The sequence below is a fragment of the Beta vulgaris genome, chromosome 8 (genome assembly GCF_026745355.1).
Source record: "Beta vulgaris subsp. vulgaris cultivar EL10 chromosome 8, EL10.2, whole genome shotgun sequence".
Lineage (NCBI taxonomy): Eukaryota > Viridiplantae > Streptophyta > Magnoliopsida > Caryophyllales > Amaranthaceae > Beta > Beta vulgaris.
This window is the reverse complement of record NC_079209.1, coordinates 13,917,867-13,983,620: the sequence shown is the minus strand read 5'-3', so window position 1 is coordinate 13,983,620 and position 65,754 is coordinate 13,917,867. Positions and strand designations below refer to the sequence as shown.

The following is a 65,754-nucleotide window of genomic DNA, read 5'->3' as shown; positions in this document are numbered from 1 at the left end:
GAGGCAATGAAGAAAGGATTATGGGAAGACACTTGTGAAAAGTTAACTTTTTAACATTTAGCAAAGCATATTACATGTATTTAGTTTCGCGTATTTAGAAACATGTTAGGACATGTTTAGCTCTAATAACAACATATACAACCATTATAGGCAACTAAAAGCCATTCATATACTTAGAAACCCATTTTGGGTAAGTAAAGGTCATTTCGGGCCGATTTTTGCTTTTTATGTTTTATGTACTTTGTTTTTTTTATTTAGCCACATGTCAAGACATATGTAACTATAAATACAACATATATAACCATTAGAGTCAAGAAAACTCACTTCACATGCTTAGAAACCCATTTTGCGTAAATGAAAGCCAAATCGGGCCGCTTTTTGCTTTTCATGTTCCATGTTTTAGTTTCACGCTTTAGCAACATGTTGGAATATTTAGCTCTAATAACAACATATACAACCATTAAGGCAACTAAAAGCATTCATATCTTAGAAACCCATTTTGGGAAATGAAACCCATTTTGGTAAGTAAAGGTCATTTCGGGCCATTTTTGCTTTTCATGCTCCATGTACCTTGTTTTTTGTATTTAGCCACATGTTACGACATATGTAACTATAAATAAAACATATATAACCATTAGAATCAAGAAAACTCACTTCACATGCTTAGAAGCCCATTTTGCGTAAATGAAAGCCAAATTGGGCTTTTTGCTTTTCATGTTCCATGCTAAGTTTCACGCATTTAGCAACATGTTAGGACATATTTAGCTCTAATAGCAACATATACAACCATTATAGGCAACTAAAAAATTCATATACGTAGAAACCCATTTTGGGAACATGAAACCCATTTTGGGTAAGTAAAGGTCATTTCAGGCTGATTTTTCATGTTCCATGTACTTTGTTTTTTGTATTTAGCCACATGTTTTCATTGATGTTATATTATAAGGAAATTAACTCTTAGTTTATTTCTTGTTTCTATAGAATTTGTTCCATATTACTCCTAATGAAGCTAAAAAGGCGTTCATATCTGCGGTGGCCGAAAGATTTAAAGCTTTCAAAAGCAAACTAGTTAGTGGATGGATCACGAAACGGAGAAAGAGGAATGAAAAGATGAGGAAAATTGAAAAGGACGGGAGAGATGAAGATTCACGACAACCGGATAGCATGCCTTTCGAGATTTGGACACATGTAAAACGAGAAGATTGGGAGGCATTCGTTGCCCAAAATATTACGCCTGAGATGGTGGTAAGTATGTTGTGCTTTAAGCTATATTAGAATTTGCATATTTACTTCAACTACAATTAGATGTGTTTTAAAACTAACCATGTTATCTTATAGGCTAAGCATGAGAAACATGCACAGAGTGCAAGACAGAGGAACCACTACAATCATATGGGTTCCTACACTTATGCAAGGGCGAGACAGATGTGGATTGACGATAAATTTTACCCTTTTACGACGACGGATTCTACCTCCAACACCACATCTATCAAAGTTGATCGTGTCGCTAATTGGTGGTGCCTTTTAAATTGCTCCCCCCCCCCCCTTTTTCTTTGACTCCCCCGGTTTTCTTTTCAACCCCGCTACATATTTTGCTCCCCCGATTTGTTTTTGCTCCCCCGGTATGTTTTTGCTCCCTCTGTTTTTTCCTCCCGCCGGTTTTTTCCCCCCTCCATTATCTTACTGCCCCACCTCTCCCAACCTAAGACCCCCAACCCCTGCAGACTGCCCCCACCCCCTGCCCTCCCACCCCCTCCACCCACCTCTACCGACCTGACCCCACCCTTGCCTTCCCCCCTTGCTGCCCCCACCCCTTAAGCCCTCCCCACCCCTTAAGCGCTCCCCCACCCCCTGCCCCCCCCTTGCTGCCCTCCACCTTCTGCCTTCCTAGCACCCTCCTCCTCAAAAACTAAGTCATTATATAAACTAACCTCAACTCATATACTTTTCAAGGGAGAAACGCCTTGCCAACTTTTACTAGATGTAAAAGATGAGGTTTGATTATGGTGGCTGAAGGAAATGCACCACCACGAAGTGAATGAGCAACAGTCCATCATCAGTCTGTGGACAATGATCACTTGGCGATTAGTGTAGTCTCGATCACTCCTGGTTACGAAGACTTTGCTCTCTCTTTGCCTAACCCGTCGACAGATACAAATGTCTTGACCGACGCTCGTGGTGGTTATGTGCTCTGGCCATCAGCATGGGTGAGGTTTTCAGAAGAGGTAAAATGAAGCAACTAAAGTATTCAATCATATTGATCTATTTAATTCATATCTATTAAGTATTAACTAATTAAGTTGAATGTTTTTCGGTTTCAATCAATAGGTTTTGGAGAGAATAAAGAAGCCAAACAAAAGCAAGGCGGACTCAGTTCCACTAGAAAAGGCGAAGGAAAAGGAGGGTTCAAGCAAGCCAAAGAAGGCGATTTCGGGGGAAAGAACGCAAGTCTCCAAAGGTTCAAGTCGCCAACAAAACCCTCCTAAACCTGCTTGGATCGAGTCATGAACGCTTCAAGGTCTCACTAAGGCATGCTCATGGCTACATGCAAATATGCGTGATATGCCGGATGATACACCTTTGGAGGTTAAGTTGCGTACCACGGAATTCAACTACCACAAGAAAGCATCAACATGGGTGTCCAAGGATGATGTGAAAGAGTTCCTTTGCGGAGATATGTTGAATGTTTCGTTATTCAAGCATTCATGAGATATAACATCGGTACTTATGAAATGTATGAACTTTCTTTGCAATATCTAATAATATATGTTATGTATATGGTTGTGCTTTGAATTGAAGATTACTCCAAGAGTCTCCTTGTGGACGCGATCAGTTTGGGTGGTTATGTCCAAATTCCATCTGAGCTGACAATTGTTTGCAAAATACAGCTCAGATTAAGGAGTTTATTTGGCTATTTCTCCAAACAGCTAATTGTGCACAACATAAGTTCATATTTGCCCCTTGTTTTGAAGAGTATAGTCCTTAACCTTATCCATTTTTAGCACTTAATAATTATTATACAATACAAGTATGTACTCACATGATTGCTTCCTAACTCAATTTTGTGATTTTAGTGCCCATTGGTCGCTTCTTGTGATTTCTCCTTCAAACAACACAGTATATCAGTTTGATTCTGCAGCTCAACATCCACCACGATCCTTACTCCTCAAATCATGCAAAAATAGGTATGTTTATTATTATCTCCCACATGTTTCACTAATTTCTTCCTTTGTCCGCTTATCACATGAAATTAAAATAACTACAGCTGCTTGAAGAAGGTTGAGAGAACAGAAAGAGTTCCTTAGTGGAAAGCAATGAAGGTAACTCATATTATTTTTCTACTGCTTTCTTTACAAAAAACAAACATGTATGTTTTCTTACATAATTTTTTAATGTAATTCTATAATTAGTGTGCTCAACAACCCGGGGGAACCGAGTGTGGCTACTATGTGTTGAGGTTCATGTTCGATATAGCGTCCAATTGCAAGGAAGTCGGAGATATTGAGAAGGTATTATACATGACAACCCATTTTCGCCTTTTTGAACTTATTTTGGCCTTTCAAGTTCAATTTATATATTTTTCCACATTTAGCCACATGTTAGTACATATATAGTACTAATAGCAACATATATAACCATAAGGGTCAAGAAAAACAATTTCTCATGCTTTGAAACCCAATTTGGGTAAATGAAGGTCATTTAGGGCCGATATTAGACTTTCATGTTCATTTTCCTTAAATTCTCACATTTAGCCATATGTTAAGACATATATAGTACTAATAGCAACATATATAACCATTAGAGTCAAGAAAGACCATTTCTCATGCTTTGAAACCCAATTTGGGTAAATGAAGGTCATCTAGGGCCGATATTAGACTTTCATGTTCATTTTTCTTAAATTATCACATTTAGCCACATGTTAATACATATATAGTACTAATAGCTACATATATAACCATTAGAGTCAAGAAAAATCATTTCTCATGCTTTGAAACCCAGTTTGGGTAAATGAAGGTCAATTAGGGCCGATATTAGACTTTCATACTCATTTTCCTTAAATTCTCGCATCTAGTCACATGTTAGGACATATATAGTACTAATAGCAACATATATAACCATTAGAGTCAAGAAAAACCAATTCTCATGCTTTGAAACCCAATTTGGGTAAGTGTAGGCCATTTCGGGCCGATTTTTTACTTATTAGCTCAACTTTCATTAACCTCCCCCACTTATTCTCATTATAGACTTTTTATGTGTGTTTCCTTATGATTATTTTTTTAAGGTGTTCATCAAGGGCAAGCCAAGGGAGGATTCTTTCACCACCTCCGAGATATAAACGAGGTTCGGGATTTGCTAGCACGTTACCTTACCGACATTTGCATGTGAGGATGATGTCGCGACTTTGAGCTTCTTTGTTAGGATTATGTTACTAGCTACACTCACTTCATATGTTTATTTTTGATTTTAGTACTTATTTATAACTTCATTTGTAGTACATTATCAATATTATATATAATAATACCATTTTAAGTATTTTATACGACGCGTGTGTGAGATGTTTTCTAACTAAGGTAGGTTTAGATACAAGCTTTATATCAATATAATATATATATATATATATATATATATATATATATATATATATATATATATATATATATATATATATATATATAATATATATATATATATATATATATATATATATATTAAAAAACTGATGCAGTTCTGGAGAAAACCGCATCAGATTGTTCCCACCAGAGAAAGAAAACCTTGGCGCCAAAACCAAAATCTGATACGGTTTTCCCCATAAACCGCATCAGACTATGGTTTTCTGATGCGGTTTTGGATCATATCAAAATTTGTTACACACCTGATACGGACCAACACCGCATCTGAAAGGCCAGTTTTGACAGCATCAGGTGGGGTTTTTTTCACTAGTGATTGGATAAGTCTTTAGGATCGATGTCCCCATGGTCTTCTGGAAATCACATTAGGTTTCTAAGTATTTGTTTAAAGACTTCTCACTAGTGGGGATATTTTTTTCCGGTTGGAATTTCAAAACTTAAAATTATTTACGCTAAGTAGTCAGATTCCTACTCATCCCGCATAGGCAATAAAAATATACCTACAATAACCTATGTTTATTTGCCTTTTTTGGCCCTTTTTTGTCCTCTTTGGCTCTTTTTTGCCCTCTTTGGCTCTTTATGAGACATTATTTTCACAACCCTAACTCATGGTTACCTAATCGTATTTTTATTGAGCAAACTTATCAAAATAGATTAATATTATAATCTATAACTATATATAATAAAAAAAATTCTTAAAAAAAACACATTCTTTTTTTAATGCATTAATTTTTTCAAATTTCTAGCACCTACTGAAATAAATTCTAAATCATAACTAAATGACTCTAGTATATCTTCTATAAGTTATTCCAAACTAAGCTTGTTCTTTTATTGATTTTGTAATTTTTTTAAAAACATAAGTTGTATAACTTCTCCTAAGTCATGTACACATATTAAAAATGGTTATGCTCTGAAAGTTTGTTTAAATTGTCCATTGCTTTTGTGAACCATGGTTGAAGTGATGACTTTGGGCTTATTATTAATATTTGTGCTTATTAGAGTTGTGGGTTAAGACTCTTGGGATACCCTCACGAGCGCAAACTCGTTCACTACAGCGATCTAGGGGTTTAAAGGGATTGTTCCACATGCTAAGTGCAACCGTGATTCTTACGATCGTGAGTTAAAATTTCTAGCTTTTTAGGGTAGTTCTTCATTATTTTGTTTGGTTTACCCTCACGAGAGCAAAGGTTAAGCTTGAGGGCTTTTGATTAGTGATATTTCTATCACTCAATTACATTATTTCCTCACGTTTAAAGTCATTTTTCCTCTTTATTTATCATTTTCTGGCTTAAAATTTTACTTAATTTAGAGTAATTGAGTTATTTGTAATTCATTTGTGAAAATTAGTTTTTTGTCTATTTATATAAGGTTTGGTAATTATTATTTGTGTTTGAAGCATAAAGTGGGGAAATATGGGCAAAAAATAAGAGCTTTTGGAAGGATTTATGCACAAGGGTCAAATTCCAACGGTCATATATAACTTTATGCATAATAAATAGTTTTTAGTTATTGAAGTTGGAGACGAAATATGGATTAATATATTTCCAAGAAATGCTCACAATCCCAATTTGGTGAAAAATGAAACAGATATGACTGTTGAAAGTTAGGAGCGTCTGCCAAAACGGAGGCCCGCTCCATTTTGTTTGGAGCGTCCATTCCAGAAGCCCAGAAAAACTTTCACTTACGTGAACTTGTATGGAGAGCCTGCTCCAACCTATACGGAGCGCCCGTTCTGATTCACCTGTGCGGATTTTCCTATTTTTCAGCCCATTTAATGATGTAATGTTTACATCTTTCTAAAAGTTGGAACCTTAACTTTTGAAGAGGAGGAAGATGTGGTAGCTTCCATAAGCTTAGTTACAGAGTTCTTTTAGGGTTTTTAGAGAGAGAAACTCTCATCTTCTAGAGAGAGAAGTGAGAGAAATTTGAAAGTTTGGAATTTGAACAATCTAAAAAGAAAACATGAACATTTTGGAGGCTCCTTGCAACTTTAATGAGAATTTCTTACTCTCTCTCATATTTTTTTGCTTTATTTTCTTACTTTCATGTCATTTTACTCTATTTACTTCTTCATCCTCGATTAGTGTTTTAGTTCATGTTAGTAGTTGTTAATATCTTTTAGTTTATACTTTATTATGATTTGTGAGTAGTTATTTTGTGAAGGGGATGAAGCCATTAATAATATCATGAACCTTTTGGTCATATTTAGGCTGGGTTTCTTTGGAAAATGAAATCAGATGAGCAATATGGTTTTTATTGTTGGTCTTTGTGATTGGCCTCCATGAAACTTAATTAATAGTCACTTCAACAAAGGATTGAAAGATGAAATTAAGGAGTTGACTCCCTATTATTTGTTCACTTAACTAAACTTGCATAAATTAGGAGATTTTGTAAATAGATTTATATAGTCATCTTGTTATTATTCATGTTCTTGAATTGAGGTTTGTTGCATGAGAACAAGACATAACCTCCAATTTCAGTAATCCTCTTTAGCTTGAAAGAGTAATAATGTCCTTGTTAGATGACCCCTTTAACTCATTCCTTTGGACTACTCTCTTATTTTCCTAATTATTTACATGATTATTGAAATAATTGTTCATGTCATTTTGAGAGAAGATCAAGGCAAATATATATAGCATTTTGCTTACTTAAAGCATATAACATGTATTATATATAAGGGAAAAAAGAAAGCAATCCCAGCTTATAGCTGGAAGTACAGACGGTACGGTTGAAAAACAACATAATGAAAGAGGGCCTTATTTAACCGAGCCTCAAGGGCATGTACTAACCATCAAGTGCACTAGCATAGGGTTTACAAGAAAATTGGCCCAAATATAGTTTCACAAAGGATAATAGTAATACATGTGGCTGCAAAGCCCTTGTTGTTGATTTATTTAGGTTGTTTGTTGTGAGATCAAAGTAATCATACTTCAACTATTTGTTTCTTATTTGAGCTGTCAAGATGGCTACATTGTAACCCTAGTAAGGACTAGGAAACATGAGAGTATGTAGGTCTAATGTTACTCAAAACCTGTGTCACTGTGAATGATAGTAGGACATCAGCAGGCACTGTGTTGCATTCATTTGTGAGTCATAAGATTAGTGAATCACCAACTTGTATTAGATTAACAACAACAAACCAAGCTAGCATATGTTAAGTTAGCATATTAAATTAAATTGGCAAATATAACATTGTTATCGTCCAAGCTAGCACTTGTTAATTTTTCAAGGTAGCATATTTTGTACAGCTTATATGTTTATCTTTTTAATGTTTTATACTTTGCAGTACTTTGGCGGAGTTACAACTGAATTTTCTCAAAATAAACTTGATGAGTTAAGAGACTTGTGGATCAAATATGTGGATGAATATAAACAAGTGGATGAACAAGAATCGGAAGATGATGTCCATTTTAATTAGGATCTGTGTATTTTCTTTTGGAGCGGGATTAGGGAGGTAATTAGTTGGAACAAGCAGCTGCTTGAATTTTTGTGCACACGAATTGGAAAGAACAAGTGCTTTGTTTTTTTTTGAGAACTTAGTTGAATTTTTGGAATTTTCTAACATTGATATGATTTTGTAGTGAACGATATTGAATTAATGAAAACTTATTCCAGTTATAAATTCATCTGAATTTTCTCAATACAAGTGCCTAGTTGTTTTCTATGTAATTTACTTCGAGATTATGAAAGATGTACACGCATGCAACAGGTAAAATGGATTGGAGAAGCTATAAGTATAATAATATTGCTTTGTATCAAAAGATCTTGAATATTGCTGTTTTTTTTATAAAAATAAGAATACTAAAGAGGCCACCTTTTTTGTCCAGGTGGTTTTTTCGGGAATGATTGAAAATACCGTGTAAATATTATAAATGGTTTCTTTGTAGGATAAAAGAGACCACCTATCTATAAAATGTGGCGCCTTACCCGTATTCTTTTTTTCCTATTCAAATTCATAAATAACCACTTATTTTAAGAAGTGGTCGCTTTTATCAAAATAAGAAACCACCCTTAATAAATGGTTATTTATCCTAGGAGACCAGTGAGCTATAAACCACCTCTCATGTGGTCTCAAAATGGGATTTTAGGGGGTATCTTTATGCTTTTTTGTAGTAGTGGTGGCATCCAGCGAAAGCCGAAGCGCTGGTGGCCGACCCGGTAGCGGTGGTATTAGGTGAAAATCACTCGTTACTCGCATAGAGGAGAATGAAGGTAGACTTCGACACCGATGAACTTAAGGCCTTGTGCGGTGCGGTGGTCCGACTTGAGATAGAAAGATGGCACTATGAGATGGTTCGACTTGCGAGAGAAAGACGGTGTGGTGGCTTGATATACTACTATGCTAAAGCAATGGCAGAGAAATGAAGGAGAAGAAAGGTTTTTGCGGTTTAGAGAAATACAACGCTCATGGGGTATTAAAATTTTTGAGAAGGTTAGGTCACTAGGTGTAATAGTGGAATTCAACCAAATCATGTAACATCTGTCTTATAACCGTTGCAATATCTAATAAAGGTGTTGCATTTCATGGTGTAATGCAACAGTTCCTACTAAATTTTGCAATACCCGTTGCATTAGAGCATACCGTTGCAAACAACCGAAGAAATAGTTCATACCGTTGCCAAAAAACTGTTATAATAGCTCATGTCGTTGCATTAGACCGTTGCATATGCTCGTTTATGTAGTAATATGTTCGTGTTTTCAGGATTTTTTTATCAATAGGGTTTCCTATGTTTTGTTTGTTCTAGCTCTGATACCAATTGTTATTTCACTAGAAACACTACAAAAGGGGAGCGAATTGTATGTGTATAAATGAAAGCACTTTTTGCGAAATTATAAAACTAAAATAGAAAAGCAAGCTAAAGGAACACGAGATATTTTACGAGAAAAAACTTTTTGGGCCCAACATGAAGAAACAACCTCAACCAGTAGGGATTTTAAACTCGAAGTTATCTCACTTTAACTTGCTTCACTCAAAGCTTCTCTTTTACAGGATTTTAATTAAAATCACATACCCATAAACAAAATTACAATGAACGTGAAACTTAATGGAATAGAGTAAGAAGGTAAACGGATAGATGGCTTATAAGATTATGAATGTACTGACACTTTAATTACTTAAGCTCACTGAATCACATAGTCAGTCACAGTTTGGAACTTAATTAAACTTGGATATTTATAGTAAAGGTGATCAAATTAGCCTGGTCCGTAGGCCCAATTTTTTCCTGGGTTGGACAGAATATTTTGGCCCGGTTTTAGGCCTGGCCAAATTTTTTTTGGCTTTGGGCAAGCCAAAAATGACTTTTTAGTCTAAATTTCGGATCGGTTCGTAATAAATCGAAATTTAAATCCTTTTAACAAATAATATAGAAAAAGATTTTCTTTCAAAAAAAAGTATTTTATTTTTCAAATGAGATAAAATCTTTTACGTAAAAAGATTTTCCTTAAAACATATTTTAATCGAGTGAAATCCTTAACCAAATGTTTTCTTAAATTCTAGCTAGCCTTCAAAAACTCAATTTCAGATTTGAACCGTTGCATTTTATTCAATTTAATATATATATGATAATCACTTCTTAATTAGAGTTCTGATCCCTCATAACTATTATTGTTGTTGTTGTTCATTAGGTTTATATTGTTAATCTTTGCCATATCAATTGTTTGATATAATCTTGCAAATAACAAGTCATAGATCGAGTAATAGTATTCTTTAGAGACAACTACAATTAGCAGAATAAATATGAGTGCAAGAGTATCATTAGGAAGTCCAAAAGTGTTAGTGCTCAAGAGAAAGACGAACCCATACTTTAGAAATCCGGTTAATTAAATTAGTGGTAGCATTTTGATTTCGGTATCTTATTAGTTTCATACCTTCCACCCCATATTTGTGAATTGTGATCTTGTTTAGTTTCTCCATACCTTAGAAATTAGATTAAAATGATCATCTCTCTTTGTATATTCGACCCTACTTATTATTCTACTACATTGTTACGAGCTTTTGTTAGGATTTTACTTTTGACAAGTATACGACATCCTATCAGCTATCTGGAAAATGACGCGCTTTATCATTTCCCTCAATGGTATAATGAATGATATACTTGACAAAGTCCAATCTAGTATCCAATTTATACCGGTCCTAAATTGAGCTATATGAGGTTTCAATCCAATCTGATATTTTTATCTTATGAACCTTAGATAAAATAAAGAAAAGTATAGTACAATGCATTAAACTTCATTAATTTCAGCACATGAACAGATACAAAACCATTAAAAGAACAAATAAAATAATCCAATTACAAGATTAGCATCATAATTAATTTGAGTTATCATCACAAACTAAATATTTAATGGGTAATGTTATATAGGGCTACATATAAGCATTAAATACATTTCTTTAAATGGAAACAGTTTAAAAATTCAAGACACATTTTCAGATCAACTGAGGTAATAAATGCTTGATTTAATATTTTATTTCCATTTAGGGCTATGTATATCATTTTCCATATTTAATTTATATATTTCTCTTAGAAAATAAGTTAAAAAAAATAGTGTATGTTCTGGTGTGCCCCCAAAAAAATCAATTTTATATTTTACTACCCAAGTTCTAGTCTGAAAGTTACTCGTAGATTAACAATATTCTTCAAATTTGATAAGTGAATGAATAAGAGAAATTAAAAACGTACTCAATCACATAAGAAACCTCAATAACCCTACTAAAAGTGACTAAGGAAGTTTTTTATATTATTAGCATTAACAAGTTCATTTGTGATATTAAGAAAATCTAATTGTCTATAGAAGACAAATGATTTTTATTCACAAACAAACCAGCTAGCTAGATGACTAAGCTTTAAGACCAAATTCAAGATCAAGCCTAAAAGGCCAAATACACTTATAATAACACATTTTTTTTAAATAAGTCCAAGATCTAGACGCAGGTGGTGTAGCCAGTGTAATAATCTTGATCATCGTCTTCCCTACAAGTGAAACCAGCACAACAATCGTTGTTAGTGTTACAATAGGCGCCGCGTCTCCCGCATTGTTGCGCAACCGCTCCTCTCACCATTCTTAATAACTCGGCGCGGTTTGATCTTGTTGCTGCTGACGCTATTATCTGTTTGTAGGCACCAAGTTGTTCAAGAACTTGTTCCTTTGCGAGTTCTTCCATTATAATTGGTTGCATTCTTGCAAGGGTTGAAGCTGTTTGTACCAATATAAATAGGAAAAAATTAGGGTCATGAGTTTATTATAACATTATCTTAATTAAACATAAACTAACACTAGATCTGTTTAATTTGGTCAAGAAATATATACTACAAATTGGGTTGATCGAAATATAAAAATAATTACCCGATCTATTTTTAGTTTTTTTTTGGTAATTTAGATGGAAACTTCTATAGATATAGTTTTAAATAATTGTGTTATTTTTGATTGGGGAGATGATAAGACGATAATATTTTAAACTGCACAATATATTCTCTATTGAGTTCATTTAGAAAAGTTATTAACTCAATTTCCAAATTTATTGTTCTTTTCGTTATGTTGACAGGGTAAATATATTACTTAAGCGTTAAAGAGCTCATTAGAATTTAAAAGATAAATGTTCTTATAATAACTCCCTAAGTCTCATATAATATCGTCTTACCATGATTTATGATAAGATATATGTAACTTGATGTATGGACTTACAATAATTTTATAATAAGACACAAGACTCACTACTACTAACTAGGGAATAACGAAAATTCCTAATTAATTATTAATTAGTTCATACAATGCACATTATTATTGGACACAAAAAGCGGCTCATTGTTAATAATTTAGCATACTCCACTAATATGATACATTGATACTTCATAGCTAGCGCACAAAGGTTAAAGAGAGAGAGAACGAACGAACCTGAAATGTTGAGCAACACAAAGGCTAAGAAAACCAGCTTAAAGCAAGATGACTTCTCCATTTTCTTTTTTGCACTTTTTAGTGATAGGATTTCTCTTTGCTTGCCACTTATGAGTTATGAGTTATGACTTATGAGAGCTTCAACATCTGAGACCTTTAATTTATAGAAGAATTTTGAATTCCATGATTGTACACGTTCTCTTTACACCAAGATTAAAAAAAAAAAAAACGAAACTACTTGTCGTGACGCCACCACGTGAAAAACGAAATTTAAAGTTTTTGTATGATTTTTTAAAAAAATTATATTGTTTCCAAATTTATTGTGGTTCACGACTTCACGTGAACTTGTCCAGCTACATACACTGACATATCTGTCCGAAGTTAATACGGTCATAAATAACTCATACGGGTGAAATGGTGGATAAGATCATAACATAAGCTAGGATTGTAGCCTGTAGGAATATCAAATATGGTACCACTAATGAGTAATGAACTAATGACTTAATGATCTATTTAAATATGATATTGTGATTGATCGCGGATATTTAATACTTCTTGTAATATGAAGTATCTTATTGAAAGAAGTAGTAAATTATTTGAATTGATATACTTTTTTCGGTCTTTAGTTTACTCATTTCTTTTGCATAGAATTTTACGAAAAATAATGTTGTGGGTTATAGAAAGAAAGAGAAATTATTATTTTATATTAAAGTTAAATGTATGTGTGATGAAAAATCAATGGTTTCATTCCAAAAATAGAAACAAAAAAAGGGATAAACTAATAAGGGACATCTCAAAAAGAAATATGGGTAAACTAATAAAGACTCGTTGTTATTTTACCCATTTCTTTTGCACAGAGTTGTAGCAGAATAATGTTGTGGGTCATAGAAAGAAAGAGAAATTATTACTTTATATTAAAGTTAAATGTACATGTGATGAAAGTTTGGTCTCATTACAAAAATAGAAACAAAAAAATTGGGTAAACTAATAAGGAACATCCCAAAAAGAAATACGGGTAAACTAATAAAGAACTGAGAGAGTATTTGACAGTATCCCTTCTCTTTTGTTTCTGTTAGGGTTTTTCTTTTATCTCTATCGACCTATACTAAAATTGACCAAAGGTAAAAATAGATATCTAAACATATGCACTTGATGCATAGGTTAGAGAAACCCTAATAATGTAATAACAAAAGTAAAATTAGCTTGCATTAAGATTTGAACTCATGACCTCTTGGTATTATACATGACACAATTACCATCTCAATCAACTTTTAATCATGCTTCAAGTGTCCACATTATTATATTTGTACCTTTTAAATGTTGAATTTTCCTTAATATATTTTAGTGGGAATGGAAAAAAATGCATATCAAGTTCGAAAACACAATATTAACCCGGGGTAATGCCCGGGCCCAAATACTAGTTAATAATAATATCTTGTGTTTTATTGAGAACCAAACTCTATTTTCTGTTTATCCAAAACTCTATCCATTTCTATTATCCTAAAGTCATAATTTCTAAATAAATATTAATGTGAAATGACAATCCTATATGATACTCTCAATGCTCCCAAAAGAATGATCCTCTATATGCATGACTCGTTTACCTTGTGCCTTATATGACCCTTTTTTCTCTCTTCCTCCAAAACTCTCTTTCCTGATATTTTTATTGCTTCAATGGTGGTCTATCAAGGTAATAACTCAAGTAGGGATTAATTAAGGTTTGGTAATGGTATTAGGGATTATTGCCTAAAAAAGCCCACAATAGTTAGTCATTAAGAGTATGTAACGAATTTTAAAGAAAGCACTAGATGGTATTTGGTTAAAAAGAAATTATTCGGAAATAATTGGTGAAAAATGTCCTTTTTTCTTTTCTCAGCTCAATGTCGTGTTTCCTTTTAATTGAAGTCTCGTTCATAAAAGAAAGTTAGGATTCCCATATAGCAAGGGTCACAGTACTTAGTCATCATGTACAATTTGAAACAATTGAGAAGAAATATACCCTTCTTAACTTTTACCTCACATACATTAATTTGCTAGATTTAGATGCAATTTTTAGGTTTTTTGATTTCTTGCGTATAATAAAAAACATTAAAACTACATCTCTTTGTGTAGAATCTAGTATCTGACTGTATTTGTAAACTAATACTACTTTTATTCTACTCTCTCCATTCATATTTTGCTTAAATTTTGTTGACATAATAATTGTTATATAGAATCTGGTATATTAGGTTGAACTGTTGAAGAATATGTAAGCTATAAAAGTATAAACTTTTGATTCAAAATTGATAGATTCTTAGCTGTTTATATATTCTCCAAGGTACCTTGTGACCCGACTCAAAAAACTAGTTATTCAATTATTAAATGTTCGATTTTTCAGGTCGGGTCATGAGCTGATTTTGAGTACTTGGTTATGAACACCCTTGGTTTATGGGCCTAACATCATTAGCTATATGGGGTTTTTGAATTTTAGGGATGATCGTACTAGAGGTGTGGTTAACAGATTGATATGTCATATTTATATATAGTTTTGGTGTATTTAGGTTGCACTATAGTCTATAGATCATTTAGATTCATAATTAGGCTCAAAATTGCATCAATTACTCAAGTTATGTTACTCTACTTTCTTTCTAGATTTTACCCCATTTATTATTCTACTACATTGTTATGAGCTTTTGTTAGGATTTTACTTTTGACAAGTATACAACATCCTATCAGCTATCTGAAAAAATGATGATCTTGTTCATTTCCCTCAATGGCACAATGAATGATATACTTGGCAAAGACCAATCTAATACCCAATTTACATCGACCCTAAATTGACTTATATGAGGTTTCAATCCAATATGATATGTTATCTTATTAACCTAAGATAAAATCAATAGAAGTACAATACATTAACTTCATTAATTTCAGCACATCAACGGATCCGATCCAAAACCATTAAAAGAACAAATTAATTAATCCAAGTACAAGATTAACATTATAATTAATTTGAGTGATCATCAGAAATTAAATATTTATATATTTCTATAAGAAAATAAAGTTAAACGAGACTGATCTGGAGTGTCCAAAAAAAAAAAAAATCAATTTTATAGTTTACTATCCATGTTCTTGTCTGAAAGTTGCTCCTACATTAACAATATTCTTCAAATTCGACAAGTTATGAGTAAGAAAAATTAAAAAGGTACTCAATCACATAAGAAACCTTAATAACCCTACTGAAAGCGAGGAAATATTTTATATTATTAAAATAAAAGCATCAAGAAGTCCATAATTGTCTAGAGAAGACAATGATCTTTATTGACAAACAGACACGCTAGTTAGATGACTAAGCTTAAAGACGAAATTGAAGATCAAGCCTAAAAGGCCAAATACACTTATAATAACACATTTTTTTAAGCAAGTCCAAGATTTAGACGCAGACGGCGTCTTGTATATCATGTTCCTCACAAGTCAACCCAGCACAACATACGTTCAAAATGTTACAGTAGCCGCCAGCCCTTATGCACGGTCGCGGTCGCGGTCGCGCAACCGCTTCTATCACCGTTCTTAATAACTCGCCGCGGTCTCTTGTTGCTGCTGATGCTATTATCTGCTTGTAAGCACCAAGTTCTTCAAGAACTTGTTCCTTTGTAAGTTCTTCCATTATAGTTGGTTGCATTCTTGCAAGTGTTGAAGCTGTTTATACGGATAGGAAAAAATTGGATCATGAGTTTACTATAAGTTATCTTGATTAATTATAAACTAACACAAGATCTGTTATTGATCAAAAAAAATCTACTACAATTGGGTTGATCGTAATATAAAATAATTACACGATCTATTTTTTTTTTTTTTTTTTTTTTTTTTGCTTTAGGTGAAAGCTTCTACAAATATGATTTCAAATAATTATGTCGTTTTTTTAATTAGGGAGATGATAAGCCGCTAATTTTTAAAACTGAACAATATCCCTATTGAGTTCATTCAGAAAAGTCGTTGACTAAATTAACATTTTTATTGTTCTTTTTTATTAATATTATCAGGTGAAATATATTACTTACGCATTGAAGAGTTCATTAGAATTCAAAAAATAAATGTCCTTATAATAATTCTATAAGGCTCCTACTTCCTCTATTCTATTTTAAATGAAACATTAGGTGAAATGATACTATTCACTGATTAATTTTGAATCCGATTTATCGCCATTATATAAAGAAAAACATAGTCAAGTGGGATCTTGTTAGATTCTTCTCGATACATACTATCAAATTATAACTCTTTTTATATTTTTTTCGTTTGTACAACTAAAGATATTAGTGATTAAAGAAGCGTGTTGGGTTGTGTATATTGGGGTTTTGTGGAGATAGTGAAGCAAGCTAGGCGAAGAAGAGGCTCGAAGACGAGTCAAGGAGGAGCAGCCCGGGCGGGCTTGAGATGGATTAGATATGTTAAGAGGAAAGTGTGGAAAAGCAAAATGAATAGATAAACCAATGTAACCCCATGGCAACATGAAACTGCGATAAAATTAGTTCTACAATCTCATTCTCAAAAGTTAAGATAATGAAGATGCAAGAAAGGCATTCCAAGAAGTCTACAAAAATACTACTGCAATTATAAACAAAGTCTTAAAATATGAAACCAATCATAGAAGAACGATACTCATGAAGTACAACTATATTGGTTATTTTATACCCGTATGGTTCAAAAACAAAGAGAGGAAGTGCAAGAAAGAAAAGTCATTTTGAGAAGACTAAAAGAAAAAAATTCAAGAACCAAATTGAAATTGGTACAATAGTTACTCCAAATGCTAGGTTGTTTTAAGTTATTTTTTCAAGTTGTCTTTTGTATTTCACATTTTAGATTTGTAAAAAGTTGTTTCTTCGTTTATATTAGAAACCAAAATAATGCTCAATTAATCTTAACTAATTCCCCTCAAAAAAAAAAAAAATCTTAACTAATTATAGAACAACACTAACTGATGTATTGAATATGTTAACTAAAAAACAATGGAAGTCTACATAAAAATTACCAGCTTTAAACTATTGTGCTAAAATACTTAACTAATTCGCCAAAAATATTAACTAATTCGCCAAAATATTATCGTGAGAATTTGTGAGACGTGATCCGTTTTCTAAAAATATATATCTCTTGGACTGGCCAGATCTCACGTTAAGACTAACGTGAGACTGTCTTATTTAAGACTTTGTGAATTTTATAATAGGCAATCTTATCAAAGATGTACTAATAATAATGAGGAGATATGAAAAGGTCCTAATTATTAGTTCAAACAATCCGCATTATTATTGGACACTAAGGCCTTGTTTGGTTTACAAAACAAATCATGGGAATGCAAATTCCTGGGAAGTAGAAGTATATGAAGTTGTTTGGTTGGCAAAATCATGGGAATTTGCACTTCCTAGGAAGTTTTACTTCCTCCAAAATGGAGGAAGTTAACCTAGGTCCCCCTAGGTAAGTAGAACTTCCCATGGGAAGTTCTAATTCCCATTATCAACCAAACACAATTTTACACTTCCTAGGAATTTCAAATACATGGAAAAAATAACTTCCTAGGAAGTATGACTTCCTATATCCAACCAAACAAGGCCTAAGACCGGCTAATTGTTAGTAATTTAGCATTCCTCCACATATATGATACTTCATAGCTAGTGAGCATAACAAAAGTTAAAGAGAGAACGAGCCTGAAATGTTGAGCAACAGAAAGACTAAGAAAACCAGCTTAAAGCATGATGACTTCTCCATTTTCTTTTTGCAGTTTTTAGTGATATGATTTCTTTTTGCTTGGCACTTATGAGAACTTCAACATCTGAAACCTTTAATTTATAGAAGAATTCCATGATTATATACGTTCTTTTTACACCATAGATAAAAGGAAAAAAAAAAAGAAGATGAAATTACTTGTCGTGACACCACCACGTGAAAAATGAAACTGAGAGTTTTTTGTATGATTTTTTAAAAATTATTATCTTATCAAATTTATGTGGTTCACGTGAATTGTCAGCTACATACACTATGACCTAATAGGCTCATACTGGATACTGGTGAAATGGTGGATAAGATGATAAGATAAGCTAAGACTTAAGAGGTAGCCACAAGTTAAGTTTGATCGAATGGTAAGCAAATAACTTTTTAATTTTTAAGTTGGAAGTTTGAATTTCACTTGAAGCATTTTGGAAGAAGGTTTCTGCTTATCACCCCCTTAAAATGTCTACTTGGATATTTAAGTCGAATTAACTTACAAAAGTTTCAGATCTAACAGAGTCCTTCATTATATATATATATATATATATATATATATATATATATAAAATATAATATATATATATATATATATATATATAGGGGAAGGATCCGCTGAAAACTGAAAACAAAGTAACTTTTAACCCCTTTAGGGTAACTTTTAACACTTTTAGGGTAACTTTTGTCAGTTTTGGGGTAACTTTATTATATTAAGGATAGTTCTATATATTTCAACGGAACTTTATTTATTATAAGAGTAACTATTACCACTTTTAAGGTAACTTTTTACCTCGAAATATATGTTAGTGAGAGGGGGTAACAAATAGCTTTAAAACAACAACTAATCACAATACTTTGGCAACTAATAACAATACTTTGTATGAATTTCGCCAAATATATGTTAGTGAGAGGGGGGTAACAAATAGCTTTAAAACAGCAACTAATAACAATACTTTGGAAACTAATAAAAAAACTTGATATAGGGTAACTTTTAAGTTTTCAACAAATCTACACCAAAATCCACCAAAAATTCACAAGTCAAAATCAAATCACCTACAACAATCACGTAATTTGACAATTACAATTAGAAGATTATAAGAGTATGCTTTATTTTCAATATTTGAGCTATTGAAAAGTAAATAACATTTAACAAGAATAAAAGAAAAATAAAGCAGAATGAATGTTAATAGCCTAAAAAAAGCATCTAATATGAATACAAAATTGAGCAATCCAATAAAAATCCATAAGAATAGTCCAAAATTGAACGAAAAATGAAGATCTCTTCGCAATTTCGATCGAAAATTACTAGATTCAAAAATTCAGTTGAAGATCTGAAAATGATGAACAAAATGAGCTCAAAATTATCATAAAATTAACAATTACTCATCAAATCACATAACGCTCAAACCAGAAAACAGAGAAATTTAAAATTATTCAACCTCAATCAATAATCAAAACAGAGATAGTTCAAAACAATGAAATATGAAAAGTTAAAAAAGAAAAATCGAGAAAGAATACACAGATATCAAAATATAGGAAAAAAATCAAGAAGAAGAACCCTAAATTAGAGGAAATGATGAATTTGATGATGAATTGATGACAAAACTCTGAAAAAGTTCCACAAAAGAAAGAGAAGATGATAAAAATCCGAACGAAACATCACCAATTTCATCTACTATTTTTCGCCATTTTAGGAATTGATCTAAGCTCGTGTCTCTCTTTCCTCTCGATCCACCTATTGTCGTTGAAGTGTTTTGTGGTACACCTACTGCTCCGATCCCCGTGTGTTGGCGTTGTTGATGCCGCCTTGTGGTGGTCCGGCAAAGTAATAAAAGGAATTTCCCTTCCATGTGTTGTGTGTTGCATTGTTGTTGTTGGTGGTGGTATGGTTGCTGGAGTTGTGTTGTTTGGGCTGCATCAGAGCAGAGGAGTAAAGAGAGAAGTAGAGATGCAAATCTTTTCTGCCATTGATGGAGGAGAGAGAAAAAAAAAGTGGAAGGGTTAAGCGGCACGATCAAAATCTGGGTTGATCTTTAGAGGAGAGAGAGTGGGGTGGAGTTTGATGAGTGAGAGGGAGTGTTAGAGTGGGAGAGAGGGAATTGAGATATAAACCGTACGATCGAAATCAACGGTTCAGATATCTTGTTTTCAGTTTTCAGCTTAAGGATGGTTTTCACAAGATCCTATTCCTATATATATATATATATATATATATCACATGATGAGAATGCTACTTACATGAGAAATGAGAATGAATCTCAACCACAATTGGATTAGAGTTACAACACTGGTTTATTAGAGTTATACCCCCTAAAAAATTTTGAGCCAAAAAAAAAAAATTTCAAATTTTTTTCTTCTAATATTCTTTTTTTGGAGTTACATCACTTTTGCATTAGAGTTACATAACTTATTCATAAGAGTTATATCACATAAAATTCATTCTCATTTCTCATGTAAGTATGCATTCTTACATGAACTCAATCGTGTGGTTGAGATTCATTCTCATTTCTCATGTAAGTAGCATTCTCATGTGATCTTGCGATATATATATATATATATATATATATAATAATATAATATAATATAATATATATTAATATTATAATATATTAATTATATATAATATATATATATATATATATATATAGGAATAGGATCTTGTGAAAACCACCATTAATCTGAAAACTAAAAACAAGCAATATGAGCCATCGGATTTTGAAGAAAATATTAGATGGCCACGATTTAGCCACGTCGCGTGTCCAAAAATTTATTTTCTCCCACCTAATTTTCTCCCTCTTATTCCTCAGCCATCAATTACGTGATTTCTCTCTCCTAAAAGGCCGATTTTCACGCTCTCAATTCTCACCTTCAATCAATGTTAATCCTTCAATGATTCGAAATTCCGGTAAGAATTTGTTTAATCTTTTCATTTTTCACATTTGCAAATCGAATTTCACTCAATTTTGCTCTACTTGAGTTTTTTCCCCAATTTTTCTAGGGTTTTACGCTCAGTTGCGATTTTCTTTCATGTTCATCTGCAATTTTTTGTGCGATTCTTCTTTATGTTTATCATATTCTTCCCGAATTTGGTGAAATTTCATGTTCTGCCGGCTCCTATGTTGATTTTGTTTTGATTGGTTTTATTGGTATGTTATCCATTGTTTTAGAGGAGTTTGATGACACTCCTATATCCTAAAATGTAAACTTCCAATTTGATTATATGAACTTTTCTGTTCTACTTCTGAGCAGCGCTACCAGTATCAATCTCATAGTTGCTGAAAAGCATAAATTATACAGCTATTATTGCTCAACCCCACTCCTTAAAAATGTAAGAGCCGGTAAATCACAATTGTAATTAAGTGTTGATTTTTGTGATTTTGTTGAATTTGCGTGTTTATGAAATCTTATGGTTACTGTTGGAACACAAGGTGACACTCAAGAAGGGGGGGTTGAATTGAGTGGTGAAATCTAATCGATTTTCACAAAAATCCTTTTGTGGCTCAGTGCCTGGCACTGTGCCAAACACTCGTAAATCGCTGATTTGATTTTTTTCGAATAATAAACTTAAAAGATATTAGATTTGACACGCAAACACAGGATATAACGTGGTTCAATCTCACCTCTGAGATCTACGTCCACAAGAAACAAAACTCTTTATTTCTTTGAATCCTAAAATATCAAACTCTTGATACAATAAGATTCCCCTCACTACTAACCCTAGTAATGACTCTCAACACTTAACTCTAAGTGTTGGCACTCTCTATAATGTTAAAGTTACAAAGAAAGAACGATCCTCAATGATGTGCTTCTTAGTCAAGCAATTAGAGGACAATTACAATTGTGAAATAGTAACTTAAATCTGACTCGCTCAGTGCTATGCTCAGTGCCGGAGGAAATAGTTTTCAGCTTTTAATAAATTCGATTTTTCTCTCTGAAAACGTGAGATCTAAAAGTGAATTATGAATCCCTTTTATAGAACATGAGTTGGACGAATATCCTTCCAAAGGATATCTTTCAATTCCTTAATTCAAGGGATTTAAATTCTCTTTTAGAAAATCAATCTTTATCTTTTTTCATCTTTATCTTTATTCTTAAAAAGATATGTTTTCCATAACAGATTTTCTTTTCAACTCAAAAAATATTTTCCAAAATAAAATCTGATTTTATAAAACTTGGTTTTAGGAAATTTCAATTTTATAAAACTCTTCAAAAACACGTTTTGGAAAATCTTGTTTTATAAAAAATCTTTTCAACCACGTTTTAAGGAAACGTGATTTTTGTAAAATCTTTTTCCTTAAAACACGTTTTTATCAAAACATAATTTTAAAAAATCTTTTTCCAAAATTCGTTTTTATCAAAATCTTTTATAAACACGGTTTTATAAAAACTTTTCTAAAACTCGTTTTTATCAAACACGGTTTTATAAAATCTTTTTCTAAAACTTGTTTTTATCAAATCTTTTTCTAAAAACACGTTTTTCTTAATTCTTTTTATTTTTGATTTCGAAAACCTATTTCCTTTTTATATAGAAATATAATTTTAATATAATTATTTACTTTCTTAACTCAAAGAAAATAATAATTATACTAACTTTATATTTCTGTATTTAGCACATAGCATATCACTAAGTTAGAGCATATTACATTTTCATCTAAAGTAACTATTCTAAGAAATTATAAACTAGAACTCCATTCTTGATTCTTCTTTTCTTCAAAGTCTTCGTTTATCAATTTCTTTCTTCATGCATCTGTTGCAACTGTTACATGCTTTCATACTACAACATATTATATTAATTTTCATCATCAAAACATAACATGTGCATAAAACATAACATGTACATGCACAACAGTTACATTACTTGGATGTTATTGCTTTCTCTGATGTAAAACTGATAAACTTTCCTTGCAATTTTAATTTTCATAATCTTTCGTTTCATGTGGTATTGTCTACTTTTTACTTTTGGTGTTCTCTCTGTTATTTTTATCTTACTCATTATGGTGTAGCCTACTCTGTTTTTATCAGTTTCCAAAGTATTGTTATTAGTTGCTGTTTTAAAGCTATTTGTTACCTCCCTCTCACTAACATATATTTGGCGAAATTCATACAACCTATTAGCCCAATTGGCAAAACTAGGGGTGGGAATGAGCCGAGCCGAGCCGAGCCCGAATAGTGCCAGGCTCAGGCTCGAGCTCGAGTTTCATAACCGAGGCTCGGCTCGAGCTCGAGGCTCGTCGAGCCTCAAAAATGAAGCTCGAGCTCGGGCTCGTGTCATGGAATGCGAGCTCGGCTCGAGCTCGTTTGAGTCTCGGGCTCGAGGCTCGTTTGAGGCTTGTTTGAGGCTCGATGCTCGTTTGAGGCTCGTTTGAGGCTTGTTTGAGGCTCGGGATCGTTTCAGGCTCATGTTAATAAAATGGCTCGAAATCTCAAAAATAAAAAAAGTCACATACTAATACATAATTTATACGCAACAAATCTCATAAATAAAAAAAATCTCCAACAAGTAAACACAAATTAAAAAAAGGTCTCTAAACAAATACAAATAAAAAAAGTCTCCAAGTAAAGAAGGAATGAAAAAAGTCTCCAACAAGTCATACATTACAAATTCAAATAAGTTTGACCGTCAAAGTTTACAATAATGCAAGTTGGTTGAATATTCCATGCCATGAATGTCGATCTTCATAAATTTTGTGCCAAAACAACTCATGGAATAGGAATAACGATCTCTTTTGGTTGATCATCTTCCACATCCTGCATTAGTGTACAAAACAATCCAAAATTAGTCAAAATAACATGAACAAAATCCTTAAAATACTAAAAAGAAACAAATAATAAAACATTGTTGGACTTACTTTGTTCTTTCTTTTAATCCCAAAAGTCGACCTAGTCCAATCTCCCGTGAAAATTGGCATTTGCACAGTTTCTGGAAGCAGCGAAGCTCGATAAGAATCGATAACACGACTCCCTGCACTAAATGTAGCCTCGGATGCAACAGTAGTAATCCGAATAGCCAAGACATCAGCATCAATTTTCGATAAAATACGATACTTCACTGATTTTTCTTTCCACCATTTCAATATATCAAACTTTCCTTCATCATTGTATTCTTCCTCAAAATACATATCAACTTCTGATTTCTTAGGTTGAGTTTTTCTTCCACTTTTCACAGCTTGTAACACCCTAGACATACCAGGAAGGTTCCCTTTATTATCATTTGAAGTTCCATAATCACATTCTCCAATTACTTCCGTTGGGGAAGAATACAAGGTCTTATACTCATCATACAACTCGTACAAAGTATCTCTAACCTTAAGGATGTTACCTCTAACAAGTTCTGAAGGAAACATTTGGGGGAAAGTAATGTCAAGTACCTCCATTTTCACACGAGGGTCCAAAATACCTCCTATGGCCATGATCAAATTGCCTTCACCCCAATACTTATCAAACCTTTCTTTCATGTTTTTTACCATGTCTTTCACAAAATCATCAGAAGAATTGGCATATTTAACACAATCATCAGAAGAATTGGCATATTTCTCCATCTCAGACCACACACTAGATGTTCGTGGTCTCTTATGTGGATGATCGGGATCTTCAACACCAACCTCTACATTAGCCTCATCGACTTCAACGGGAATTTCAGATTCAATAAATTCATCATCTTCTTCTGGTTCATAAGGGTTCTCATCTTCAGCATTTACAATGCAAAAAACTTTTCCACGGTTGGTGTAGAAGAACAATTAGGAGTTGATGATGGAACATCACTAGATCCACCTATTGAATAGTAAGAACAACCAATAATTATAAATATGAAGTAATCATTATCTTATCCTTTTTACTCAAGTAACAATGTAATTTAGAATAACTATATCTAGTATAAAGGCAAATGGGATATGAAAACAGAATTATTTTGAAATGAAAAAACCTTGAGTCATAGCCAAACTCCTTTAGCTGTACAAGTGTTAAAGAATTTTGATGTCTTTCCACACAGATATTAGTATTCGATATATAGGAGCAGCAAGTCTTGTTGGATTTATATGTTTTTGCAATCTTGGTTTCATTGTTGCACACTTGCACTTACCTACCTTAACAACAGTAAGTTAACATCTAAATTTTTATACGAAATAATGCATAATTTTCCCATTCATCTTTTATATTGATTACCTAGCCATAGTTTATCTAAACATCATGTAATTACTCCATAAAAAAACAATGAACAGCTAGTAGTCAATTCAAACAATTCAATTCAACCATGAACATGTAATTACTCCATAACCATGAATTGCTAGTAGTCAATTTAAATAATTAGGAGTTGATGATGGAACATGTAGATACTCCATAAGAAAATCATAGACAGCATGAACACATTATCTAATAAAATTTTCTAAGCAAACCATTCAAGGAACCTGCCATAGTTAACCTGCTACTTCCATTATCTAATACCAAGTACACCGCCCAAGCAAAATCAATTCCTAAATTACAGCAAATACAAAAATTAAGATTTAAAAAGATTTCATACCTGTTGGTGGGTCGCCGGCCATGGCTGTTCCAGCAGGTGGTGAGTGAGAGTCTTGCGAGTAAGAGGAAAGAGATGCGACGGTGGTGAGTACGAGGAAAGAGATGTATCGACCAACTGACTTAGTGAGAGAGGATGAGATGCGACTTACCGGCGGTGATGTTGCAGCGGCGGTATATACTGCTGCAGTGGCAGAGACTCGGTGCTGAGTTTAGCCTCCTTAGGGTTTTTGTGAATTGTAAGTTTTTGAAGTTTTGGGCAATGTTCTAGTGAGCTTTTTTAATTTTTCTCCAAACTTCAAAATGGGAAATAGCGCCACTCCCACTAAAAGTTATAAATTTTTTTAAATTTTTTACGGAATGTGAGATTATTTTCTTTTTTGTATTTTTTTTCCTATTTTAATATATACTATATAGTATATTGTTAACCTTTTACCTTTTTTTATTAATTAACAATAATACTATTTTTTTTTTATATTTTTTCTAATAAAAAAATAACTCGAGCCGTTCGCGAGCTTTTCGAGCCGAGCTTTGCTTAGCTCGTGGCTCGTATCGTTAGGTCACGAGCCGATCCCGAACTCGATCCGAGCCTTGGCGAGCCGAGCCCTGGCCGAGCTTCCACCGAGCCGAGCTCGAACTGTTCACGAGCAGGCTTGGCTCATTCCCAGCCCTAGGCAAAACATTGTGTAAGACACAACGATGTAGGTTAGAATCTTATATAGGTTTAACTATAATCAAAGTTAAAATAAGTTACCCTTAAAATCTAAAAAGTACAACCTAGTGGGTTAAATACTGGCTTTTGCTGTACTTTTGTCTATGCATTTAATAGTGCAGGAGACAGAGAGCAGTTATGGAAGAATCTGATGAACCAGGCTGACACCATGAGTGAGGCTTGGATTCTTGGAGGTGATTTTAACTGTGTTCTCAATAAGGAGGAAAGAATAGGTGCGCTGGTTAGAGATGGTGATATGGAGGCCTTCAGAAGGTGTGTTAATCATTGTGGCTTAGATGATATTAAGTCAAATGGTTGTCACTACACTTGGAACAACAAACAACAAGGTAGTGACAGAGTCTTTTCAAAATTGGATAGAGTACTTGGGAATGACAAATGGAGAGATCAATTCAGTACAGCAGAGGCTATGTTTATGGAGGAAGGCCTCTTTGATCATACCCCTATATTGATTAGAGTTCATGAAGGGAGTAGGAACATTAAAGCTCCTTTCAAATACTTCCATATGTAGAGTATGGGAGAGGAGTTCATAAGTAAAGTTCAGAATGCTTGGAACTTTGAAGTCAGAGGATGTGCTATGTTTAAGTTCACTAAGAAGCTGAAACAGGTGAAGATAGTGTTAAAAGAGATGAACAAACAGGGGTTCTCTCAGATCCACATTGAAGATACAAAAGCACAAATAGCTTTGCAAGAAGCTCAGAAGGTGCTGCATCTGAATCCTAATAGCACTCAAGCCAGAGAGAGAGAACAACTAGCTACACAGGAGTATCAGAAGGTTCATGCTAAATATTCTTCTTTTATGCAACAGAAGAGTAAACTATCATGGATAAAAGCTGGAGATGAAAATTCAAAAGCATTTCACAATGCTTTAAAAACTAGAAGACTTCAGAACACTATATATGGTGTTGCTGATATTGAAGGGAGATGGGTTGAAGGTAGTGAAGAAGTGAACAAAGCTTTCCTGCACTACTACACTCAACTTCTTGGTACTCCAAGGCAGTACAAGAGTCATGTGCAACAGGAGGTGATTGATGGTGGTCCTGTATTGAATGCAGAACAATGTCAAGCACTACTAGTTCCTTTCTCTCCTGAAGAGGTAAAGCAGGCAATTTTTTCCATTCCTGGTGATAAATCACCAGGACCAGATGGGTTTGGGGCAGCGTTCTATAAAGATGCTTCGAGTATTGTTGGTGCTTAGTGTACAATAGCTGTCTTGGATTTCTTTCAATCAAAGAAATTATTGAAGGAGATGAATCATACTATTTTGGCCTTGATTCCAAAGGTCAAATGTCCTGGTAATGTCACTGAATTCAGGCCAATTGCGTGCTGCAATGTTATATACAAGTGTATAACCAAGCTGCTGTGTTCTAGATTGAACAAGATTCTCCCTGAAATTATAGCTACAAATCAGGGTGCTTTCATAAAAGGGAGATTTATAGCACACAATATCTTAATTTGTCAAGATATTATCAAGAACTATGGGAAGAAGGATGCTGCACCAGGTTGTATCATCAAAATGGACCTTAAAAAAGCTTATGATTCAATAGATTGGTGCTTTATTGAAGAGTTACTACAAGCTATGAAATTCCCTTCTAGTTTTGTGGAGATGATTATGGAATGCATTAAATCTCCTAGCTTCTCTTTAATGATAAATGGGGAATTAGTTGGCTTTTTCAAGGGCAAGAGGGGTCTAAGACAAGGTGACCCCCTCTCACCCTTGATTTTTGTGATGTGCATGGAATATTTCAGTAGAACAATGAAGATTGTAGGTGAAAAAGATGATTTCCAGTTCCACCCTAGATGCAATGGTATCAAACTCAACCATCTGTGCTTTGCAGATGATATCATCATGTGTTGCAAAGGTGAATTCAAATCAGTTCTGAGAATGCTTCAAGGATTCACTCACTTCTCTGAGTCTTCAGGGTTAGAAGCCAATAAACAAAAATCTGAACTGTTTACAGTGGGGTTAAAGCAGCAGGAGGTTCAAAGGCTCCTTAATATGTCAGGCTTCAGTTTGGGGAGTTTCCCTTTCAGGTATTTGGGGGTCCCTATCTACTACAAAAGAATTAGTATAAAAGATTGTGAAGGTCTTGTGGAAAGAATGACAGCTCGAATTAGGTGTTGGAGTAGCAGGCATCTCTCATACCAAGGAAGACTATGCTTGGTGAACTCAGTTCTCATGAGTTTGCATGTTTACTGGGCACAAATAATGATCATCCCAAGGAAAGTCTTACAAGATATAAATAAGATATGTAGATCATATCTTTGGACTGGTGAACACTACAGTCAAAGCTCAAGGAATGTAAAGTGGGACTCAGTATGCTGTAGTAAAAAAGAGGGTGGTCTTGGAATCAAAAATGTTTTAATTTGGAATCAAGCAGCTCTAGGGAGGTATGTGTGGGTTATTGCCTTAAAGAAGGACAATCTCTGGGTAAGGTGGGTGCATGAGCAGTATGTAAAAGAAGAAAATTGGTGGGAGTACAACTATCCTCAGCAATGCAGTTGGTATTGGAAAATGATATGTCAGGTGAAAGACCAATTGAAGGTGAACTTCTCTTTGACTCAGATATTGAATATGGGGGTATACTCAGTAAAAGAAGTTTACAAGAGGCAGGTGAATGAGCAGCAGAGTGTGAGTTGGTATGGTGCTTTCTGGGGTAGATTGAATATACCAAAGCATAGATTTCTATGCTGGCTAGTAATGCTAAATAGATTGAAAACAACAGATAGATTAACCAAAGTGGGTGTGATAGATGATGCTACATGCTTAATTTGTGGATTAACAGAAGAGACTCACTGTCATCTGTTTTTTCAATGCTATTTTAGCAAAGCAGTTATAAGGAAAATTCTTCAATGGTTGCAAATGCAGTCCCATGATACATCAGTACAGGGGCTGATTGACAGGGTAAACTCAAATGGTGAATCAAGATTCAGAAAAGTCAAGATTGCTATCATCTGTGCTACAGTGTATCAAGTATGGTGGGCAAGGAATGATGCTTTATGGAATAGTAAAATAGATATAGTGGAGAAACATGTGTATAGAATTAAACATACATGTATAGATAGAATCTATAGTGTGTTGCCAAAGAAAACAACTATGAGAGATAGAGTGTGGTTAAGGGAGCTCTCTCTTACAATGTAATCTTTTTGTTTTTCCTTCCTAAAGGTTTGGGAGTCCAACCTAGTTGGTTTGCCTCCTTTAGGTTAGGATGGTTGTAATTGGTATGTTCTTAATCAATATACTCACTTAATTAGCAAAAAAAAAAAAAAAAATCTAAAAAGTTGTCCTAAAAATGGTAAAAGTTACCCTAAAAGTGGTAATAGTTACTCTTATAAAGTTACCCTTGAAATATATAGAACTACCCTTAATATAATAAAGTTACCCAAAAACTAACAAAAGTTACCCTAAAAGTGTTAAAAGTTACCCTAAAGGGCTTAAAAGTTACCTTGTTTTCAGTTTTCAGATTAAGAGCTGTTTTCAGCGGATCCTACCCCTATATATATATATATATATATATTACCTGAGTTAGTAACCAGTTGAGCACCTCTCCCACTTGTTCACATACTCCTATTTAGTGTGGCCTTAATGATCCATTTACGTATGATATTGTGATTGGTCGCAGGTATTTAATACTTCCTTCATTTATTTATTTCCTTGTTATATACTTTCTTCATTTAGAAATATTTGCATTATTTTATATTTTCATGTTTAATATCTTAATTATTAATAAATACTTCCTCTATTTTATAATAAATGAAATACTTTCCTTATTTGGAATAATCACAATAAGTGAAATCAAGCTCTAAATGGTAAAAAAAAGTCCACTCTTATTACAAATATGCCACCATAAAGTAAGAAGGGACCACAACTCTTTTTTTCCATCACTCTACTTTATTGTGGTCCCAACTTTCTCTCTCTCTTGGTAACTCTCCACTTTCTCTATATTTCACTTATTGTGAAACAGAGAAAGTAAAAATTATTTAAAAAATAATGTTTTTTTCTTTTGAGAAGCAAGAAAGGAATATATAGCACTAAAAAACAAGCCATATTACATCAAGCAAGCCAAGAGTGAACTTAGCTGCACCCTAAAAGAGGTAAAAACCTCAAACCATCACTCTATAACAAATCAAACCATCTATGTTCCCTAGGAGTCATTTTCCTATACACTTGAATGATTCTATGTTTTACATTAAACTGAATCTGCTGGACAGTAGTTCTGATAGAAGGAACCTTATAGTTCCACAGTGCATCATTCCTAGCTCTCCATATCTGGTACACAAGGCCATCCATTGCTGTCATGAGCACTTTCCTATGAAAACTTCCAGACTTGTGGCTCCTAAGTAACCATGTCATATGTTGGTATAGGTTGATGTCTGATCTTCTGACCCCAAGCCATAGATGGATTTGTTGAAAACATCTCCTACTGAAGGCACATTCAAAAAATAGATGAGCATGAGTCTCCCTAGCACCACCACATAGGCAGCAGTCTGTGCAATTAGTGATTCTCATCCTGGCTAATCTCTCCCTAGTCATTAGCCTTTGCTTCAAAGCAAGCCAAAGAATGAATCGATGCTTAGGAATAGAAAATCTATTCCATATCCTTTGTTGTATCTCCAAGGCAGTCCATTAGGGAGAGGAGCCTTGTATGTTTTAGCAATGCTGAACTGAGTAGCATCATTTATAGCAATCATAGGCCACAACTGGTCTTTTATATGGCAGATACATTTCCATACCCAACTAGCATTAGTGGGAGGTTGATAGCCTTCCCAATTTGCTTCATTAATATACACAGAGTGAACCCACTTCACCCATAAGCTGTCCTTCTTGTGTGAAATAGCCCACACATGTTTGGCCACAGCAGCTTGATTCCATAATAGGATGTTCCTGACCCCCAGAACACCATGATCTTTAGAAGTACAAACCATATCCCAAGCAACATAGCCAGGGCTGTTGCTGTCATAGGAACCATGCCACAGGTAGTTTCTGCAGATGGAGTTAATATTATGAAGCACAACCTTAGGAAGATGAACAATTGTGTCCAATAGACACAAATGGACATCAACACAGAGTTGACTAGTTGCAGCCTCCCACTATAGGAAAGGTTCCTGCTACTCCATACCTTCACCCTCATGCACATTTTGTCAATAAGAGCCTCACAGTCATTCACCACCTTCAATCTCTTAGTGCTCATAGGAGCACCAAGGTATCTAAATGGAAGAGAGCCAATCCTAAAGCCTGTTACTTGCTGAATTCTACTTATCTCATCCTCTGTCATGCCAGTCAGGTACATTTCAGACTTTCCAAGACTCATCTGTAGACCAGAAGTCTCAGCAAACATTTTCAAAGCACTCATAAGCATACAAATTGAATTGTAGTCCCCTTTTGAGAAAAGAAGCAGATCATCTGCAAAGATGAGATGATTCAGCTTCATATGTTTGCATCTTGAATGAAACTGGAAACTAGGCAGAGTGCCCACTTTATAGAGGATTCTAGAGCAGTACTCCATGCATAGGGTGAATAACAAGAGGGAGAGAGGATCCCCTTGTCTTTATCCTCTTTTAGGATAGATCATCTCACTAGGACTACCATTAATCATCAGTGCGTAAGATGGAGTGGTCACACACATCATGATGAATTGCACAAAGGAGGCAGGAAATTGGAGCCCAATCAACATTTCTTCTACAAAGGACCATTCCACAGTGTCATAGGCTTTCTTAATGTCAAGCTTCATCAGGCAGCAAGCTTGCTTCTGGGAAGGCCTATACATTTTAACCAAGTCTTGACATAAAAGCACATTATGCATAATGTTCCTCCCAGTGACAAAAGCCCCTTGGGTAGGGTTGATTATGTCAGGCAATACATAGTTGAGCTTAGCACAAATAAGCTTAGACAGACATTTGTAAATGGTAGAACAGTAAGCAATAGGCCTGAACTCACTCACTGAGTTTGGGATCTTCACCTTAGGAACTAAGGTGAGTGTAGTGATATTTAGCTCTCTCACCATCAAACCAGTTCTCAATATACCCAGTATAGTCTGACTGATTTCATCACCAACAATTTCCCAAGCAGCCTTGAAGAAAGCACTGCTATATCCATCCAAACCTGGAGCCTTATTACTTGGAATACTAAATATCATCTTCCTTACATCTTCTGTAGTGAAGCTAAACCTCAGGTTAACACAATGATTAGCAGTGAGAGATGAACCATACTGTAAAATGTCAGGCAACATAGTAGTCTTAGACATCATACAATCACCAAGCAATTGTTGATAGAATTCCAAGAAAGCATGCTCAATAGCTTCAGGAGTATCTCTCCATTACCCATGCATAGACTAAATAGCCTTAATAAAATTCCTCTGCTACCTAGCTTTAATGCTATTGTAGAAGGTTTTGGTATTTTCATCACCTTCTTTCAACCAGTGTAGCTTTGCTTTCTGTTGTAGAGCAGAGTGAAGGTCCCTCCAAGCTGCCTGATACATAACCTGAGCCTCTTTCTCTAGCTGAGCCAGCCTACAATCACCAGGATAGAAGTGTAAATCTTGCTGAATATATAATAATCTAGCTTTTGCAGTTTTTCCAGCCTCCTGTAGCTCATCCTGCCCTCTTTGGTCAAGAGTTTTAAGATCCAACTTCAGAAGCTTCAGTTTCTTCAGCACCTGAAAGGAAGGAACCCCATATACCTGCTAATAAGTGGACTTTAGGTTCACTTATTTGCATTTAGTTTAGGTCATTTAGATTCATTTTAGGCCATATAGTTTCCTTTTTCTTCCCCTTTTCCATCATTTCTCATATTCTCATGTTCAACATTTAGTTTTAGTTCATTTGCATACTATTAGGTTGCATATAGGTCATTTCATTTGCATGTGCATTCTACCCCCCTCCCCCATCTAATATGTTCTTGGAGTGTTTTTAAGCAAAGATAAGCAAGGAAGAAGCTCCAGGCAGAGGAGCGGGCGCTCCCGAGGAAGAGAAGTGGACGCTCCATATTAGGTAAAGGCAAATGGCAGTAACATGGAGCGGCCGAGGAGCGACCAAGGAGCTAGCGCTCCAAGGCTGGAGCGGGCGCTCCGTCGTCGGGTGAGGATTGGCAGAAGCTTGGAGCGGAGCAGGAGCGGGCGCTCCAAGGCTGGAGCGGGCGCTCGGTTATTGCATCAACACAGGCGGCTAGATAGAGCAATTGAGGAGTGGACTCTTTATCGGTATTTCTTGATTTCAGCAAGCAAGTTTTTTTGAAGTATAAAGAAATCTCTTTTTTTAATGTCCATATGCTATGCTCTACTGGAAGTCTAAAAGGATAAGATAAGAGAGTTTTCCCTTCTTTCTTCCTTCTCTGCTTCACATCTGTATTCTTTCCTTCGCTTTATAGAGATCTTGGCTTTCCGCTTTTTTGTTTGGTCAGGGGGTGCTGGGAAGAAATCGTTTAGGAAACAAAGGGGGAGGGAGTCGACTGAACATCTCAGCCATTGGCGGGAATTTCGCCCACATCCGATCCCCAATTCTTCTTCACCCCGGATGGTCGTGTTGAGTGAATTGTGACCTCGTACGATCGTGTCGGGTGAGCAAGAGCCCCTTCGTCACAGTCTTTACTTATGGGCTACTCTAACTTCCTATTAAAATGCAATGCAGCACAGTCCCCCCCGAGGGCTGCCTACTTCTCTAGTTCATGTACGGTTCTGTAATAGCGATGACAAGAGTGATCTTATCATCGACTATGATAACGCCCAGATTCTCCCTTCTTTTTGTTTCGTCTTTTACAACTTTGCCCTTATTTCTACGGGGTATAAAACCAATTTTGTAATAATTCTAAGGAAGCTTTTATTTTTCTGAATTAATTAGTCCTAATTAGAGAGAATTCTTATCTTAATCTAGTGAGAGAAAGTGAAGTTCTATAGAGAGAAAGTACATTTCCATGGTTTTGGAGCTTGGATTATGACAAAAATTATGGTTTTTATGCAAGATCTTCCTTTGTTCTTCATGGTTTAAGTAATATCTCTTCTTCTCTCTACTTTTTATACTTTTATCTTTTTATTTATTTAGTTTTGTCTAAAATTAGTTTAACCCATGTTTAGATTTTAGTTTTTCTTATCTTAATCTTGTTTTAGATAGTGTGTTGATTTCTTAGTTGTTCATGTTTGATTCTTTTTCCCCTTTTACTAGTATTATTATGATGACTATGATGATTAGTGAGTAGTTAATTAGTTGGGGGTTGGGGTGAAAACCCAACCATGATTGATTTTGATGTTTGAATAAGAATTAAGGGGTTCTTTGGGTTTCTTAATTTATCAATAGCATAACTATTATCTACTTGCATTCTAGGATTAGGATGTTTGTTGATTGATGCTTTAGTCAAGTTGAGAGAGGAGACTAGAGTTGATGTTTATGTTATTTCTCATTTAATTTCTCATGAGAGTGAGAATTTAATGAGGGTTTGTTGCTTGATTCTTCCCCCTATACTTTGCATATCTTACTTCCTAAATCATGATTGGATGGTGTTTATCCCCTTCTCCCAATGTTTTTATCAATCAATTTCTTGCCTAATCATTTAGCATTTTCTTAAGACCTTAGTTAATTACTTAATCTAGTTCTTAGTTTGAGAAACCAAACCTTTTGCTAAATCTTCGTCTGAGCTTGCAACAATTAGCAACATTAGTGTTCTTCTTGCTATTCCCTGCGGATTCGACCCTTACTTATCACTTTGCTCAGTCTAGTGATCTAGTTAGGTTTGTTTGATTTTAGGAGGCTAGTGACGACCTAGTTTTTCCTATGTCAAAATGGCGCCGTTGCCGGGGAATAACGTCTAGCATTAAAACGTTGTAAAGTTTTGTGAGTCTAAGTCTTTTACTATTTTTATTTCATCTTGTTGCTTGTTGTCTTGTTATTGCTAATTCTTTGCTTAGCTTTGTATGCCAAGTGGATGTGCCTTTCCTTTGACTCCATATAACCCAGAGTTGGAGAGGACAGTCAAGGCCATACGACGAGGGCTTAGAGCCGCACGACGAACCCAACAAGCATCATCTTCCACTCCGGTCAATATTGAGGACTTTGTACACGAAGAAGAAGTTACCACTCCAAGATCTTCTCAAGGAAGTTCTCCTCACTCTTCTAGATCATCAAGTCCTACCAATAGTGATCGCTCAACGACGGAACCTCCTAGAGACTTGAGAAGCTATGGTGTTCCGGGTCCTTTTGAGTCAAGAAGCGCCATAACTCAACCCACTACCCAAGCCAATGACTTTGAGCTTCGCCCCGCATTGATTGGCTTGATAGAGAGGAATCAATTTATTGGAGCAAAGGATGAGGATCCACAAGCTCATTTACAAACATTCATGGACTATTGTTCTACGGTCAAACACAATGGTGTCTCTCAAGACTACATTCGCCTAAGTCTCTTCAAATTCTCCTTAGCTGGCAAAGCAAAGCAATGGTTGAAGAAAATTGAGAATGACTCTTTGGTTACATGGGCTCAAGTCACTCAAGCTTTCATCGGCAAATACTTTCCTCCGGATAAGACCGCCGATATGCGCTCTCAAATTATGACATTCAAACAAGAGAGTGATGAAACATTACAAGAAGCTTGGGAGAGGTTCAAAGAGTTATTGAGGATATGCCCTAATCATGGTTTGAATGAAGGTCTTACACTTCATTGTTTCTACCATGGTCTCACAAAATCCTCTAAGACAAGTCTTGATGCGGGTGCCGGTGGTCCAATCATGAAGAAGCCTCTAGCGGGTATATCTGATATTATTGATGATGTGGTGCAAAATGATTCGGATTGGGGACATGATCGCAATGAACGAAGAGGTGGAAGGTACGATGTGGAGCCCATCAATATGCTCTCTACAAAGCTTGATGCCTTGGTCACTCAATTACAAAGGTTAAATATGCTTTCCTCTTCCTCTTCTACATCTCATCCCCCTTCCAAATGTCCTAATGCACCCATGCATGCTCATAATGTCTCACATGTCAATTCTATGCCAATGGATATTATGTTTTGTGATTTGTGTGGTTCATATGAACATCATGCTAATCAATGTTATTTGATTGAAGCCTCATCTCCTACTTCCCCTCAAATGGAACAAATGAATGCCTTTCAAAACTATTCCAATCCTAGAAGGGACCCATACTCTAATACTTTTAACCCGGGTTGGAAAGATCATCCTAACTTTAGTTATCGGGGAAACCAAGGGCAAGGACCTAGCAACCACTACTACCAAAATCAAGGCCAAGCCCCCTCCCACATGCATAACCAAAGACCCCGGGTAACTACCAAAGTAATAGACCTCCCTTCAATCCACCTCCCGGTTTCCAACCTAAGTAACCCCCTCCTCAAAAGTCTAACATGGAGTTGATGATGGAAACTTTTATGGCCCAACAAAGTGAAGCAATGAAACAAGTAGATCAATTGTCACAAAAAGTGAATTCCCTTAGCACTCACAACAAGATGCTAGAGACCCAAGTTGCCCAATTAGCTACTTCTTCTCCTAGAAATTCCGGATCTTTGCCTAGCCAAGGAGTGCCACCTAAAGACCAATGCCATGCCATAGTTACTAGGAGTGGAAACAACTTGGGGAGGTGGTGGATACAAGAGTTGAGAAAGAGCATGAAGTTGAAGGTGAAAATGAAAAAGTTATTGATATTGAGGATGATGCAAGCCCCAAGGCTAGTGAAAAGGGCAAGAGCTTAGAAGAGAACCTTAGGATTGTTGAGGAAGCCAAGAGTACACCTCCACCCTACACACCTAAGCTTCCCTTTCCCTCTAGGTTTGCCGGTGCAAAGCTTGATGATCAATTTGCCAAGTTCCTTGATGTCTTGAAGAAGCTCTACATTAACATCCCTTTCACCGAAGCCATTAAGCAAATGCCTACCTATGCCAAGTTTTTGAAAGATGTTTTGAGCAAAAAGAGGGCCTTAGATTGTGTGGAAACCATTAATCTCCCGGAGAATTGTAGTGTAATCATCCAAAATAAGTTACCCACCAAGCTTAAGGACCCTGGAACCTTTTCAATCCCTTGTGCTATAGGAGACATGGTTATTGACAAGGCTTTGTGTGATTTAGGTGCTAGTGTGAGTCTTATGCCCTACTCGGTTTGCAAGAGATTGAACTTAGGAGACCTTAAGCCTACTCGCATCTCCCTTCAATTGGCCGATAGATCGGTAAAAATGCCAATTGGAAAGCTTGAAGATGTTCCTCTTAGGGTTGGGAAGTTCTACATTCCCGTTGACTTTGTTGTCTTAGAAATGGAATAAGACCCGAATGTGCCAATAATCTTGGGTAGACCATTTCTAGCTACGGCGGGGGCTATTATTGATGTGAAAAATGGCAAGCTAACTTTAGAGGTGGGTCACTACAAGAAAATGCCCAGTCAACGACAGCTATTCAGCGACGGCCACTAAAACAGGCGTTAAACATGGAATCCGCGACGGTTTATAGCCGACGTCTCTACCGACGGTTTTTTTTAAAATCCAGCGTTGGCTTAAACGGTCGCTAAAATCAATGACCGTGTTAAACCGTCGGTGATATGAATTTTTTTATTTCAGAAATTGAAGGGCTTGGGCGACGGCTGGAAACTGTCGGTGAATTTAGTGTAGCCGTCGCTAATGTGGACGACTTAAACCCACTCCCATCCAAAATCCCACTCATATTATAGTCGTTACAACCTCCCAGCATTATTCTCTCAAACAACCTCCCACGCATCAAGAAAACTCCCACGCATTATTCAATCCGTCGCCGGCGAAACTGCGACTAAACACCGGCGAACGGCGACTCGAAACCGGCGACTAAATACCGGCGACTTCTCACGCACTCAGAAACTTCTTTCGGTCTCTTTCCCACGCACGCATTCCAAAAAAATTGCCGGCGGATCTGCCTTGAAGTCCATTCCGGCGAATGGCGACTTGACACCGGCGACAGAAACATCTTGCCGGCGGTAATTCCTACAGCTCTATGTTTTTTTTTTTTAATTTCTATTACCCTAAAAATTGAGTTTTTGGGATTGAAGGGACCCTGCCGCCGCGTGATTCACTCCGCCCTTCCGCCGCTACTGCGTAATTCAGCCCTTCCGCCGCTGACTCTGCCGCCTGCCGCCGTAACTTCCCTCTTCAATCTCAAGCTTGTTGTTGTTTGTTAGTTTGAGTTTAATTTGATGTTGGCTGCTCTGTTTTATTATTGTAATTTTTGATAACAAGCTAAAACCCACAAAATTGAACCCGTGATTAAAACAATCAAATTGTGATGTTGGTTGTTCAATTCATGTTATTGTTGTAATTTATGTTGTTGGTTGTTCAGTCCATAAATGATATAACTTTTGCTTTTAGGATGGTTAATAATTGAAATTTGAATGAATAGAAGAGTATTACTCCTCATATGGAAGAAGTTTAGGGAGGAAATGGGTGAAATGTTGGAGGAAATAAGAAATTGTAGTCGATCACAGCGAAATTTCTCACTTCTAAAGGAGGAAAAGAGATAGTGAAGTGAGAAGAGAAGAGTTCTGAAGTTGATGTTGGTCTAAATTGTTTCAATGCTATAAATCTGTAGTGTAGATTTAGTTTGTACTTTGTAGCACTAACTCACATAATCAATAGTTCTTATTTATCTAGTAGTAATATGGCTAGTAGGTAGTGATCAGTAGTTTTGGGATATGGTTGAAACCCAAAGGCGAACTGACGTTGTTCTAAACTTTTTGGAGACCAACTTGTTGATCATATGTAGGAAGTATTGATTTCACTAGAAGCTGAGATTAGGTTGTCAAAGAAATAAAAAAAAAAAGAAGTTGAGATGACTTTTCAACTATCAATTCCAAGAGTGAAGTATGGTTGTTTACTTATTCAAACTGTTGACTAGTTCTTAGCAAATGTTTTCACATTTTAATTACTTCCCCTTTGTTTTTACAATAACTTTTTTTTTATGAACTAGGGACACGATAAATCAATTGTAAACCCATGTTTAAGTTACATTTTTATGTTCTCAATGAGTTCTTTTTTAAGTACTCATATTGGAATTACTCTTTTATATATTAGTTTTACCATTCTAAAATGGTAACATTTAGTAGTAAAACATTGAGTTTAATGACAACAAGATACTATATATAAAAATGAATGTGATCCCCAATGAATAGATCGAAAAACCATAGGAGATTTTTCACAGCTCTAGTTCATTTTTTTTATCAAGGTGATTGTAAGTTTGTAACTCAGACTGATTTTGTGACATTTAGATTACTAAGAAAAAAAACCATCTGAAACCGTTCAGACTGATTTTTGTCAAGCTATTCATGTCATTCAATTGGTATAATTTTACATTGGTTTTGTGAGTTTACGACTCGTTTGGTTGGTGGATTTCATGAGAGGAAAAGAGAATCATTGATTTTTTTTAGATGGAATCATTTATCTAATTCCGTTTAATTGAGTGTTTGCTTTGTGAATGTAGGTGACCACACTCAACTGTCTCCTTGCCGTCAGACAGTATCGTCTCTCTACTGTGTCCTTGCCGTTCCCGGCCGCCTCTAGGTATGCTTTAATTTATTAGTTTATAATACTTTGAAGTTTAAGTTAGTGTATTAATTATCACAATAATCTATATGATGGTTTCTTTATTAAATGTTACAAAAGTTAAAAACTATATTATTATCACAATAATTAATTTATTGCACATTCCTTTATTTGTTACACTATTTGAAATATTTATATTTTTCGTGGAAAAACTTTGGATAATGTTATAAATTTTGATTTAAGTATTTAAATAAATATGTTTGCATCATCATGTATTTAGAATTGTAGAATTGTACGTATGTGGGTTGTTAATGACTATTATGATTGAAATGATTTAGAATTGTAGAATTAGGCACTTGAAACGGAAGGAGCGTTGGTGGATGTATGATAGATATGACAATGGGCGTAACTTGAGGCCCGAGTTCTTGAGGGGGGTTGATGAATTCATTGAATTTTGCAAGGCAAATCCTGAAAGCCCAGGTTTGGATGAAGTTAGATGCCCGTGTCCGAAATGCAAGAACAGACGTATGCATGACGCAGACACGATTAAAGTGCACGTGTATAGAAAGGGATTTATACCTGATTACTACGATTGGTATTCTCATGGTGAAGAGTTACCTCGATCCGCACATGAGCCATCTAATCCATACCGTGAAATGATTTTCGATGCTCTTGGGAATAACTCAGAACCGTCCAATGTTGAAGAGCCTAGTGGAATGGACGAGGAGCCTAATCCTCAAGCAAAGCTGTTTCTTGACCTATTAAAGGCTTCTGAGGAACCATTGTACGAAGGGAGCTCCATGTCCGTGTTGGAAATGGCATCTAGAATAGTATCTCTGAAATGTGAGTATAATTTGCCACATAGGTGTGTTGATGCGTTTGCTTCATTAGTGAAAGAAGCAATACCTAACAACAACAACATGAGTAACACATTTTACGATACGAATAAGATTTTGGAGGGATTAGAGCTTCCCCACGAGAGGATTCATGCGTGCCCCAAAGGTTGTATGTTATTTTGGAGAACTGATGCACACTTGGACAAATGTACAGTGTGCGATAGCGACAGATACAAAAGGACTTCTAAGGGGTCTTTAGTTCCAATGAAGTTCTGATTTATTTCCCAATTACACCGAGATTGCAAAGGTTGTATGCAACAAAAAATGTTGCTGAAGAAATGACATGGCATGCCAAAAATCCGAGAGCCGAAGACAAAATGGCTCACCCTAGCGATAGTGAAGCTTGGAAGCATTTGGATAGATCCTTTGACGAATTTGCATCTGAGCCTAGGAATGTTCGGCTCGGTTTGTGTAACGATGGGTTTGGTCCACATGGAAAGTTTGGGGGTCAGTATTCATGTTGGCCGGTCATCTTAACCCCGTACAACTTGCCGCCATCGATGTGCATGAAGAAACCCTTCATGTTCCTTTCGTTGCTCTTCCTGGTCCTAAAAATCCGAAGGGGAACTTGGATGTGTACATGCAACCCTTAATCGAGGAATTGAAGCAATTATGGGATGTTGGAGCAACTACTTATGATATTTCTAGGAAACAAAATTTCAATATGCGTGCTGCCATTCTTGGACAATAAGTGATTTTCCTGCGTACGGTATGCTATCTGGTTGGGCTACAGCTGGGAAAAAGGCATGTCCTTACTGTTTGGACAAATCTAAAGCTTTTTGGCTCGACCATGGGGGTAAAGTTTCTTGGTTTGATTGTCACTGTCAATTCCTACCCCTAGATCATCCTTTTCGTAACAACAAAGTAGCTTTTTGCAGAAATAAGGTTGAAAAAGGGTCTTCGCCACACATCATGTCTGGGGAAGAGTTGTGGTCATGTGTTAAAGACTTACCAAAGGCTACAGATGGGCCTGAAGCACTTAATACTTTGAAAAAGTTGAAAAAAGGGTGGTTCAAACAAAGCTGTCTTTGGGAGCTCCCATACTGGAAATCTCTCCATCTTCGCAACAACCTTGACGTCATGCACATTGAGAAAAACTTTTTCGACCAACTAATTCACACAATTATGGATGTGAAAAAACAGACATCAGACACTGTTGCATCCAGAAAAGACATTGCTAAATTGTGTAAAAGGCCTAACTTCATGTTACCAAGGATGCGAACGGAAAAGAAACTCCACCAAAAGCGCCTTTCCACACTGGACATAGCCCAAAGGAAAGTATTATGCAACTGGGTGAGAGATTTAAAATTTCCAGATGGTTATGCGTCCGACTTAACAAGATGTGTGGACATGCAGTCCGGTAAGCTGCACAGTATGAAAAGTCATGACTGTCATGTTTTCATGGAAAGATTGTTATCGATAGCATTAAAGGAGTTGCTCCCGGTTCATGTGTGGAAAGCTGTTACTGAGATCAGCCTCTTTTTTCGTGATTTTTGTTGCTCCACCATCACAGTAAGAGACATGGAAAGATTGGAAAAGAACATAGCCGAGATCATTTGTAAACTTGAAAAGATTTTCCCACCATCATTCTTCAATTCCATGGAACACTTACCGGTTCACCTTCCACGCGAAGCTAGGCTATGTGGTCCCGTACAATACCGTTGGATGTATCCCTTTGAAAGGTACCTTATCTTTCATTTTCATATATCCTTTTTATTGTTCTTCGCAATTATGTAACTCTTTTCATAACCACTTTATTAGGTTCCTTAATCATTAAAAAGCAAAATTGGTAACAAGGCTCGTGTGGAGGGTTCTATTTGTAATGCGTACTTGTGCGAAGAGATTGCAAACTTCTGTTCCAACTATTTTCAGCAAGGAGTGGATACTAAGACACGAGATTTAGGCCGTAATGTCACTGATGAAGTTGATAGGATGCTCGATGAAAATGTCCCAGAACTATTTAGAGTTGATTGTGGTCGGCCGTCAAACGCAGGTGGAAAATGATTTTTAACTGAAGCAGAACTTCAACGTGCACACCTATATGTGTTAGCAAATACAGCATCTTCAAGAATTTGAAAAGTAAAACACTGTTATTAATCATACTATTTACAAATTTGAATTTTATTTCAATTTAGACATTGACAATTGTTATGATTGTAAGGGGTTTCGAGGACCACATTCTTCAAATTCGACCTACTTTACGTGCAGAAGATGTGTGGGTGCAACATGAAGCAGAATACCTTGATTGGTTTAGATCGAAAGTGAGTTTGTGTAACTATTAAAACTCGATTGATACAAAGTTGTATCTAACATATGAATTATTTTAATAGGTTATTCAAGACAAACCAAATGATGATGTACTGTTTGCTTTAGCAATGGGTCCTTCGACATTAGTTCGCACTTGGAATGGATACTATGTTAATGGATACAATTTCCAAACACAAGGATCAAGCAAACACAAGTCCACCATGAATTATGGAGTGTGTGTGTCTAATGACGGAGGGAGTGATTTCTTTGGGATTCTAGATGATGTTATAGAATTGAAGTTTACTGGTGCACTTAGGCAATATAACACAATTTTATTCAAGTGCAATTGGATGGACAATGTCAGGGGAATGAACATCGATCAATACAAGCTAGTTGAAGTCAACCATACCAAGAAATACCCCAAGTTTGATCCCTTTGTGCTATCATACCAGGTTAGCCAAGTATACTTCGCACCGTACCCAAGCTTGAAAAGAGATCGTGCTCAATGGTGGGCTGTGTTTAGGACAAAGGCAAGGTCTGTGATTGATGCTCCTGTTGACTTCGACTTCCTTCAGGAGACAAGTGTTGGGACTCCAACTCTTTCTGATCCAAGTGATATTCCCGATTATGAAGAGGGTAATGATGTTGAGTGTGTTCAAGCAGATGATGAAGAATTTTATTCGAAGTCCCCTCAGTGATGATGAAGAAGAGTCTAGTTTCGAGTCTGGAGATAGCGAGGATGATGACGATGAAGATGATGGTTTTTGGGATGACGATAGTGATGATGAACTAAGCGAGGATGGGAATTCACTTTGATTTGTTTTAGTATATCATAACTTGTATTAAGAACACCATTTATATTAAAATTCGTGACTTTTGTAATGATTTGTTGAAGATTACTTGTTATTTTGTAATGATGCTAGATTTTTCTTCACTTTGATGGTAGACGATATTTTGTTATGATGATAGACTAACGATTAATTATCCACCATGATTTATAAATCTGTTGTTTTATATAGGTAAGCATGTCTAATCCTAAGGGGCGCGGAGGTCGAGATGGCTTAGGTGGAAGCCAAGGTCGTGGGAAATTGATTTGCAGGGAGCTTTTTGAGTCACCAGGAGCTCTAGAAAGCCCGAACCTTGGCTCTGAGACGCAACGAGATGATTCACAGGCACGTGACATTGGTGACCATGTACCGGAGACGCCGAGCAGCCAGAGGGAGGAAGCTGAAGGGTCAAACCGTGCATCAAAAAGGGTTTTGAGCCCTACTGGATTGTGGTAAATTTCTAAATTAATATATGATTCATAATATTTATATTTTCCATGATATTGACAATTTAAGTGTTTTTTTTGAATTCAGGTTTGATGATAACAAAGTTAGCGGGTCCATCACTGACATTTTCCAGGGCATTTCCGAGAACCTTGGTTTAACTACCGTGAGGTGGACGATGCAACAAGACGCATTGGTGGAACTCATTCTGGTATGTATGAATCAAATTATGAAGAATTAAATTTATTATATTAGTTTATTAACAACTTGTTTTAATGTTTGTTAAAGGGTCTTTACGAATGGGCTCCTGAGTTAGATGGCCAAGTGAGAAAAGCATACCAGATGAAAGCTGGAACTCTTTGAGAGATTTGCGGTATTGGGTGCTCAACCAAAGCTAAAGAAAGGCCAAAATGGTTGGGGAAAACCATTTATGAAACTATGAAAAAGAAAAGTCAGGAGCCCGCATTCCTCGAGAAATCTAAGAAGGCAAAGAAGAACCGAAGAGGTGGCTCCCTCTCTAATCCAGTTGAGCCGTCGCACTTTCAGGGTTCCATCTCGGCGGCACAACATGCTAAAAAGATGGCAAGAATGTTTCATATGTATTACTTAGTTTGAAGTTCATGATTTTTTCTGTATATGTAAAAAATAAAGTCTATGTTCAACAATGTGTACAGGCAAAGAGTAGAGGAGGAGTACTCCTACCGCCCCGAGTTGTTCTTGAAGACTAATTTCAAAACTGTTGCTGGAAAAGGAGAAATTGCAGCAAACAAGAGAGCAAAACAAATTTCGGTACGTACCTTTAAACATATATTTAAGCTTATAGGCTATTTATTTGCAAAATGAATGAACTTGAGTAGTTTTAATTAGTTTGAATCATAAACACCTCAAACATCCATATATACTTAGTTAAATGTGTTAGATTGTAGTTTTTGATTGAAATACAAAATATAGGCAAGTTAGAACCAAATTAGGTCATTTAGCTCATTTTAGGCCTATTGCTTGAAAATGAATGAACTTGAGTATTTTAACTTAGTTTGAATCATAAACACCTCAAACATCCTATATATACTTAGTTAAATGTGTTAGTTGTAGTTTTTATTGAAATAACAAAATATAGGCAAGTTAGAACCAAATATAGATCATTTAGCTCATTTTAGGCCCTATTGCTTGAAAATGAATGAACTTGAGTAGTTTTAACTTAGTTTGAATCATAAACACCTCAAACATCCTATATATACTTAGTTAAATGTGTTAGTTGTTTTTTATTGAAAAACAAAATATAGGCAAGTTAGAACCAAATATAGGTCATTTAGCTCATTTTAGGCCCTATTGCTTGAAAATGAATGAACTTGAGTAGTTTTAACTTAGTTTGAATCATAAACACCTCAAACATCCTATATATACTTAGTTAAATGTGTTAGTTGTTATTTTATTGAAAAACAAAATATAGGCAAGTTAGAACCAAATATAGGTCATTTAGCTCATTTTAGGCCTATTGCTTGAAAATGAATGAACTTGAGTAGTTTTAACTTAGTTTGAATCATAAACACCTCAAACATCCTATATATACTTAGTTAAATGTGTTGTTGTAGTTTTATTGAAATAACAAAATATAGGCAAGTTAGAACCAAATATAGGTCATTTAGCTCATTTTAGGCCCTATTGCTTGAAAATGAATGAACTTGAGTAGTTTTAACTTAGTTTGAATCATAAACACCTCAAACATCCATATATATACTTAGTTAAATGTGTTAGTTGTAGTTTTTATTGAAATAACAAAATATAGGCAAGTTAGAACCAAATATAGGTCATTTAGCTCATTTTAGGCCCTATTGCTTGAAAATGAATGAACTTGAGTAGTTTTAACTTAGTTTGAATCATAAACACCTCAAACATCCTATATATACTTAGTTAAAGGTGTTAGTTGTAGTTTTTATTAAATAACAAAATATAGGCAAGTTAGAACCAAATATAGGTCATTTAGCTCATTTTAGGCCTATTGCTTGAAAATGAATGAACTTGAGTAGTTTTAACTTAGTTTGAATCATAAACACCTCAAACATCCATATATATACTTAGTTAAATGTGTAGTTGTAGTTTTTATTGAAATAACAAAATATAGGCAAGTTAGAACCAAATATAGGTCATTTAGCTCATTTTAGGCCCTATTGCTTGAAAATGAATGAACTTGAGTAGTTTTAACTTAGTTTGAATCATAAACACCTCAAACATCCTATATATACTTAGTTAAATGTGTTAGGTTTATTGTTTTATTGAAAAACAAAATATAGGCAAGTTAGAACCAAATATAGGTCATTTAGCTCATTTTAGGCCCTATTGCTTGAAAATGAATGAACTTGAGTAGTTTTAACTTAGTTTGAATCATAAACACCTCAAACATCCATATATATACTTAGTTAAATGTTAGATTTGTAGTTTTTATTGAAATAACAAAATATAGGCAAGTTAGAACCAAATATAGGTCATTTAGCTCATTTTAGGCCCTATTGCTTGAAAATGAATGAACTTGAGTAGTTTTAACTTAGTTTGAATCATAAACACCTCAAACATCCTATATATACTTAGTTAAATTGTTAGTTGTAGTTTTTATTAAATAACAAAATATAGGCAAGTTAGAACCAAATATAGGTCATTTAGCTCATTTTAGGCCCTATTGCTTGAAAATGAATGAACTTGAGTAGTTTTAACTTAGTTTGAATCATAAACACCTCAAACATCCATATATATACTTAGTTAAATGTGTTAGTTGTAGTTTTTATTGAAATAACAAAATATAGGCAAGTTAGAACCAAATATAGGTCATTTAGCTCATTTTAGGCCCTATTGCTTGAAAATGAATGAACTTGAGTAGTTTTAACTTAGTTTGAATCATAAACACCTAAACATCCTATATATACTTAGTTAAATGTTTAGTTGTAGTTTTTATTGAAAAACAAAATATAGGCAAGTTAGAACCAAATATAGGTCATTTAGCTCATTTTAGGCCCTATTGCTTGAAAATGAATGAACTTGAGTAGTTTTAACTTAGTTTGAATCATAAACACCTAAACATCCTATATATACTTAGTTAAATGTGTTAGTTGTAGTTTTATTATAAACAAAATATAGGCAAGTTAGAACCAAATATAGGTCATTTAGCTCATTTTAGGCCCTATTGCTTGAAAATGAATGAACTTGAGTAGTTTTAACTTAGTTTGAATCATAAACACCTCAAACTCATATATATATACTTAGTTAAATGTGTTAGTTGTAGTTTTTATTGAAATAACAAAATATAGGCAAGTTAGAACCAAATATAGGTCATTTAGCTCATTTTAGGCCCTATTGCTTGAAAATGAATGAACTTGAGTAGTTTTAACTTAGTTTGAATCATAAACACCTCAAACATCCATATATATACTTAGTTAAATGTGTTAGTTGTAGTTTTTATTGAAATAACAAAAATAAGGCAAGTTAGAACCAAATATAGGTCATTTAGCTCATTTTAGGCCCTATTGCTTGAAAATGAATGAACTTGAGTAGTTTTAACTTATTTGAATCATAAACACCTCAAACATCCTATATATACTTAGTTAAATGTGTTAGTTGTAGTTTTATTGAAAAACAAAATATAGGCAAGTTAGAACCAAATATAGGTCATTTAGCTCATTTTAGGCCCTATTGCTTGAAAATGAATGAATCTTGAGTAGTTTTAACTTAGTTTGAATCATAAACACCTCAAACATCCTATATATACTTAGTTAAATGTGTGTTGTAGTTTTTATTGAAATAACAAAATATAGGCAAGTTAGAACCAAATATAGGCATTTAGCTCATTTTGGCCCTATTGCTTGAAAATGAATGAACTTGAGTAGTTTTAACTTAGTTTGAATCATAAACACCTCAAACATCCTATATATACTTAGTTAAATGTGTTAGGTTGTAGTTTTTATTGAAATAACAAAATATAGGCAAGTTAGAACCAAATATATACATTTAGCTCATTTTAGGCCCTATTGCTTGAAAATGAATGAACTTGAGTAGTTTTAACTTAGTTTGAATCATAAACACCTCAAACATCCTATATATACTTAGTTAAATGTGTAAGTTGTAGTTTTTATTGAAATAACAAAATATAGGCAAGTTAGAACCAAATATATACATTTAGCTCATTTTAGGCCCTATTGCTTGAAAATGAATGAACTTGAGTAGTTTTAACTTAGTTTGAATCAAAACACCTCAAACATCCTATATATACTTAGTTAAATGTGTTAGTTGTAGTTTTTATTGAAAAACAAAATATAGGCAAGTTAGAACCAAATATAGGCATTTAGCTCATTTTAGGCCCTATTGCTTGAAAATGAATGAACTTGAGTAGTTTTAACTTAGTTTGAATCATAAACACCTCAAACATCCATATATATACTTAGTTAAATGTGTTAGCTTGTAGTTTTTATTGAAATAACAAAATATAGGCAAGTTAGAACCAAATATAGGTCATTTAGCTCATTTTAGGCCCTATTGCTTGAAAATGAATGAACTTGAGTAGTTTTAACTTAGTTTGAATCATAAACACCTCAAACATCCATATATATACTTAGTTAAATGTGTTAGTTGTAGTTTTTATTGAAATAACAAAATATAGGCAAGTTAGAACCAAATATAGGTCATTTAGCTCATTTTAGGCCCTATTGCTTGAAAATGAATGAACTTGAGTAGTTTTAACTTAGTTTGAATCATAAACACCTCAAACATCCTATATATACTTAGTTAAATGTGTTAGTTGTAGTTTTTATTGAAATAACAAAATATAGGCAAGTTAGAACCAAATATAGGTCATTTAGCTCATTTTAGGCCCTATTGCTTGAAAATGAATGAACTTGAGTAGTTTTAACTTAGTTTGAATCATAAACACCTCAAACATCCTATATATACTTAGTTAAATGTGTTAGTTGTAGTTTTTATTGAAATAACAAAATATAGGCAAGTTAGAACCAAATATAGGTCATTTAGCTCATTTTAGGCCTATTGCTTGAAAATGAATGAACTTGAGTAGTTTTAACTTAGTTTGAATCATAAACACCTCAAACATCCTATATATATACTTATAATGTGTTGTTGTAGTTTTTATTGAAATAACAAAATATAGGCAAGTTAGAACCAAATATAGGTCATTTAGCTCATTTTAGGCCCTATTGCTTGAAAATGAATGAACTTGAGTAGTTTTAACTTAGTTTGAATCATAAACACCTCAAACATCCTATATATACTTAGTTAAATGTGTTAGTTGTAGTTTTTATTGAAAAACAAAATATAGGCAAGTTAGAACCAAATATAGGTCATTTAGCTCATTTTAGGCCCTATTGCTTGAAAATGAATGAACTTGAGTAGTTTTAACTTAGTTTGAATCATAAACACCTAAAACATCCTATATATACTTAGTTTAATGTGTTAGGTTGTAGTTTTTATTGAAATAACAAAATATAGGCAAGTTAGAACCAAATATAGGCATTTAGCTCATTTTAGGCCCTATTGCTTGAAAATGAATGAACTTGAGTAGTTTTAACTTAGTTTGAATCATAAACACCTCAAACATCCAATATATACTTAGTTAAATGTGTTAGGTTGTAGTTTTTATTGAAATAACAAAATATAGGCAAGTTAGAACCAAATATGACATTTAGCTCATTTTAGGCCCTATTGCTTGAAAATGAATGAACTTGAGTAGTTTTAACTTAGTTTGAATCATAAACACCTCAAACATCCATATATATACTTAGTTAAATGTGTTAGTTGTAGTTTTTATTGAAATAACAAAATATAGGCAAGTTAGAACCAAATATAGGTCATTTAGCTCATTTTAGGCCCTATTGCTTGAAAATGAATGAACTTGAGTAGTTTTAACTTAGTTTGAATCATAAACACCTCAAACATCCTATATATACTTAGTTAAATGTGTTAGTTGTAGTTTTTATTGAAAACAAAATATAGGCAAGTTAGAACCAAATATAGGTCATTTAGCTCATTTTAGGCCCTATTGCTTGAAAATGAATGAACTTGAGTAGTTTTAACTTAGTTTGAATCATAAACACCTCAAACATCCTATATATACTTAGTTAAATGTGTTAGGTTGTAGTTTTTATTGAAATAACAAAATATAGGCAAGTTAGAACCAAATATAGGCATTTAGCTCTTTTTTGCCCTATTGCTTGAAAATGAATGAACTTGAGTAGTTTTAACTTAGTTTGAATCATAAACACCTCAAACATCCTATATATACTTAGTTAAATGTGTTAGGTTGTAGTTTTTATTGAAATACAAAATATAGGCAAGTTAGAACCAAATATAGCATTTAGCTCATTTTAGGCCCTATTGCTTGAAAATGAATGAACTTGAGTAGTTTTAACTTAGTTTGAATCAAAACACCTCAAACATCCTATATATATTAGTTAAATGTGTTATTGTAGTTTTTATTGAAATAACAAAATATAGGCAAGTTAGAACCAAATATAGGTCATTTAGCTCATTTTAGGCCCTATTGCTTGAAAATGAATGAACTTGAGTAGTTTTAACTTAGTTTGAATCAAAACACCTCAAACATCATATATATACTTAGTTAAATGTGTTAGGTTGTAGTTTTTATTGAAATAACAAAATATAGGCAAGTTAGAACCAAATATAGCATTTAGCTCATTTTAGGCCCTATTGCTTGAAAATGAATGAACTTGAGTAGTTTTAACTTAGTTTGAATCATAAACACCTCAAACATCCTATATATACTTAGTTAAATGTGTTAGTTGTAGTTTTTATTGAAATAACAAAATATAGGCAAGTTAGAACCAAATATAGGTCATTTAGCTCATTTTAGGCCCTATTGCTTGAAAATGAATGAACTTGAGTAGTTTTAACTTAGTTTGAATCAAAACACCTCAAACATCCTATATATATTAGTTAAATGTGTTGATTGTAGTTTTTATTGAAATACAAAATATAGGCAAGTTAGAACCAAATATAAGTTGTTTTGCTCATTTTAAACCATATTGTTTGAATATGCGTGCATAAGAGTATATTATTTAACCAAATGCAGGAGACGTACAACAAGAAGCTGGATGATTGTAGCACTCAAGGGTCACAGCCAAACCCTGATTTGTTGTATTGGGAGACAGTTGGTGGGAGGAACAGAGGAAAAGTGCAGGGGTTAGGTCAGGGAGATTATTTGTACTACAACTCTTCATCTGGGCGAGGAGGAGATGGCTCTTCACAACCATATGAGCCATCGATTTTTTCTCAGGTAGAGGCGCAGGTGGAGGCCAAGGTCGCTGCACGGATGGTAGAAGTGGAGGCAAAGGTTGCAGCACGTCTGGAAGAGTCAAACCGGGCCCTCGTGCAGGAAATGATGCGGAACATGACTAATTGTGGTCACTTGTTCTCAGGTTGCAACACAGGACCCTCTTCCCAACGCAGACCAGAGGATGACCCGGGGTTTGGTGGTGGCGGCACTACACAGACACCAACCACAGTGTAGTTTGTTTGGTTTTGACAACTAGCTAGATTACTAACTTATAGTTTGTTCATACTTAGTCTAATTTTATATATGCACTTAGTGTCTATATTTATCGGCATATATCTATTTTGTTTTTAGGTGTCTCGGTTATTTTTTTGGAACTCCACTTTTACTCGATTTCCTGACACCGGGATTTATTTTGCGTATTAAGGTAGTTTGTTTAATTATAGACATTTAGTGTCTAAATTTCCCGACATTGGGATGTATTTTATGTACATAAATCTAATCTATTTCATTTTTAAGTTGCATATTTCTTTAGTTTAAAATATAGAATGCGATGGAGGCGACGCAGGAACATGTTTAATGTAGTATATATGTCGATGTTGGCGTGCAGTACAAGTTTAAGTATAATTTTGGAAAACATTATTAAATTATTTAATATAATTAATAAAAATAACGACGGCTAAACTTGAACCAACGACGGCTTACCAGTCGTTGAACAAGAGAGCAATGACTGCCAAGGAAGTACAGAGCAACGACGGCTTAAGGATATCCGCGACGGTTAAGAGCCGTCGGTGAAACAACGACAGCTTCAAAGCGTCGTCTACTTACCGACGGTACCACACCGCCGTTGATACACCGACGGCTCCAAACCGTAGGTGCTAAATTCTTAACGACGGCTAGCCAATCAGACGTAGAAAACCGTCGTTGATCCATCACCGACGGCCAAACGGTCGCTATTTGCTAATTCAACGACCAAAACTGCAACGTCAGTTGGTTAGCGACCGTTGGCCGTCGGTATTTATATTAGCGACGGCTTTAAGCGGTCGTTGAATGGGCCTTTTCTTGTAGTGGGTGATGAACATGTAGCTTTTAGCTTCACACAAATTATGAAATGCCCTTCTTATATGGATGATTGCATGCGAATTGATATACTTGAACATGTTATCCATGAAAGTAGGAACATGCATTTGCATAATACTAATGATCCTCTTGAGTTTGCTTTGTTGAATGTCAAAGACTATGATGAAGAAAATGTGTTACATATGGTTCAAGCTTTGGATGTGATGGAACATAAAAGTTTGAATACTCAAGGTGAAGACTTGGAGAATGAAACACCAGGAGGTACATGAACTTGATCTTAAACCCCTTCCCCCATCTCTCAAATATGTGTTTTTGGATGAATCTAGTCCGGTTATTGTTAATGCTAACCTCAATGATGATCAACTCTCAAAACTCCTCATGGTTTTAAGAGCTCACAAAAAATCCATTGGGTATAGCATTGATGATCTAAAAAGGGATAAGCCCGGACTTTTGCATGCATCGCATTGCCCTTGAGGAGGGTCACAAGCCTTCTATTGAGGCTCAACGAAGGTTGAACCCCAATATGAAGGAAGTGGTGAAGAAAGAGGTCATGAAACTACTTGATGCGGGGATCATTTACCCCATTTCGGATAGTAAATGGGTTTCCCCGGTTCAAGTAGTTCCTAAGAAAGGTGGAACAACGGTTGTTAAAAATGATTCAAATGAGTTGATTCCAACCCGAGTTGTAACTGGGTGGCGTATGTGCATTGACTATAGGAGACTAAATACCGCCACTCGAAAGACCACTTTCCTCTTCCCTTCATAGATCAAATGTTGGAACGTTTAGCCAAGCACAAATTCTTTTTCTACCTTGATGGATATTCCGGATTCTTTCAAATCCCAATCCATCCGGAAGACCAAGAAAAACTACTTTCACATGCCCTTTGGTACCTTTGCATATCGAAGGATGCCTTTTGGGTTATGTAATGCTCCGGCTACGTTTCAACGGTGTATGATGGCCATATTTTCTGAATTTCTTGAGAACATAATGGAAGTCTTCATGGATGACTTTAGTGTTTATGGTCAAGACTATTTCATGTTTTGGCTCACCTTGCACAAGTTTTAAAAAGATGTGAAGAAGTTAATTTGGTGTTGAATTGGAAAGTGCCATTTCATGGACAAGAAGGTGTTGTTTTGGGTCATGTTATTTCCCAAAGGGGTATTCAAGTTGACAAGGCGAAGGTTGAGGTTATTGAGCAACTTCCCCCTCCCACAAATGTCAAAGGGGTGCGGAGTTTTCTTGGTCATGCGGGGTTTTACCGCCGTTTTATCAAGGACTTCTCCAAGATTGCCAAACCTGTTACCCATCTCCTTGTCAAGGATGCCCCATTCTTGTTTACTAATGATTGTCTTGAAGCTTTTTGCAAGATTACACAAGCACTTGTCTCGGCTCCGATTATTCAACCTCCGAATTGGGATTTGCCATTTGAGATCATGTGTGATGCGAGCGACTATGCCATAGGGGCGGTTTTGGGGCAAAGGAGTGACAAAGCCCTTCATGTCATCTATTACACTAGCAAGACTCTTGATGGGGCACAAGTGAACTATGCCACCACCGAGAAAGAGCTTCTTGCCATAGTGTATGCCTTGGAAAAGATTCGGCCCTACCTCCTTGGCTCAAAAGCAGGGCCGGCCCTGAGGGGTGTTTGAAGGGACAAAGGACAAGGGCCCAAGGCTAAAAGGGGCCCAATTCTCAAAATAAAACTAGGAAAAGAAAAAAAATTCGCATAGGGGAAGAGACGCTTTCTCAAAAATTCAAAAACTCAGTGAACGCGACTCCTCGTGTTCTTCAATTCTTCACTTCTTTTCTCTCACTCTCTTTCCAAATTAAAATTTTTTCCTAATTCCCAGAATTTTCTCTAACCTCCATCAAATTTATTGAAATTTTCCATATTCCCCCCAAAAAAATAACTGTTAACTTTCCCGACAACGAGAATTTTTTTTTCTACAATATATATAGGAAAGAATTGGTTTTGTATAATGCAATAATCATCAGAATTAGTCTCAATAAAGTGAAGTTATTAAGATATTTTGAAATTAAGAATATAAGTAAAGGTTTTGGGAATTTTTTCTTCGACTGTGATTGAAAACTATCTAGTGCTTTGTTGGGATTCGCTGGAATTTTTTATTCGACTGGGATTCGCCTGACGGTCAGAGGTGGTCTTTTTACCGCGGTTGCCGCCGCCCGCCTGCTGGAGTCTATCTCGTATTCAGTCTTGCTGTTGCCGATTACAATTGGGGCTGAGGTTGCTGCCAATCTGCCATATTTATTATTAGCCCAATAGCCCTTCACTTGTTCAAGTATTGTTATTCCATATTTCCATCTCAATTCTCTGCAGACTATGCTATGATTGTTCTGTATTTGATTTATTTTATGTGCAAATTGTGATGTTGCTCAAAAAAAAAAATTATCTTGAAGTGAAAAAAAGACAAAGAGAAAGCTTGTTGAAGAGTTAACTAAATCACAACAAGTTGTTTGAACAATTTTTTTTGGTAAATTTATTTATAAAATTGCAAATGTTGTTATTTTTTTTTTTTTGATGCAAAAATGTTGCTATTTTGTTATGTTATAAATTGCATTTTTTCGAAGGGCCCCAATCTACTATTTTGCCTAGGGCCCCAAAAAAATCAGGACCGGGCCTGCTCAAAAGTAGTGGTGTACACCGACCATTCGGCTCTCAAGTATCTTCTAGCCAAGAAGAAAGCCAAGCCTCGCCTTATCCGTTGGATACTACTTTTGCAAGAATTTGATTTGGAAATCCGGGATAAGAAAGGGGACGAAAACTTAGTGGCCGACCATTTGTCAAGACTTCGAGTTGAAAAGGGCGTGGGAAATGTTTTTGACCCTCATATTGATGATTCATTTCCGGATGACCACTTGTTTTCCATTGAGAGTAAGAAGCTTCCTTGGTATGCGGATCTTGTAAACTATCTTGCTTGTAGCGTTTTTCCCCCGAATTTTACAACTCAACAAAAAAGGAAATTGAAGCATGATGCTAAGAGGTACATATGGGATAAGCCCACTAGTAGAATAAATGCTATTTGCTGCGGTGATATTGCTGCGGTTTTACCTATACGCAGCAATATAACACACAAAAGAAAAGAAAAAATAAAAATTGAAAATATTGCTGCGGTTCCCACCCAAAACCGCAGCAATATTGTCTAACAGACACTTTTTAAAAATAATGTGGGGCCCTGAACAACTAATGTTGTTGCGGTCCTACGTGGCAACCGCAGCAATATTAACCAAAAAAAAGGGCACTCGCGTGTGAAATATAAAACACAAGACTTAGGTTTCCTCCCTCACTTTCCATCTCTCTTAGCGCCTCTCTTTCATCTCCCACGCAGTTCTCTCTCAGCCTCTCAACCCTCTCTTCATCTCCCACGCAGTTCTCTCTCATCACTCTCAACCTCACTTTATCTCTTTGCCTCCGACGAGTTTCTTCGACCGCCTTCCTTCGAACGGAGCGAACGCGACGACAGTGGCGTATCCTCCGACGACTTTCTTTCGTCGCCTTGTCTCTTCCTCGACCGCGTTCTGTCCTCCTCGGCCGACGTTGAAGCCGTTCATGTTGATATTCACGACGTTGAAGCCGTTCATGTTGATATTCACGACGTTGAAGCCGTTCATGTTGATATTCACGACGTTTAAGCCGTCGTCCTTCGCGATGCTCATATTCAGGACGAAGTGTTTTCTTTATTTTCTTTATTTTTAATTTTATTTTCGATTTAGATCTCACAATAATGTTTATTTTCTGTATTTTTTTGTCTATATTTTATTTTCTGTATTTTTTATCTGTGAGTGGTTTCTCGTTTTTTTGAGATCTGTTCGTGAGTGGTTTCTCTTTTTTTTTTCAGATCTGTTCGTGAGTGGTGGTTCTTATTTTTTTCGTTTTTTTTTTTAAATCTGTTCGTGATTGGTGGTTCGTGAGTTGCCAAATTGCTTCTCGTCTTTCAGTTTTTCTCGTCGATGATCCGCACGGTGGTGACAGCGGTGGTTTAATATCCGCACGGTGGTTGTTCTTATTTTTATTTTTCTGTATTTTTATTTTTCTGTATTTTTATTTTCTGTATTTTTATTTTCTGAATTTTTATTTTATGTATTTTTATTTTATGTATTTTTTAGGATGATTTAATACAGTGAAATACGAGTAAAAGATGTGTATGTTTATGAACCATTAAGGACCTATGATTCTGTATATTCGATTTATTTTGGTTGAAATACGAGTTGTCTTGAGCAACCTTTGTTTAGATTATGCTTATGCATTTATGTAGCGGTAAATGTTATTAGTAGTATTTTAGTTGGTTGATCTGATATAATGTTTTAGTTACTTTTAGTTTTTATTGCATTTTAAGTACTTTTAACATTGAAAATTTTAATTTAAAAAAAAAATGTACCTATTGCTGCGGTTTTGGGCCCAAAACCGCAACAATATGTGTACTTTTTTAATATTAAAAAAATGCATCTTGCTGCGGTTTGGTCATTAAAACCGCAGCAATATTACGTTATATTGCTGCGGTTTAAAACCGCAACAATATTATTAATACCTATTGATGCGCCCTTAATTGCTGCGCGCCCTATTCCGCAGCAATAGGGCACTTTTTAACCGCAGCAAGTAGCCTTTTTTCTACTAGTGGCCCATCTTGTACAAAAGAGGGGTGGATGGCCTCCTTAGAAGATGTGTGCCAGATGAGGAGGTGTCTAGTGTCCTTCAAATGTGTCATTCCTCACCATGTGGAGGTCACATGAGCGCTAACAAAACGGTAGCTAAGATCCTACAAAGTGGATTCTTTTGGCCCACTCTATTCAAAGATGCTTGGGTCCATGATAAGACTTGTGATAGGTGTCAACGCACCGGAAATATTTCACAAAGAGATGAAATGCCTCAAAGCCTTATACTTGAGTTAGAAGTCTTTGATGTTTGGGCCATAGATTTTATAGGGCCATTTCCTTCTTCATATGGCAACAAATACATCTTGGTGGCGGTTGATTACGTGTCCAAATGGATTGAAGCTATAGCATCCCCAACCAATGATGCCAAAGTGGTGATGAAGATTGGTCCATTAAGTTGGACGATGCCTTGTGGGCCTATAGGACGGCTTTCAAAACTCCTATAGGTACCACTCCCTACATATTGGTGTATGGCAAATCTTGCCACTTACCGGTTGAGGTGGAGCATAGGGCGCTATGGGCAATTAAAACTCTCAATTTTGATTTGGCTAGTGCGGGTGAAAAACGCCTATTGGAATTGCATGAGCTAGAAGAGTTAAGGATGAATGCTTATGATTGCGCTAGTGTCTACAAGGCAAGAACCAAGGAGTGGCATGACAAACATATCAACAAGAAGGAATTTCATGAAGGTGACAAGGTATTACTCTACAATTCAAGATTGAAGCTTTTTTCGAGGCAAACTCAAGTCTAGATGGAGTGGCCCTTTTGAGGTGAATAAGGTTTTTCCACATGGTGCGGTTAAGGTTTGTGGCAAGGACTTGGAGTCCTTCAAAGTGAATGGACAACGCCTCAAGATCTACTATGAGGGTGACACACTTGGAAAAGTCTTATCCCTCGAACTCAAGGAGTTCACCTCTCCTCCATCCACTTGATTGTGAGGTAAAGTCAAGCTAATGACTTAAAACTAAGCGCTTACGGGAGGCAACCCGACTTCTTTCCCTTTTTCATTTCTCTATTTTTTCTTTCTTTTTCAAGCATTTTTTATATATTTTCTTTTTATGCACTAACCTTTTTGTGTCATTTTCCTTTGTTCATAAAAAAAAAAAAAAAAGAGTGAATAAGAGGTTTGTCATGAGGAAAATTGAAAGAGGAGTGAAAAATATGGAAAAATTGGCTAAGTGTTGAACAAGGGAAGGAGGAGCGAGCCAAATGAGAAAAAAGGGGAGCTCCTCAAAAATAGGAGCGGGAGCTCCATCCTTCCGAAAAGCAACAGAAGCAAGGTAGAAAGTTGGAGCGTGGGGGGAGCGCTCAAGGAGCAGGCGCTCCGCCCCACGAATTTTTTTTTTGAAAAAAACAGAACAAGGGGAGCGACCTGGGAGCGGTGCAGGAGCTCCCCGCTCCAGGCTTGGAGCGGGCGCTCCCTTCCAGCTGGAGCGGGCGCTCCATGTAGCCCAAGCGTTTTTTTTTTCTTAACCCCCTTTCTCCATCCGCCCCCCCTTTCCCTCTTACTCACATTCCCTCTTTCTCTCTCACTCACATTCCCCTTCTCTCTCATTCACATTTCAGTCAAACTCTCCTTTCTCTCTCTAACCTCCATTAAAACTCCAACTTCAAACCTTCATATCTCCTTCATTTTTCAACATTTTCACTCACTTCCTTCACAACACCTTCATATTTTCTCCTCCTCTACACAAAAAACCCACTTTCGTCAAAAAGCCCCAAATTTGAAAATTCATCATCACTTAAAAGTTGAAGTTTGGGGGAGATTTCTTGAAGAAAAAGGGTCAAGAGCACGATTAAAGCTTGAAATCGCCTACATTGCTCGCAATTGGGAATTTCTTCACCCCTCTTAAAGAGGGAGGTAAAACCTTAACCCTAACTTTCATTTTTCTTCTAGATTTGGCTAAGTAAATTGAATATATGATGATTGTGGTGTTTCTTGTGGACCTAGCTGGTAGATTTAGATAAATTTTGCTTTTTTATCTGATTTTTGGATTTTTTGTGAATTTTTGTGTGATTTTTCGTTCTTTTTCTTTTAGTTACTTACTCCTTTTATCTTACTAGTTCCTTTTGTTTTTATTTATTTTTTTATATAGTCTTCTTTTCCATTTTTCTTCTTTTTTTTACTTTGATTTTTCTTGTCTTAGTCGGTGCCCTTATTTTTGTGTTTATTTGTTGGGTTGAGCTCGTGTCTTTTGATTTTTTTAAAAACTATCACTTGGTTGAGTCATTCTCTTTAAACTCCAAACATGTTTCGTTTACGTAAAAAAAGTAAGAAAGATCATGGCTCGACCTCCCAAAAGAACACAAAGGGAACCCTTCCGGCTCTTAAGTTCGCCAACCCTGAACATAAACGTTTGTATGACGAACTTAAGAGCCGAAAGATCAAGGCTTCCAAGTTTTTCCATGGTGACACCCTTGAGAGTCCAGGGATAAGAGTTGATATAAGGCGTGCCTTGTTTGCTTTAGGCATGGAATGCTTTTACACATTTAGCGCGTTGACGTATGAGCGCCTCACCTTGGAATTCTTAGCCACTCTCGAGAGACGTGAGGTTGAGGGACATGAGGGGGAGTATGAAATCTCCTTCCAATTGTTCAATCAACCCCAATGCATCTCTTTGGCGAGGCTTAATGAAATTTTCCAATGTGATGCCTCAGACGCCATTCGCAATCCCGAGACTTGGCAATACCCCACCTTCTATCAGAGGGACGTATTTTGGCGCGACATTGCCGGATACGCCCCTTTTGATCCAAAGATGGGATATTCCTCTCATATGCATTCCCCCATTCTTAGATACATTCACCGCCTCCTTGTTACCTCCATTTACTCAAAAAAGAACCAAGTAAGGTAGCATCGGAGGAGGTGAGTGCACTCTACGTTGCCGCCCATCACCCTGAAAAATGGGGGCAAGCTGAATTTCGGATTTCTATTTCTCCAACGGTGTCTTGCTATACGCCGTGGGGAATTATTCAAATCCGATATTCATTGTGGGGGGATTGTTACTATCATTGCCTCCGCTCTTGGGTTTGGGGAGCAACTCTCTTTGTTGACTCCAGTTGATGAAACCCCTTCCTTGATTTGCACTATATTAGAGCCGCCGGGTGGATCGACTTTACCCCCGATCCCGAGCGGTTTGTTTGGAAGGTAAGGGGTCGTCATCACTGTTACCTCCCAAACCCAGCGGTGACCACCTTTGATCGCGAGGGGGAGGATGGTGAGATTCTTCTCATCCCTTTTGAGCCCCCGTCGCGGACGCCCAGCCGCACGCGGCAACTTAGCTCCTCCTCCCATCAAGAGGAGCCGAGTTCCAGCCGGCGTGCCTCAGTGTCATCCTGCTCTTTTGACTATGAGGGGGCCTACCACAGTCTTGCTCTCAACCAGGATCGTATGATGAATATGATCCAAGGCATGAGAGAAGACTTGAGTGGTATGATGGTACAAACTGATGCTATGTACCATCACCATGTGCAGAGTGGAAATGTTGACCCTTATGTCAACTTTCCAAATTGGCCTCCTCAACATGGGCCAATACCGGGATGGAATGAACGCCAACCCACGTACCCGTATTGGCCCCAACGCGACCCACCCTATGATTGGCGAGCACCCGGGGGTTCCAACCCCATGGGTGATCCCGCCTATCCCCACCCCTACGGCGCTTGGCCGCCGGGCTACACGGGCGGTTGGGAGCCTCATGGCCCCCCTCCGGAAGCCGGTCCATCTCACATGGACGAGGACTAGTTCCTTTTGCCCCGCTCCCCCTTTACTTCTTTTGAATGATTGCACCGAGGACGGTGCCTTGATTGTTTGGGGGGTGTTTATATTTGATTATGCTCGCGGGATGTGGCTTCTTTTTAAGGGTTTGGGGTGTCTTTTTGGGTGCGCGTCTTAGAGAGGATGCATTGCTAGGTCGGGTTTACGAGGCATGATAGGAGAGTGTGCTTCAATGTTTATTGCCTTGAGGAATTTGATGAGAACGACCATGGTTGACTGTTTTTCTTGTATATTACATGTATATAACTTTTTCCTTTTCTACTCTTTTTGTTGCTTTGTATATATCTTTTTGCTTTACGTTTCTTTTTATTTTCTTCTCATTTTCTTTAGGTCTTAGACTTGCATGTAGTATAGTTGCATGGCATGATAGCTTTGCATGTAGCTTATAATTTGCATATAAAAAAAAAAACATCAAAAAGATTTTTTGCATCACCTAATTAAGGAATAACTCTATGATATGAATTTAGAGGTAAGAGGTTGGGAACTTGGCTTTTGAGTAGAGGTGATTAGCTTGAGTGTCTTATGTGCTCGTTAGGAGTTAGGGGTGCTTTAAGCTTGGATGCCTAGGTCTTGGTACTAATAGACCCCTCGATTGTCCGAGACTCGCCTTACGTGAATTAATGTCACTTTTCCCTATAAAAAGTCTTTACTCTCTCCTTTGACCTTGGATACGCCTTTTAGCTACCTTGAGAACCCTTCTAGCTCAATCAAATGGAAGGCTAGTAGCCGAGAAAAGAAAAAGAGCCCTTTGGCCAATTGGATCAATAAGTGGTGCATAAGAACCCACAAGGCTAGTAGCCTATATAAAAAAAACATCATCATGCTTTGGCCCCTAGAGATGCTCCAATGCCTTGGGTATGAGCTACCTTACCCTCTTATCGCGTGTCATATCGAGTGCTCGATACCGTGCCTCAGAAACATGACTATCGAGTGAGAGGTAGACCGCGTGAGGAGGTAGTCTAGGGCCCTTGCTATAAAAAAAAAAAAAGAAAAGAAAGGAAGTTAGCTAGTGAATAAATAGGCTAGCTTGGGGGATCTTGTGAGCTTGTGGGGCGCGATTGATAAGCGCATATATGTCTATATTTTGTCCCCTAAAATTAGTCTTATGGTTGTCTTCTATGTGTTATTTTATAATATTTATTCACTTTTATTAATAAGTGACTTATTTATGTCCATATTATATTTTATTGAATAATTCGCTTAAATAGTGTGTTATTTTATTATAGGTATTTTATAAGTTCACTTTGCTAAAGGAAGACAACAAGACTAAAAGAAAGAAGAGAAGAAAAGAAAAGAAAAGAAAAAAAAATAATAAAAGTGAGCCCCCAGCTCACGTGGGCTTTGTCACGTGAAGGAAACAACAAAGGGAGGCAACCATCTTTTAATTCCTCCTTCTTCTTATCTATAGACTCAGCAAAACTAAAGAAACAAGAAGTTGTTTCTATATTCCTCATTCCACGCAATAGATAACAAAAGGAGATATGTATCTCCTCAAATGTTCACGCTACAATTTGTTTAGCGGATTTTCAGTTATGAGATTTTATCTTTTGGATTCTATCTTCTACACAACTAGATATAAATTCACCATATTTTGGGAAGGAAAAAACACGCACACATACAAGAGAGTTCGTGAGAGTGAATAAAATAATCGGGTTCGTCTAAGATCGACAAGTTGATAGGAATTGAAGAATTATTGCATTCGGAGGCGAATTGAGGTTAGCGGCTGCATCAATTCGGGTCTATAGTCATGAGTTTTCTCTCTTCTATTTTCAATTAGTTGTTCTTGTGATTGAACTTGATTTTATCTGAATTTATTCATGATTTCAGTTTCTTATATAGATGTTATTTGAGTCTAATTGGTTAACGCTGAGTTGATTGAATTTAATTATTTAATTTAGTATTTATACGATTCATACTATTGTTGGTTGGTTATGAAATTGGATATCTTTACTTGTAATTGGACGCAATTAGTTGTTTAGATACTCAAATTATGCTATATGACTATTAGGCGCAACGTTTAATAGTTGGATAAGGAGCATGACTTGAGATTAATAAGAGTGAGCGGCTCATCTTAATATTCTTAAGTTGTATGAATTGTGCTAATAAAACAAGTTTATTAGGGTTGTTTTTGTCTTAACAAGATTCTAGAGTTTTAGTGAGTAAGACAAGAATTGATCGCGGCGATAATTCACCAATCTAAGTGCTAAGTTAATTATTAAAGTTGTCTCAATTATAAAGGTTAAGAAGCTAAATTATGTCTAAACATTCTATGATCGAATCGGGAATTAATAGAGTTTGTGTGTCGTCACTTGTAATTATTAGTTTAGTAGTATTTTAATTTTACTTGGTCTAAGTAGTTGGTTACAACCGAAACCCCCCTAATCGTATATGTGTGAACAGTGTAAATAGTGTAAATTCGTATATAATATATATTTTTGTCACTTAGTTGAATATTTGAGTTTAGGGATTATAATAATCTTCTCGTGGGATCGACCCTTTCTTACCCTTTTACTAGTTATAAATATTTTTGAAGGTTTAAGTTAGGTTTTTAATTTTATACGGTAAACGACACGTATCAAATTTTGGCGCCATTGCCGGGGAGATTATTCTTTTTAGTTCCTAACTTGTTAAAGTTTAACTTGGTGTTATTTGCAATTTTTTCATAGTCTGTACATAACTTGATATTTTTATATGAAGTTTCTTGTGTTTATATTTTGGTTTTATTGTATGACGTGCTCTGCTTTCTGTGAATGCTTTAGCTTGTGCATATTGAGAGTACTCTTAATGAGTTGTACGCTTAGTGATATGTTGGTAATAAGTCTCTCAGCTAATACAAGTTTGTTCTTCTTTAATCTGCTTAAATTGATAATAGTGGAATATGTTTAGTTATTTGTTATGATTAATAAGGGTATAGACGAGGATCTAAGGCATTCTACCTGAAGCATGTGCATGCTGTGATCTAGAGTAACTTGGTTGACTAGTTTTGTCATATAACCCATATACAAATCTAAAGGTGCATAATCACTTCATACTTGACAAATGTTCTCTAGATTATGCATATACTCCAGTATAAGTTAAAAGTCACATTTATGATACACTTAACTTTTAAACTAATCACTTGTTTGGTGGAGCAATTAACCTGATAAGATACTGATAGGCTGGATTTGTCAAAGTTGCGATAAGAGTGTTGTTTATTTGCTTTGGAGCTCTAGCTTAAGATATATATGTAATTGCTACTCTTTTCCTTATGGAATTTGAATAAAACTTGCATGATTTATTTACCTCGGATATATTTTGATTAAAATTATTAAAACTTTGGGAAATTTTCATTAGCTAAAATTTAGTCGATTAAGTTTATCTCTTGCCAACTTGCTATAGTTTTAGTTAGAGTAGTATTATAAGTTTATTGCTTGTTTCTTGGCCAAATTTTTGCAAGCTATAGTCTTATATTATCTCCTCTTACTAATAAGCATAAACACAAGTATATCACATGTTTGGTATCACACTTTTAGTATGATGTATGCTTGTGGTTTGACATTGTACTTTGAACAAGTTGGTTAATGGAAATGAAAGACTAATCTTAACAGCAAATGTGTGTTTCTAGCTTTAATCTCAGTAAGCACAAGAGAATCAATGTTGATTTATAAGTTCAGTTTTGAATGCACAACTATAGGAATGAATTGCGAAATTATTTTGTTATATGGTTTCCCAGAATTGCTCTGAACTTTTAATTGAATTGCTCTAGAACTTTCTGACTTATGTTGCTCATATTGGATGCACTAAACTTGTATACTAGGATCATCATTAATACTGCAGAGAAAAAAAATAATATTCGGATCTTACTGTCATGTTCAAGATTCAATATAATTTGCTACCTTTAACCTTTGCTATTTGCTTTGCTGTAGTGCTTTGCTTTCCCTTGTATTGAGTATATAGCTTGGGTAATTTTTGGTGTTTGTTTTGTCAAGATAATATAGTCATATTCTTTGCGAGCTATAATTTTCAATGATGTATTCTAACTGGTGATCAATATAAGCAACTAATTATATGACACAATTACATAAAGTTTCTACAAGACAGAGACTTGTTTTGTTCTGAACTCAATGAAATTTGAATTATAACTTGCTACACCTACTGAGTATTCAAGTATATATAAAAAGATTGGCTTAGTTGGTATAAAAATGTGAATAAGTGATCACCCTTACTTAAATTGCTGACTAAGTCATCCTATTGTCAATAGTCTGGTGAAAGTTAACTTTTAAGTAATAAAGGTAGCTTAAAATCATAATGTTAATAATCTTAGTAGTTAACTTCTAAAAGTAGTTTATTAAAGAAATGTTAAATGTAGTAGTTCTAGAGTGCAGATTATGCAATTGTAGTTAAATGACAGGCCAACCTATCTAATAGCAAGCATCTATTCTTTATTTTCCAATTATCACGCTGCACTATGCCTTTTGCTCATACTCGTCGGTAGCGTCACTTGTAGTACACTAGTAGCAATAGAAAAAAAAGAGAGAGTTCAGGTGCATGTTTATTTCCTTATT

The 65,754-nt window shown here is 35.5% G+C and overlaps 4 protein-coding genes, 2 long non-coding RNA genes and 1 pseudogene across 6 annotated transcripts; 3 read left to right on the top strand and 4 right to left on the bottom strand.

Annotated features, from left to right (window-relative positions):
* Positions 1-11,345: 11,345 nt before the first annotated feature.
* LOC104885318 (hypothetical protein) lies at positions 11,346-12,984 on the bottom strand. Its single transcript, XR_007268674.1, has 2 exons — positions 12,522-12,984; positions 11,346-11,822 (listed from the first exon to the last, which is right to left on the bottom strand). It is a non-coding gene; the product is annotated as a hypothetical protein (long non-coding RNA).
* A 3,123-nt stretch (positions 12,985-16,107) lies between these two features.
* LOC130589725 (uncharacterized) lies at positions 16,108-18,433 on the bottom strand. Its single transcript, XR_008967363.1, has 2 exons — positions 18,113-18,433; positions 16,108-17,817 (listed from the first exon to the last, which is right to left on the bottom strand). It is a non-coding gene; the product is annotated as an uncharacterized LOC130589725 (long non-coding RNA).
* Positions 18,434-31,044: 12,611 nt separating this feature from the next.
* Positions 31,045-32,006, bottom strand: LOC125492891 (uncharacterized). Its single transcript, XM_048635630.1, has 2 exons — positions 31,620-32,006; positions 31,045-31,515 (listed from the first exon to the last, which is right to left on the bottom strand). Exons 1-2 carry the CDS (start codon positions 32,004-32,006, stop codon positions 31,045-31,047), a joined length of 858 nt encoding a protein of 285 aa, XP_048491587.1.
* Positions 32,007-36,021: 4,015 nt separating this feature from the next.
* On the bottom strand, positions 36,022-36,121 carry LOC125492968 (small nucleolar RNA R71; annotated as a pseudogene).
* Positions 36,122-39,922: 3,801 nt separating this feature from the next.
* Positions 39,923-44,761, top strand: LOC125492229 (uncharacterized). The gene is made up of 4 exons (XM_057391438.1): positions 39,923-40,002; positions 44,147-44,406; positions 44,489-44,609; positions 44,687-44,761. The coding sequence occupies exons 2-4, from the start codon at positions 44,153-44,155 to the stop codon at positions 44,759-44,761; spliced, it is 450 nt and encodes a 149-aa protein (XP_057247421.1). The 5' UTR covers positions 39,923-40,002; positions 44,147-44,152.
* LOC125492892 (uncharacterized) lies at positions 43,006-43,825 on the top strand. The gene is made up of 2 exons (XM_057391439.1): positions 43,006-43,141; positions 43,211-43,825. The coding sequence occupies exons 1-2, from the start codon at positions 43,031-43,033 to the stop codon at positions 43,823-43,825; spliced, it is 726 nt and encodes a 241-aa protein (XP_057247422.1). The 5' UTR covers positions 43,006-43,030.
* A 75-nt stretch (positions 44,762-44,836) lies between the features above and the next one.
* Positions 44,837-52,014, top strand: LOC130589841 (uncharacterized). Its single transcript, XM_057391437.1, has 3 exons — positions 44,837-44,988; positions 45,073-45,187; positions 51,486-52,014. The coding sequence occupies exons 1-3, from the start codon at positions 44,837-44,839 to the stop codon at positions 51,921-51,923; spliced, it is 705 nt and encodes a 234-aa protein (XP_057247420.1). The 3' UTR covers positions 51,924-52,014.
* The last annotated feature ends 13,740 nt before the right edge of the window (positions 52,015-65,754 follow it).

Excerpts from the sequence above, each read along its gene's own strand:
- LOC125492229 (XM_057391438.1), top strand. The coding sequence starts at position 44,153 with ATGTCTAATCCTAAGGGGCGCGGAGGTCGAGATGGCTTAGGTGGAAGC. Across the intron at positions 44,407-44,488 it reads TTGAGCCCTACTGGATTGTG|GTTTGATGATAACAAAGTTA; the intron begins GTAAATTTCTAA and ends TTTTGAATTCAG. Across the intron at positions 44,610-44,686 it reads CATTGGTGGAACTCATTCTG|GGTCTTTACGAATGGGCTCC; the intron begins GTATGTATGAAT and ends TGTTTGTTAAAG.
- LOC125492891 (XM_048635630.1), bottom strand. The coding sequence starts at position 32,006 with ATGGAGTACTGCTCTAGAATCCTCTATAAAGTGGGCACTCTGCCTAGT. Across the intron at positions 31,516-31,619 it reads AAATGTGCATGAGGGTGAAG|GTTGTGCTTCATAATATTAA; the intron begins GTATGGAGTAGC and ends CATCTTCCTAAG.
- LOC125492892 (XM_057391439.1), top strand. The coding sequence starts at position 43,031 with ATGATTGTAAGGGGTTTCGAGGACCACATTCTTCAAATTCGACCTACT. Across the intron at positions 43,142-43,210 it reads TTGATTGGTTTAGATCGAAA|GTTATTCAAGACAAACCAAA; the intron begins GTGAGTTTGTGT and ends TTATTTTAATAG.
- LOC130589841 (XM_057391437.1), top strand. The coding sequence starts at position 44,837 with ATGAAAAAGAAAAGTCAGGAGCCCGCATTCCTCGAGAAATCTAAGAAG. Across the intron at positions 44,989-45,072 it reads GCTAAAAAGATGGCAAGAAT|GCAAAGAGTAGAGGAGGAGT; the intron begins GTTTCATATGTA and ends CAATGTGTACAG. Across the intron at positions 45,188-51,485 it reads AGAGAGCAAAACAAATTTCG|GAGACGTACAACAAGAAGCT; the intron begins GTACGTACCTTT and ends AACCAAATGCAG.